At 34.0% G+C, this 72089-nt stretch overlaps 2 protein-coding genes across 3 annotated transcripts; one reads left to right on the forward strand and one right to left on the reverse strand.

Annotated features, from left to right (window-relative positions):
• The first annotated feature begins 7317 nt into the window (after window positions 1-7317).
• Window positions 7318-9003, forward strand: LOC107856899. Its single transcript, XM_016701866.2, has one exon. The coding sequence runs from the start codon at window positions 7431-7433 to the stop codon at window positions 8898-8900; it is 1470 nt and encodes a 489-aa protein (XP_016557352.1). The 5' UTR covers window positions 7318-7430; the 3' UTR covers window positions 8901-9003.
• Window positions 9004-10356: 1353 nt separating this feature from the next.
• On the reverse strand, window positions 10357-16887 carry LOC107856905 (protein NUCLEAR FUSION DEFECTIVE 4). 2 transcript variants are annotated; one of them, XM_016701869.2, is made up of 3 exons: window positions 16464-16887; window positions 11545-12482; window positions 10357-11107 (listed from the first exon to the last, which is right to left on the reverse strand). In XM_016701869.2, the coding sequence occupies exons 1-3, from the start codon at window positions 16773-16775 to the stop codon at window positions 10621-10623; spliced, it is 1737 nt and encodes a 578-aa protein (XP_016557355.2). In that variant the 5' UTR covers window positions 16776-16887; the 3' UTR covers window positions 10357-10620. The 2 variants fall into 2 exon arrangements, with proteins under 2 accessions (XP_016557355.2, XP_047265365.1); XM_047409409.1 differs by having other exon boundaries at window positions 10357-11084; window positions 16464-16876.
• Window positions 16888-72089: the final 55202 nt, after the last annotated feature.

Here is a 72089-nt window from a genome sequence, read left to right on the forward strand (position 1 = left end):
GATCCAAAAGAATGGTGATATTAACGTGCAATAGATTCATTCAATATGACAATGTGACTGACTTATTCACCAAGTCTCTTCCAATTGCAACTTTAAAAAAGATAATGCACAAGATAGGGATGTAGGTTTTGTCCCACTGAGTTTTCCTTATAAGGTTTTTAATGAGGTAGCCGAAATGCGTATTATTAGAGATGTGTACTCCTTTTTCTTTACTAGATTTTTTCCTCATTGGATTTTTTCTAGTAAGGTTTTAACGAGCCACATTATCTATCAATTAGACATTCAATGAGGAGTGCTATGAATGTATTTGCATTATAGTGAATGTCTATCAAGAATATAGATAAGATTTATTAAGATCTAATAAGATCTAGTTGATATCTATCAGGATCTAAAATATCTATCTTTTAGTCAGAAACTAGAAGGATCCCCTATAAATAGAGGGGTTTTATTTATTGTATTCTTAATCTTATGATCTCTCATGCTCATGAGAAATAAAGAAGTCTCTCCCCTTCTCTCTCTCTTTATTCTTGTTATTCTTACTTTATATTTCATAACAAGTGGGTCTTTATTCTCCCTTATTTTTCAGTCTTTATTCTCCCTTATTTTTCGCTCTTTCTCTCTCTTATATCTTTAACCTTTTTTCTTTTCTTTTTACTTGTTAGTTTTTTCAATCTTCTTCTTCTTCTTTTCTTATCGTCTTAGTTTTTTTCTATTTTAATTTTTTTCTTTTTTCTTTTCACTTTTTTTTTGTCTTTTTTTTTGTTTTCCTAAGGTATTTCCCACAGCTGGCAGTCATGAGACTAATCCTTCGTTCCTCGATCAGCGCACTAAGCGATAGAAAACTGGCCACAGAGTTTTCTCCATTCACCAGAGGTGGGGATCGAACCCCCAACCTCTTGCTTAAGAGGTGAGGTGTTGAACCACCACACCAGCCCTTGTGGTTTCTATCTCTTCTATTTCTCTTTTGTTTTGTTCCTTTTTTTTTCTTTATCGATTTGTTCTTTTTTATTTTTTTTATTTTTTTTCTTTCTCATACTTTTTTTTTCTATTTTTTCTTTTTTCTATTTTTTTGTTTTTATTTTTACTCTTCTATTTCTTTTTTTTTTTTGGTTTCCCAAGGTCTCTTCTATTTCTTTTTTTTTCTTTTTCACTTTTTTTTCTTTTTGTTTTTTTTTTTTTTTTTTTTTTTTTTTTTTTTTTTTTTTTTTTTTTTTATATATTTTTATATATATATTTTTTTTTTTTTTTACGTTTTTTTACTTTTCTATTTCTAGCTTCTATTTTTCTTTCTATTGTTTTCTTTTTCTTTTTGTTTTTTCTTTTTTCTTTTGGGTTCGATTTTATATTTTCTATGAATTTTGGAAAAATATGACTACATCGACCGCAAGTCATGGATGATAATGAAAACACCACAATCATTTTATTATATTTGAATTTGTATCATTATTTATATTTTATATTCGTTGATATGATTGTATTCGTATTTTATAGTTCACACTTGTATTTGTATTTTATAGCTCACACTTGTATTTATATTTTATAGTCGCACTGTCATTTATATTTTATATAATTTGCATTTGTATTTTAAAGAATTATTTTGTATTTGTACTTTATTGTTCACTGCATTTTGTATTTTTATCTTGTGATTTTATTTTATTTGTATTTTATTTTAATTTTGTTTTCATCGATATACTTGTATTTTTAAAAACCTATTTTACATTTGAATTTTAAGCTGACCATATATTTTTTGTATTTGTAATTTCATTTATTCGTATTTGAATTTGTAGTTGATTGCATCATTCGTATTTTTAAACAAGTGAAAAAGAATCATTATTTTTCTTTCTATGAACACTTGAGTTTATATTCAATGATATGAATTGTATTTTTTTGATACAAATTGAACAATACAAACATAAATAACAAATTATACAAAAACAAATGTTACATTTGTATTAAATGATACATGTTTATACAATTGAACCATACATATATAAATAATACATGTTTATATATATGCAAATACAAATGATAAATTTGACATAAAAACATTCATGATACATATTTGTATATTCTAGACTCCAGCAAATACAATTAATACATATAATTATTTGTACACAAATACAAATGATAAATTATACATATTCACGGGTAAACTACTCAAATACAAATAATAAATTTACTTAAAATATATAATTTGATACAAATAAATATAAAATATAAAAAACATATAAATATAAAATACAACAACAAAAAAAAAGAATGAAAAAAACTATATAAAAAATAAAAAAGGAAAAAAAAACAAAAAAAATGAAACAATAAAGAAAAAGAAGAAAATACAAAACAAGTGGAAAGAAAATGTAAAAAAAAAAACAAAAGGAAAGAAATAAAAAAGAAAAAAATACAAAAAAAAAGTACAAAGAGAAAAAAGTAAAAAAAATACAAATAAAAAACCTGAAAAAGAAGAAAAAGAGGAGAAAGAAAAATAAAAAATATTTTTTTAATCATTCAAACCTGTTTTGAGTTTTGAAACTCATTAAAAAAAACTTTCTATTTTTAGAAATACAAAGTTCAATTAATCGGGTGAATGCGATTTAAAATACCTAAAATTCTTTTTTCTTTTTAAACTCAAATTGTTACCCAAAAATAAGGTAATTAATTATATTTGTATATGTATTTAATGCTATCTTGCGCATCATCAAATCTATATCTATAATCTATATCTATATCTATATCTATAATATATTAAAAGCATTAAGAACCTTAGAAAAGTGAATCGAATTTTTTGCTCTTCATTAAAATATTCTGTAATAGACAAAATGTCTTTTCACCTTTTTTCTTCAATTATCATTTAATAAATATATGAATAATTAATGTTGGTAAAGTTTTTTTTCTCCTTATATATGTAAAAAGGGAATCTCAAAATCTATGGTAATAGAAAAAAGAAAAAAAATTATAGGCTTTTTCCTTTTTGTATATGTGAAAAATGAGTTCCAAAATCTATGAATAGAAAAAAGAAAAATATTTATAGGTTTTTTCCTACGGTTGTATATATGTTCTAGCTTATGTGAATGAACCTTTTTAAAATTATAAAAGCATATAACCAAGTTAAAGGGGAAATTAAATTAGCAAAAAGGTTAAAGGATTTCTTCTACGTTTTTCTCTTATTTTGACTTAACTCGTCTTCTTACAATTACTATTATTATTATTATTATTATTATTATTATTATTATTATTATTATTATTATAATATCTTTCTTTATTTCTTTTAGTTAATAATTTTAAAGTTTATATATGAGTTATCCATAATCAACATTAACAATGAGTTATAATTTTGATAATTTCTCACGTTTCTCTTTAATTTGATCCTATTTGCTGAACCAGAATGCAACAACTATAGGTGCTCGTCCCCATGCATAGTGGCAACATGATTAAAGAGAGGGAAGCGTCAATAAACGTAGAATTCATAAAATGCGATTACTAATATTCAATGTAATCCATGTACTCATTTTGTGATATTATTTTAGGAAAAACATTATATTTATTTAAAGTCAATTGTTATTTTTCAATTATTTATTCTTTTATATATTTCATGTTGATTGGAGGCTTGACATGAAACACATTTGCAACACGCGTACACTAATCAAATATATATACAAGTTGCTATTCGGATAATTTAAAATTGGCACAATAAAATATCTAATTATGAGATTAAGTTAGCCAATTCTCAATTTTTCCCTTAATTAATTCATTCTAGCCTGCTCAAATATAATTCCCACATGACACCCTATCCCGCTAATATTATCTCTCTAATTTAATCTTGTACTATAGTCTCTATACATTTCATCCAATAAAAGAAAGCCTTTTTTTTTCTGAGTAGTTTTAGGAAATATATTACTGAAAATTTAAGCATGAATATAACGGTGCTTATAAAAGTAGCAAAGGCAATTCTAGTGCTTAATTAGAGGTCAAGAAATAAAAGCATCAACAATTAATTAAACTTAAAAGAAGAAAGTCAACAAAAAATAATTGAGCGGAGGCTTGCAAAGGCAAAAAAAATTAAATAATTATGCATGTAATATATATCAAGAAAATACGTACATCACAAAATATACTTTATACCAGATATAGTCTAAATTAAAAACGTCAAAACTCAATATCCAAATGCTTCTGCTTTTGTTAACTTGAATGGTTGACTTTTATAATTTAAAAAACGTAGACATTTCGCTCTTTATGTAAGAGCTTTCCATAATGTAAAGCAATATTCTTCTTTTTGGTACATAAAGCAATAATATCCTTCCATGCATAATGCATTTGTGTCTTTGGCAAGCAACTATACATATGAGTATTTTTTTGCAAAGAGAAAATGAGAACTAGATAATTATTACTCTCTATTTTATTTTATGTGTTATTATTTGTCTTGACATATATTTAAGAAAAAATGAAGAATTTGAAATTTATGATCTAAAACATTTCTTAAATAATTGTGTGGTTGTAAATTATTTCATTAAGAATAAAAGAAGAATTTTAAAGTTTAAGTTATTTTGAATTATAATAAGATGGCAATAAAATAGAACAGACTAAAATGAAAAGTGTGCCACATGAAATTAGACGAAGGGAGTAAGTAACTAATGTTTTTTCATTATTGTCCAAAATCAAGCCAATAATTTCACATCATTTTAATTTATTTTCGTGCAACATACTTTGAATTTGAGGCATATACAACATGTCTAGTATATTTCTACACGGTGGAGTTTAGGAAGGATAGAGTGTACGCAGTTCGTATCACTACTTGAGAAGTAAGATAGACAAATTATTTCCAATAAATCCTCGACTCAAAACAAAATACAGTCAAGAAATATAAAGGCTACTTATTATGAAAACCAACCTTTTTTTTTTTAACAGTAGTGCCTATATATAAACGAACTTTATAATCCCCTTATAGAAGTGATAGGTATGTAAATTAAATGGAGGAAGTAAAAACATGAAAGTTACGTACTCCCTCCGTTTCATAATAAATGAATTGTTGAATTTTGACACACAGATTAAGGAAAAAGCATTAAAGACATAAATTTAACGCAATTTTTCATTTTTATTCCAAGAAAAAAAAAGCTGACGTTGTAATATCTTTTTAAAAGTTAATTGGTTATCAAATCATAAGGGTAAGTTTGGAAAAAAATTCAATGATTCACTTATTTTGAAACACTAATAAATACCCTAACAATTCACTTATTTCAAAACGGAAGGAGTATTACTTAAGTAAAAAGTGTTTACGGAAAAGAATCTTGCAGCTCACATGTGCTAACAAGGCAACAATATCGTTACTCTGATCATTTTACCATGCTTAATTACGCAAGCAAAAGTTTATTAAAGCGGGAAGATTAAATAAAAAAGATGTGGTTTTTTTAATAGCTTAACTTTTACATAAATTGATCACACACTTTAATATGATATTCGAGCAGATATTATCATCAATAAAAGGAATTTTCATGTGCTTAGCCCATGAAAAACAATACCGATTTCACTCTACGAACCTCAATACCATTAAATTAATTATTGAGGAAATTTCATTTGTACATAAAAAAGTAGGTAGTTTAAACAAAAATATCAAGATTTTGTCTATTAGTACTTAAAATGACCATTAGGCAACTTTCTTCCTTTTTCTTTTTTTGTCAGCAGGTCTTTTACAGAAAAACTTTTTAGTTGTTTTTTTTGTTGCTGCTTTTTTTTTTTTAAAAAAAAAAATAAAAACTTTTTTCGTGTTTTTCAAACTTTTTACGTACAATTTTTTTTCATGTATCAATATTATATAAATGGTGTATCAATATATACATATCATGTACAAAGAATTGTATAATGTAGATGTAATGTATCGATATTGCATAAATAGTTATATAGTGTATATGTAATATATCGATATTGTATAAATAATGTATAAATGTGTATTGATATTATATGGCGCATAAACATGTATATATATTGTACAAATAGTTATATCATGTATGTAATGCGTATGTAATATATAGATATTGTATGACTGTGTATAAACATGTATTGATATTGTATAAATGGTTATGTAATGTATTGACTTGTATAAATGGTGTACAAATATTTACCAATATTGTATAAATAATATATAGACATGTATCGATATTTTATAAATAGGTATGTCATATATTGACATTGTATGAATGGTGTATAATCGTATAGCGATATTATACAAAAAACTATTTATCTATCGATATCGATATTTATTTGATTGTCATGCGCTCCCATGAACCTTAATAAATAAAAATATAAACAAAAAACAATTAAAAAACATAAAAATTCTTTTTTTTTTCATAAAAGAAGTGAAACAATTAGAAAAGGAAAAAATTCAAAAGAGTAACAAAAAACTTTAAATAATAACTTTTTATTATTTTAAAATAGTGCAGCAAAAAAAAACACATATATTTTTTTTTTAATATTTGAAAGAAAATGGGCCTAATGGTCAAATGGCTCCACGGTAACAAATGTGGCCCGACATTTTTTTGGTAAAACAACAAATATTCTTTTTTTTTCATACGAGTGGCTAGTGAGAGAAAGGAAAAATAATGGCCAATTGGCCATTTTCAGTTTTTTTTTTTTTTTTTTTTTTTTTTTTTTTTTTTAAAGTGGATTATTATTTATGTAAAAAATTTAACTCGGTGAATATTTTGCATAATTTCCCCTTAATTATTTCCTCCTTGTAATCTTACTCTTTTTCATTTGTAAAAAAAATCACTCTATCCGGTAGCATGCCTTCATTAAAAGAGCACGTATTTATCTAAAATTACTTTCTATATTAGCAATAAACATATTAGAACAGTAAATAAAAGGTAAATATAAAAATAAATCAATAAATCACTCTTTGAAAAACATCAAACACTGTTAAAGGAAATGATCTTTTATGACCATTTACAAATTAAATAAAAAAATTATTTATTAGGGTGTATAAATGAAGATAGATCTCTCATTATAAAACTAAAAATCTCTTATAAAAAAGATATAGAACTACAAATAAATTTGTGAAAAGACTACATAAAGCCAAAAGATATAAAACTAAAAATAAAGTTTCTGAAAAGGCTACATAAAGCCAAATAAGAGCCCGGTTTGGCTGCATGCTTTATACCTAAAATTTATTCAAGCCTTACACATGAAATTTCATTAAACATATATAATAATGTCCAACTTTAAATTTTCCTGCAGTATGCGTGAGGAACGCACTAAAAAGCAAGCAATATGCCAACCCAATGGTCCAATGTGCACTTGCTTAAGTGCGTGCATATGTGCCAAACTTTCCCACCACTACCACTTTCCTTAGCATATCAACGTTGAAAAAAAAAAAGGCTTCATTATACAAATTAAAGTCATACCTATAATTGTACACCTCCTTCACTTTTTTCTCAAACAAAATGGCATTCAACAAGCCTAAAAAGCCCCTTTTTTCTCTTAATTCTAACCTATGCACCACCCTCTTTTTCATTGTTCTTTTCACCATACCAACTCTTCTCCTCCTCCATACCCCTACTAACTCCATTTGCACAAGCACTTCATTGAAAATAAAGTCTTGGTCCGGTGATCTACGTGATGCTGAGTTTTCATGGAACCGTTTGAAGTTCAATAATAAAGATCCCACATTGAAAACTCTAAAAATCGCGGTCTTTTCAAGGAAATGGCCTATGAGTGCTACCCCTGGTGGCATGGAGCGTCATGCCTATACGTTGCATATGGCTATGGCACGTCGTGGACACCAAGTGCATGTCTTCACTTCACCTCCTATGGAACATGTTACTCCAACTACATCACATATGATCGATGATTCTACACAAAGTCCAAATCTTTCACCTATTATTCATTGGCATGAGGGCGAGGCAGGGAAATGGCGTTACAATAAGGCATGGGAGCACTATGAAAAGGAAAATGAGAGAGAACCATTCGATGTAATTCACTCAGAAAGTGTGGCATTGCCTCATCATGTAGCTCTTGGCCTTTCGAATCTCGTGGTATCATGGCATGGAATAGCTCTAGAGAGTGTACAATCAAGGATATTCCAAGATTTAGCTAGAAATCCAAACGAACCTATGTCTTCAACTTTTAATCAAGGCCTACAAGGAATGATACCAAAGGTGTTAAATGAAATTAGATTTTTTCATAACTATGCACACCATGTAGCCATAAGTGATAGTTGTGGAGAAATGCTTAGAGATATATACCAAATTCCAAGAAGAAGAGTCCATGTGATTGTCAATGGAGTGGATGAAGAAGAATTTGGTGAAGATTCAAGACTAGGCCATGATTTTGGATCCAAAATAGGCGTGCCACGAAATGCAAGCATAGTACTTGGTGTAGCTGGAAGATTGGTAAAAGATAAAGGACACCCTTTACTTTATGAAGCGTTTTCACAACTCAAAGAAAAATACCCTAATGTTTATTTAATAGTAGCTGGCTCTGGACCTTGGTTACAAAGGTACAAAGATTTAGGACCACAAGTTATAGTATTAGGTTCAATGAATCCATCTGAATTAAAAGCATTTTATAACTCAATAGACATATTTGTGAATCCAACACTTAGACCACAAGGCCTTGATCTTACATTAATGGAAGCAATGATGAGTGGAAAACCGATTATGGCTTCAAGATTTCCTAGTATAAAGGGCACAATTATTGTGGATGATGAATATGGATTTATGTTTACACCAAATGTGGAGTCATTGGTAGAAGCACTTGAACGAGTAGTTGAAGAAGGAAGAGAAAAATTAGCAAGAAGAGGAAAGGCTTGTAGGGAATATGCAGCTTCTATGTTCACTGCAAAGAAGATGGCTTTGGCTTATGAAAGATTGTTCCTTTGCATTAAGAATGAAACATTTTGTACCTACCATTAACATATTATTCTTTTTCTTTTTAGGAATATATTTGATGTTATTCGTTATTCTGGACAGACTAGATTTCCTGTGAAGTATATACGGAAAGAGTTTATGTTGTATAGCACTGGCACTGTAAAAAGCATTTACATAATTATGTTACTTATGTTGTTACCGGTATATCTTTTGATTATAAGTTTAGCAAAAATGATAACTAACTTGTTGCAGTTGATGGTGTAAAAGAATTTTATACTATCAATATAACTTAAATCCACATAGAAATTGTCCCTGTCTACCTTTTGATCTGGTAATTTATGAATAAATCTTAATTGGGTTTGCTTTTATATTTTCAAATAGAATAGTTTCCAGCAAAAAAGTATTGCCGGCATTCAATTAATAATATTGAGTAGATGTCAGAAATGTGTATATCTTAAGATAACAAATGAGCCAACCCGATGTGCACTATCATCCGGAAAGAAACAGCATAGTTTTTTAAGTTAACGACTTTAATCTTTTTAATTTACATGCTAGGCAATTGAAGCTCTAGCCAACGAAATAATCATCAGCTATGTTCATTATTAATAATATTGAAGTTGAAAAAGCAGTAGAATGGCATATTATATCATGAAATATATTATGAAGTAAGTTACGTGAGTATTAGAGCACTCAAATGGATGGGTTATGATTTCTGGTGAAGGCCCCACTACAAGGGTGTATTGTACGCGATCTTACCTTGCATTTCTGTCAGAGAATATTTCTAAGGCTTGAATCTATGACCTCTGGTCACATGTAACAACTTTACCAGTTACTTTAAGGCTCCCCTTCAATGGATTGATTACTTAATATGAACAAAAAAAAAAAAAAGGTAATTCGCAAGACTGACCTTGAAGTGGTTGGTCCTAAACTTTTGATCCCGCTTCCTACATGGACAATATTTTCAGGCCAATTAACAAATTTTGATTTTTGACCTTAAAGATTTGTTTGTGTGGATCAAGTGGAGGTCAAAAGTTCGAGATCACTCATATTCAAGATCATTAATTATAGTTTCCTGCAAGTCCAAGCAAGAAAAAAAGTTTACGTGGAACTTAAACCCCAAAACTTTGAATCCGTGGACTTTTCAAACTCCTTAGAGAAGAATTTTGAAGTAACGATAAAAATTACTTTAATTGACCTTTGGCTATAGGTTTGAGCTGTGAAATCAACCACTAATGCTTGCGTTAGAATAGAGTCATAGACAACATGCATTACTCCACCCCACCCCCACCCCCACCCCCCTGGAGTGTGACTCTTTCCCAGTGAAGGTAGAATACGTTGTGCACAGAACCGCCCGAAATTAGCAGTTAAACATTCCATTAAACCTACTGGTGTATTGAACTGTATCGAATTGAGTCTTCTACTCATCAGATGTAGCAATAAATTGTGATGGGTTTGTGGACGAGAACAGCATGCGGCATTAGAAGAGTAAGAGCCCATGAGGTTCCAATAATTCAACCAGCCATTCAAAATAATTTGTACACATGACTAATGTATGTATGTCCACAAAAACCAAGTACACCCAATGACCTTGAAAACGAGTGATCTTAACTTCTAATTCTTATTTGTCCATGAGCAAAACAAGTTAAACTTGAAGTTTTACCCCTGGGACAATCGAGGTCAAAAGTTCAAGACCACCCACTTTCAAAGTCATTCCAGACACCCACTTACAACTCTTCAAGAAAATTTTGTAAGCTAAACTCCATTATCAGGCCAACAAATTTGTTCGACGATTTTGCTCGAATCGCTCATAAGCAGGCCGAGTTCTTAAGAACAACAACACACTTGAAACAAGTCCTAAAAGGGCAAGACAACCCCACCAGATAAAAGTTGAAAAGTAGCATTTCCTTCCCATACAAACCGCTGTATCAGTCATCATCTGTATTAATGAAGAAGTGGCTTTACCAGCAGCAGCATTATTATCATAAATAAGAGCCGCAAGGAAACCATAGACGAGTGATCCAATAGGGATATTTGTGATGAGAATGTTGTGGTTGACTCCAACACTGTTTGGACCAAAGAGTTCTGATGTTATTGACACTGCTGCAGCAAAGATGAATCCCGAACTCAATCCAATCAATGCTGTTCCTGCTTGAAGTGCTACCTCATTTCCACTTGCTGCTACCAAGAAGAATGCTATTGGTGTTGGAACTAATGCAATTGCTAGCCAACCTGTCCTTGCAAAATAAAACTTTCTGCGAAATTCATTGGTTTCCAATCATAACTCAAATCATCATGTCTATATGTATGGTATGTCTACAAATTCATGATCCAGAGTCAAGTCGGTCCAAAATGTGAGTGATCTTATTACATGTATTTGTTATTATTTTGCTCAAGTACATATATTTTGAGCAATGAGTTCATTACACTTGTCCTAATCCACCTTTATGACTAATGCAACCACTAAAGTCAGTATACATAGAGAGTCATGATCCATTCCCTCAGTGGCGAAAACAGAAATATCGCCTAGGGTGTTCAAAGTTTCTAAAAGTAATTTTTGGCCTATATACACAAGTGTGTTTAACCGGTCACCTTTCGCTCTATCTGACTATGCACATTGCATTTCCTTCTTCACCCTTTCATACGTCCAATAGAAAATAAGAAAACAAAGGAAAAGTGTGCTTTTACTTACAATCTGATGAAATCTGGAGCTGCAGAGAGCAAGCGACCAAAGAAGGAGAAGGATGAGTACAATGTAATAAGAGTAGAAGTCATTGAACTATGTCCAAGTGATTGTGCAATTTGTCCAAGATTGTTACTATACACAAGCCCAATTGTTCCTCCACAAAAGTAAGCAAGATAGTATAACCAAAAATCCAATCTTTTAACCAGCATTCCTGCCTTATGTTCTTCTCCAAGCATGAACAACTGATCCTTCTCAATTATTTTCCCGCAACATGCTTGTTCACTATCTCCACCGGTGCCTATAATCCTCGTTAGGCTTAATGTAAGAGTCGGTCCATCACCATTGACAGCATAAGACGTTACATTGATCTGGCTATTCTCGCGACTAAGGAACTCTTTATGGAAGTCAAGATCATCAGCATCAACGAGTAGGAAGCCGGAACCTTGAAGAGCAAAACTAGAGAATAGCTTATGTTGAAACCAATCACGTGCATAAATAATGCCTGGAATTCCCAACGGAAGGACAAGTAGTAAAATAGCACCAGCAAAAATTACACGAGCTGTTGATGAATCAGGTGAATGTACAAAGAGAAGATACATGCCAGTAATTAGAGCTAGGAAATTTAGTACGACGAATATGAGCTGCTCTTGTTTGATGCCATTAGATGGCAGGGGATTGACAGGGGATTGTCGAAGAATTGGGACAAGTGATGCAATTGAAGTAATTAAGGGAATGAAGGCATTAAGAAGAAGGTAAATGTGAGTGGAAGAAGGGTTTAAAGAAATTGCTGGAAGGTTGTATAAGGCAGCACTAACTCCATTGAAACTGACAGTGAGTGCAAGTGCTAATGGTCTGTTAGAAGGGAAATTCTTTATGCAGAGAACAAAACAAACTGTGTTGAACCAAGTGATGCTGCATCCAGCTAACAAGCAAAGGAAAAATACCTGTAAACCATTAGTCAACGAAATGAGTAGAGGCGAAATAAAAAATTAGAATCAGTAAGTTCATAATGTGTGTGACATTATTACATGTCAAAGATTAGTCAACGAAGTGAGTCGATGGGAATTAAAAATTTGTAGTAGTAAGTACATAATGTTTATGAACTTGTTATATGTAAAAATTTCAAACGGTTTTCAGGCATACGTAACATATGATTCAATTTTTCTGCACATGTATAAATAGAACTGGCCAAAAGCAGTAGGTTGAGAACTCACAAAATTCCCACTAACAACAAGCAGATTATTTACCTTGCCAATTAGTCAAAGGAGGTGACAGATTTCCGAGGATGAGATCAAGAATATATCCTTCTTTTTTCTGTTATATTAGAAATAATTTGTAATTTTTTTTTTTTAGAGAAAATGATTTTAGTTATTAGGATTAGTAAATGCTAACCTTTTAAAATAGATATATAAAGAGTGAAAGGGTCAAAATCTATCTAAAGTATCTAATTTTTTGAGTTCGATAACTGAAATTTTAAGTAGGTGAGATTCCTTTTTTTACCATAAACTATTTATCAAAGCACAAAAATTTGCACCCATAATAGTTCAAGTATTGTTGGACAAGTATAAAACACAAAAATCAAGATATTTAAGTGTGTATTTGATCCTTCAAAATATTAATTTATGAATAAATATATGGTGATTTATGAATAAATAAAACGAATAGATGGAGGGGAGGGTGTGGTTTGGACCATAGCCTAATGCAGCTCAAACAGTTTTCACAAAAGAATAACAAAATGATAAAAGGACAAGTGTCACTTTTCTCCTACAACAAACAAAATTGACCTTTCATAACTTCTGTTTTTGGTAGAACATCAATTTGGACCACTCTGAATGAAATTCTATTCGGGTGTAATATAAAACAGACGTACAAATATACTATTCTGACACGAGCCGCTATTCTTCATGTGGTCTTCAATTTCTGTAATTTTTATGATTTATAACAGTCAATTTTACTTCTTGAGGAAAGTAAATTCTAATTGTTGAATTTCGCAAAATAGCTAATTGAAAGAAAAAAAATGAACGAACTGCAATTTTATTTGGAAGAAATGAGGTGATTAATATTTAGTGGAAAAAATTTTATTCATGATCACTTAGTTTCGTATTTATTACAAAAAAGTTATTTTCTTTCTTTATGACACAAAAGTTATTTATTTACTCTGATAATTACAAAAGTCACTTTGACAGAATTTTATAATAATTTTATCTGAAAAATAATGTGAGAGTATTAATTAATAAATTTGATTAGTTAAATAAAATTAATACACTAAACTAGTTAATATAATAGACAAAAGGTCAGAATTTTCATTGCTTATGTATTCTAAAGTTACTAACAATTTAAGTTAATATACTAGACAAAAGGTCAGAATTTTCTTTGCTTATTTATTCTAAAGTTGCCAACAGTTTGGGTTCATTACTTATTATTCACATGTTATCAACTGCTATACATATGAACTCGAATAGTTAGTAACAATATGATGAATCAGTAACAAAAATTCTGACCTTTTGTTTAGGGTTTCGACTCTCAAAAAATCATTTAGTCGATTCTCAGCTTAAATATCGTCCAATTTCATATTCAAATATAATATTATAAGATGAAGTTAATGATATTAATGAAAATACAATTTGTGGAAATATTTTCTGAGCTAAAAATCAAGAAAGCACTTTTTTCAAAATTTATTGACTTAAATATGATTATGATACTTGTTAATGTAATATAATTTTGACCTTAAAAAATTATTATCTTGACGTGTATTTGATGAAATAGAGAGAAAATGTAATGAAGAGGAGCTATATTACTTAATTAGTATATTAACTTTATTTAATTGACTTAAAGCATTAATTAAGACTTTCATGTCATTTTTCAGGTGAAATTATTATAATTCAATCAAAGTGACTTTTGTGATAATCGGAGTTAAGCAAGATTATTTTTGTGTAATGAAAGAAAGAAAAAAGTTTTTTATCTAATTGACTCAAAACTAAGTGACCTGAAGATTTTTAATAGCTTATGTGTTTAAATTTCTAGAAAGTTAAAAGTGTTTTCTTTCTTTTTTTAAGAAAATACTACTTATTTTTGGGAATTGATGTGTTTCGCTAAACTTTTAGGAAAAAAAAGTATTTCTAAATAGTTTGAAAAGAAGTAGCTTTTCTCCATTAAGTACTTTTGGGGCCTTGATCCAAATATAAATTGTTGTATTAGTATTTAAAAAGTGTTTCAAATTGATTAATCAAATATAAATTATTATTTTTCAAAAATATTTCTAGAGAAAACAAACAAACTTCAACATAAAAAAAAAGAAGAAATAATTTAGTGCAGAGTCTGGAGAGATGATTTAGGATGTGTTTGGTATGAAGGAAAATGTTTTTCATAGAAAATATTTTCTTGGAAAACAAGTTGATTTTTTACTTGTTTTCCTATGTTTGGTTGGTGGATGAAAAATATTTTTCGAAAAATATTTTATAGTATTTGATTGATGAATGAAAAAATATTTTTCAAAACATACATTCTAGTGTTTAGCTAAAGCGTAAAAATACATTTTAGAAAAATAATTTTTGATCTCAAAAAATATTTTTTTTGGGTGCGTTCAATATGAAGAGGGAAAATATTTTCTAGAAAAATAAGTTATTTCTTACTTATATTCGTGTGATCGTTATGCAAATTGGATAAGTATATGTTTTCTAAAAGTATTTGTATATATTTAATAAAAATAATGAGAACGACTAGGATAAAAAAGGAGGGAGAAGAAAAAAGTTTTGAATTTATTTTAAAAAATAAATTAAAAATATTAATTTTTTGGAGAGGGGATTGGTAGGTGGATGTTGGGGTTGTCAAAATAAGTAATAAGGGTGAGACAAGAAAATAATTTTAATTTTTTTAAAAACAAATTAATTTTTTTGGGGTGGGGGACTAGTAGGGGGTGGGGGTAGGGGAGAAAGAGTGGTGTAAGAAAAAAATTTGAAATATTTTTTTTGAATGGGGAGTATTAGTGGGTGGGGTAAAGGGAAGTCAATAAGTTGATTTGAAAAATATTTTTCAAAATCTTTAAGCCAACCAAATATGAAAAAATTGAAAAACATTTTCTGAAAAATGTTTTCCTTCGTACCAAACACACCCTTAAAGTAAATTCTTAAGTTATTAGAGATCAGCTTACTAGTAAGTTGTAATATTTGAGTATCATCATGATAAGAGAAGGGCAACGGGAATAGATGATTCATGTTTGAACACTAGTACTAAAAAGGAAGAAAAAAGAGTCATCAACCAAGAAAACACAAAAGGAAAAAGTGACAATCGAAAACATAAACTAGCATGTTTTGACCTTATGGATTATAACAATGTCAAATTGTTGAAATTGGATGTTACATGAACTATTTTTAAATAATAAAATCAACAGAACCAATTCATTTGAAAATAATTTACTTAAGTATAGATTATATTAGTATCAATTTTAGAAATAGAATATGATTAGCCAGTTAAAAATAGAATAACCATTACAAATAATAAAAAATACTATACATAACTAATTAAAAAGAGAGATTCATTTTCTCGTATTTAATTCAAATCTAATACAGATTTAACTTATACTTCACACTAAAACAATATTAACATGTCTTATTTTCAACTTATTAATTCCAAACTTTTTGAAAATAATTACTTACAACTATTTTTTAAAGTGAGACGTAAAAGTGTTTCTCACCATATAGAAGTTGAGCTCACAAATTAATTCCAATAGTGGTGAATTTAAAAAAAAAATATTTTTTCCATCTGATTTTATGTAGCATTATTTAACCTAGCAGCACGTTTAAGAAAAAATAAATTTTTTTGAATTTTATGATTCATAACAATTTTTTACTAAATATTTCAATAACTTTAAATCATTTCAAGAACAAAATAGGAATTTTAAAATGCAGCAGAGGAATAATACAAACCACAAAATAAGGCAAGGAAAGGAGGTCAAGAATAACAAGCCACTGCATCCCATAACCAACCAATCCCATGAAAGCAGCAACAAACATGACGGACCACAACGGCATATACATCAACGCCAAACCGGACGACCATCCCAGCGCCTTTCCGAGATCGGACGCCGTTGCAAGGTAGTTCAACTGGACTTGTGAGATTCCCAAAACAGCTTTCAACTCCGAGGAGTAAGCTGAGAAGTCGAAGTTGGTTCCAGTGAACGCTTGAATCCATATGGTTGCTACTAATATTATCCATTTTCTTGATTCATTTTCTGCCATGAAAATAAGAATCGTATGTGTGTGTTAATGGGAGTACTATTGTAATAACTTTTGAAAGAATTGGTTAAATTTGCGTTGTGTGAGGCGGTTACGTGGCCTAATTTATATGCGTTCCTTACCAGATAGTACTACTAGAGGAGTAGTCGAATGGTTTTTCTTTGATGGTGACCGATGGGGAAAACATGGGACCTTTACGCTGTGATAATAATTTCTGTGTGTTACGTCTGAGAATTGGTTGATTAAGATTTCAGATTCAAATTTTTCAAAATAAAAAATATTCTAGTAAAAGTCTCATCTTAAAAAATGGGTCCTGAATACATGAATTCAAATTAAATAGAATTTTCATACGAGTAGTGAATATCAAATTCTTAATTAAATAAATAATTAAAAAAATAAAACTTAATTGGCGTGCATCTGATTACAAGGAATCTAGGATACTTGGTGGAATGATGGTTAAACCAAAAATAATAATAAATCTATTTTTTTTAATTTTACCTTTGATATTTATACATGATTTAAGACATGTCTTAAATACGAACTGAAAAAGTTTAACGAGAAAAATACAATCCAACGCACCCTAATTTTCATCCAAATAGCCATATTTTAAATTTACATTCATATGGCTTCCTCTTTTTATTGAGATTTTTTAAACTTAATATCACTTAGCTCAAGCTCATTATTACCAAAATAAATTTATAGTTTCAGAATTTATCCTATTTAGTCAATTTTGTATATATTTTGAAAGAGTTTAACTAATCCCCTCCCTTTCCATCATCCTTCTAAACCCGTCAACTATTAAGAGATGACCCACTCATTCTTTAGAACACATGATTTGCTAATTTGGATGCAATTTTAATAGCTTTCGAGTCCATTCAAATTTTGACCTTGTGCTATTCTTTTGTCTTATTTATTTTTTAAATTTGTTTTAAAAAGAATATTTTATTTTTATTTGACAACTCTTTAATTTTAACTTTTCACATGTAAATTGCAAGCGTCGTTTAAAAGCAATCTAAATCTCCATCTGCCTTTGTATTTTGTAGACAACCTATTTAGACCATCTCCAACAAGTCTAAACAACACCATTCCAAGCATCTTATAAAATCATATTCCAAATTCAAACTTACTTCTACAAATTTGTTCAATAATGGTGAGTTATTTTTCTAATTTGATTTGATTTTCATATATTTTTCATATTTGATGAATTCATGCTCTAATCACCAAACATCGTAATAAATTGAATTTGTCAACCAACAATTAAGTATTTGTATAACTTTGAACTTTACCACTGTTATGATTCGGACGGATTAAGCAAACAACAAGCAAAAAGAAAAACAAGAACACACAGATTTATATGGAAATCCTTGCTGGAAAAATCACGGACAGAGGTAGAGGAGATTTCACTATAATGGAGAGAGAGAGTACAAAGTGGAGACGAATTGTCTCACTTACGTATTTTCTGAATACACAAAACAACCCACTAAATGCACTTATATAATATGTGCATACAAATAAGTCCTAGGTCCAAAAACATAAAGGTCCATACCGCGGGGGCTTCGTCCCCGCACCCCCATCGGGATCAGTGGTGGGCTCTAGTATCAGTGGTGGGCTCTAGGATCAAGCCTATCGGCCCGATCCCCATGCTAGACCCCTGTAAGACCCCGCAAAAACGTTGCGTTCATATTCAACTCGTTTAGCTCTTTGAAGCTCAATATAAGCTCCAAGACTTTGAAAATTTTGCTAAGCGTTCAACACTTAGTTTTATTTTAGACCTCCGAACTTCGGAGATTTATTTTTCGACCTTCCCAACCTCTGTTTTGCAATTTTCAAGTTGTGCGTCACAATGGGGCAAGGTAATAGTACATTCCGGCTGAGTTTCAGAATTTTTGGAATCCGTTTAGGGCATTTTTGGATTTCAAAATAGTAGCATCATGCGATTAGCATGCGACGCATGCTTCATCGCATGGTCCTAGCATGTGAAATAACATCCGACGTATGCTCTAGTGCGGAGAACTAGAGCATGCGATGCATGCTCCATTGCACGCTGCCAAAAATTTTAGCTCCCAGCTCAACGTTTTTAAGGGTAAAATAGACCTTTTCCCCACACTATATAAGCCTCTTTAACACGGGATTGATGCCATTTTATGCCATAATATACTCCTTTTGCTGAAATTCTTTCCAAAATCATCAAGAACATAAGCTAGGGTTTCCATAGAAGATCCAATTTCAAGAAAGTCTCTCCGTCAACCATGATAGATTCACGAAATAAGGTATGCGTAGTGTTCATCCACGGATTCCTTTCATCCATGGAGTTCAAGAACCAAGTTTTAAATAACAAGTTATGATTTTTATGTGTTGGGTGATTATATTCATGTTGATGGTTGTTATTGGTGATTCAAGAGGATACCTTGATGTGTTTTCTATGAAGTATGTGAACATATTAGTTGAAACCCATGAAATTAGGGTGGTTTAAGATAATTAAATTAATGATTTCACCTATGCAATAAAGTGTGCATGTAAGGTGTTTGATAAAATACCTAGAATGATAAAATCATGTTCCTTATGACTCAATAGTACTTAAATGACAAGTCCAAGTTACCCCTCATGATTCAACAAAATTTCCATGCTATTGCAGTGTATTGATTGTTGTGTTATGCAATATTCATGATAGTGAAATCATTCAAGTATGTACATGTTATATGCATTCCCTTTCATGAACAGAATATGATAACCATGTGAAGTATGAAATCCCCTATTTATATCATTATGAGTTATGAACTCTATCCCTATGATCAGGAAGTGGTATGGTTGTGTCAGTTTCCTTCCATCGAGTTTTGGGGGTACTTGTACCCGAAAAGTATAACGGTGTGCCTAGAGCTAGAGTCATGTTTTCATGTTATCCTCAGTCCGACCATATTTCATAGAATTCAGTCAGTCATGTGACTCAAGAAATCTCAAAAATCTCAGTTAATTATTAGATAGCAGTAATATTCTATTAGTCAACAAAAGTTAGTAACTTAGTCCATGTATAGTCAGTTAATCATGTTCAGTCTCTGCAGATGGGAGTAGAAATTAGCATCGAGTGAACCCAAGGATGGGAACACATACTGTCAGATGAGGGTATGATTCTTAGCAATCATCCTTACGTTCCAGAACTATGTAACCAGCATAGTTTGAGACATCAACACTATTAGATGAGGGTTGATGAGATGGATAAGAGCTGTCAGATGAGAGCCCCACTATTCTCTTTGAGAACACTGTCAGATGAGGGTTACCCACAACTTATCTTTACCAGTGGCGTGGTATTGACACCCTTCCAATCAGGGCACAGATTGGACCCCAGCTCAGCTATTATAACGCATTTGGGGCATGTCGGTTAGATGACTACTTCCCATAGTTTCAGTATCAATCTCAGGCAAAGAACTCAGATAGTTCATCAGAATATAGTACGTCAAGACTGTTAGATACAGTCAACTCAGTTACAGTATGAAACTCAGATAGTTCCATCAGATTCAAGACTGTCAGACACAGTCACTCATGTTACCAGTTATCAGAACTCATTATCAGTCATGTTAGATATCAGTAAATTCATGTCATTAGTATATACATTCAGTTATCATGTTTTCACGATCTCAGTTACTATGTATCAATAAATACACTCTTACGTTTATATTAGCCAGTCAGCTAGTATTGCTCATACATGTGAACCCTTGCATATAGCCTACCTCACACGTATACTCAGTACATCCCTTTATACTGACGCATTTGCGCTATGGTGCTTTCTTTATATGTTACACCATAGGTTCAGAGACATGACTTCCAGATTAACAGCAGCAGTAACATTCCAGTACTCAGAGTTTTTAGCAGTGAGTTCTTATTCTCCGAGGACGTGATCTTATTTTATCATATCAGTTTAGTTTTCAGTTGACGGAGTTAGTTGGGGACATATCCATCAACTCCTTATCTAGAGTATTCTAACAATTAGAGGCTTTTAGTAGGTTACAGTATTATCAGATTTAGACTTCAATTTTGTTTTGGTATTGTGATACCACTTTATGCAAACGTTATCATTATTCATTTATGTTCAGTATTGAAACTTATGGACTTTTAGTGCATGTTTCCATATTTTCATGTCATATTATGTAGTGTACAGGTATAGATATTAGTCATGGGTTAGCTTGTGGTCCTTTGGGGTCATGAGCACCGTGTAGCATTCTGGTTTAGATAATCGGGGCGTTACGAACTTGGTATCAGAGCCTAAGGTTCAATAGAGTCCTAGGAAGTTTGAAAGTCGCATCTAGTAGAATCTTGTACATGGGTGTGTTGCATGCCATATTTATGTGCAGGAGGCTGTGAGATGTTTTAAGAAACAGTTTTCCCTCTTTCAGTATTTATGTTGTGCCTATGAGCATAATCACCAGTAAATCTCTCAGTCAAATTTATTTCTTCTCTTGATTTCAGAACATGCCTCCAAAGAGAAGAAACCAGTCAGCTCCTCAGCCCGAAGATCCTTTGGTCGATCATGTTTCTCATACGAAATTCAAAACTGAATTTACCACTCTTGCTCAGTCAGTAGCTACCCATAATGAGAGGCCAACAGTTATTTTGGCCAACCCAGTGGCCAACTCAGCCACAACTAGGATTTGGGACTTTACCTGAATGAATCCTCCAACTTTCCTCGGGTTTAAGGTAGATAAAGACCCTCAGGAATTCATTAATCAGGTCCAAAAAGTGACAAATATCATGGGGGTGACTACTGTTGAGAGTGCTGAGTTAGTCGCATACCAGTTACAAGATGTGGCTCATACTTGGTACAAGCAGTGGAAGTTTGAAAGGGTAGATGATGCAGGTTCGATAGAGTGGGAGGAGTTTGTTATGACATTCTTAGACAGATTCTTTCCCCAAGAGATGGGGGAGGATAAGGTATTAGAGTTCATCAACCTCAGGTAAGGAATATGATGGTGAAAAAGTATTCTCTCAGGTTTACTCAATTATCTAGATATGCCCCTCATGTGGTTGGAGACAACAAAGCTAAGATGAGCAAGTTTACTTTAGGGGTAAATGATAACATGGTTAATGAGTGCAGATCCGCCATGGTAAATAGTGACATGACTTTATCCTAACTCATGACCCATGCTCAGTAGATAGAGGAGCAAAAAATTAAGTAGAGGGAAAAGTAGAATAAGAAAGTTAGGACAGGTAGCTTTAATTTTAGACAGCCTAAATCAGAAGGAGGAAACCATTCCCGGTTTCATCCTAAGTCGTCAGTTCTAACTTCTTATACAGCTAGTGCTCTAGTTACTAAGTTCAGGGAGGCTAACAAAGATAGAGCGCCAGGCTCTCAGTCCCAGGGCAATATTAGCAGTGCCTGCACTAATCCCCTATGTCAGACTTATGGTAAGAATCACAAGAGTACTTGCAGAGCTGGTAGCGATATTTGTTTTGGTTGTGGAAAGCTAGGACACAGAGTCAGAGATTGTCTCTAGTTGGGTTATCAGGGTCAGCAGAACCATTCCGCAGCTTAGTCTGATTGCCCGAACTAGCAGGGTGCTACTTTCAGTGCTACTAGTGGGCAACGCCCAAACAGACTTTATGCTCTTTAGACCCGACAGGATCAGAAAACTTCTCCTGATGTCGTTACTGATACATTACAGATCTTTCATGTTTATGTTTACGCTTTGCTAAATTCAGGTACATCCTTGTCTTTTGTTACTCCTTATATATCAGGCGATTTCAGAGTCAGTCCTGAAATTCTAGCAGAGCGTTTTTCAGTATCTACCCCAGTGGGTAAAACCATCATAGCCTGGAGGGTATGCAGGAATTGCTCGGTTATGATATTTCAGAAAATCATGTCAGCAGATTTAGTCGAGTTAGAGATGACTGATTTTAATGTCATTCTCGGCATGGATTAGCATTATTCCTGCTATACCATAGTCAACTGCAGAAACTGAATAGTTCAATTTCAGTTTCCAAATGAACTCAACCTTGAGTAGAAGGGTAATACTTCAACGTTAAGAGGTTAGCTTATTTCCTACCTTTGGGCAAGGAAAATGATATCTAAGGGATGTGTTTACCATCTTATTCATGTTAAGGACTCTGGTTCTAAATCCACCAGTCTTGAATCAGTCCTAGTTGTTAATGAATATTCAGATGTCTTTCCCAAAGATCTTTCATGCCTTCCTCCTGAAAGGGAAATAGATTTAGGCATCGACCTCATCCCAGATACTCAGCCTATATTAATTTCTCCATACAGAATGGCACCAACAGAACTTCAGAAATTGAAAGAACAGTTGAAGGATCTCTTAGATAAGGGATTTATCAGACCCAGCATTTCCCTGTGGGGCACACCAATCTTATTCGTGCGCAAGAAAGATGGTTTTCCTAGGATGTGCATAGACTACCATCAACTCAATAAAGTTATGGTCAAGAATAAGTATCCTCTTCCCAGAATCAATGACTTGTTTTACCAACTTCAGAGTGTCAGTTATTTCTCTAAGATAGACCTCAGATTCGGTTACCATCATCTTAGAGTTAGAGAATGTGACATTCCAAAAATATCTTTCCGTACTCGGTATGGTCACTTCAAATTTCTAGTCATGTCCTTTGGTCTTATCGAGGGATGGCCTTTGCTCAGCGGTAAGCTTGCTTACCGTGGTGTGCCAGGGTCGGGGGTTCGAAATGACCCTCCAGCGAAGCTGGGGTGAGGGCACATAGGTCAGGCCCGGAGTGGTCCCCTCCCTCCCCGACACCTATGGAGTAGGTATGAACCGGGTCGTCCCCCGTCCTTTGGTCTTACCAATGCCCCAACCACTTTCATGGACTTGATGAACAATGTGTTCAAGCAGTACTTAGACATATTCGTGATAGTCTTTATAGATGACATCCTTGTTTACTCCCGTAGTGAGCAAGATTATTCAGACTATCACAGAATTGTTCTTCAGACTCTCAGAGATCATCACTATTTGCCAAATTTAGTAATTGTGAATTTTATCTAATTTCAGTAGCATTCCTTGGTCATATCATTTTCGGTGATGGCATTAGAGTAGGTCCTCAAAAGACCAAAGCGGTAAGAAACTGGCCTCACCCTATCTCTCCATCAGATATCAGGAGTTTCTTAGGCTTGGTTGGCTATTACAGATGGTTTTTTGAGGGATTTTTTTATATTACATCCCCTATGTCCAGATTGACTCAGAAGAAGGTCAAGTTTCAGTGGTTAGATACTTGCGAGAAGAGTTTTCAGGAATTGAAGACTCGACTCACCTTAACTCCAGTTCTAGCTCTTCTAGATAGTTTAGAAGGGTTTGTGGTGGAATGTGATGCATCTATAGTGGGTTTAGGTTGTGTCCTCATGCAACGTGGTAAGGTCATAGACTACGCCTCCAGACAGTTAAAGCCCCATGAGAGAAATTATCATACTCATGATCTTAAGTTAGCAGCCATAGTATTTGCCTTGAAGATTTGGAGACATTATCTCTACGGAGTTTATGTAGATGTCTTCACAGATCATAAGAGTCTTCAGTATGTATTTTCCTGAAGGATCTCAATCTTCGTTAGAGAAGGTGGTTAGAGCTCTTGAAGGATTACGACATGAGTGTCCTTTATCATCTGAACAAGGCCAATGTAGTGGCCGACGCTCTTAGTAGACTGTCCATGGGTAGTGTTTCTTATGTTGAGGACAGTAAGAAGGAGTTAGTTCAGGAAGTTCACCAGCTTTCTAGACTAGGCGTTCGCTTTGTCGATTCTTCAGAAGGTGGTGTATTTGTTCAGGATAGTTCAGAATTATCTCTAGTTTCTGAGGTAAAAGAAAAGAAAGATAGGGATCCTAGCCTTGTCAAGCTAAAAGAGCCAATCAGGGATCAGAAAGTAGAGGTTTTCTCCCAAGGGGGAGATAGTGTTTTTCGCTTCAGGGTTGTTTGTGTGTTCCAGGTGTAGATAACTTGAGGCAGCGAATTCTTGTAGAAGCGTATGGTGCGCGATACTCCATTCATCCGGGGGATACTAAAATGTACCGCAATTTGCGGGATATCTATTGGTGGAGTAGGATAAAGAGAGATGTTGCAGAGTTTGTGGCTAAGTTCTCTACATGTCAACAGTTAAGATAGAGCATCAGAAGCCTAGTGGTTCCATGTAGGAGTTCACCATTCCTACTTGGAAATAGGAATAAGTGAACATGGTCTTCAAGATGGGTTTTCCTATAACTCGTCATCAACATGATTCAGTTTGGGTCATATAAGACCGAATGACCAAGTCAGCTCATTTTCTTCCAGTTCATTCCTCTTATTCAGTCGAGGATTACGCCAAACTCTATATCAGGGAGTTAGTCAAATTACATGGTATTCCATTATCTATCATCTCAGACAGAGGTACCCAGTTCACCTCTCACTTCTAGAAAGCATTCTAAAAGGGTCTTGTTACCCAAGTTCATCTCAATACAGCCTTTTATCCTCGGACATATGGTCAAGCAGAAAAAACCATTCAGACTTTAAAAGATATGCTAAGGGCATGTGCAATTGATTTCAGGGGAATTTGGGATGACTACTGGCCTTTGATTGAGCTTTCATGCAACAATAGCTATCATTCCAGTATTTAGATAGCTCAATTTGAAGCTCTCTATGGTAGAAGATGTAGATCTCCATTAGTGAGGCCTCAGTCATAGGGCTTGACTTGGTATTTGATGCCTTAGAGAAAGTCCAATTGATCAGATAAAGACTCCGGGCTGCTCAGAGCCTACAAAGTCTTATACAGATGTTCGTAGGAAAGATCTCGAGTTTGAGATTGGTGATTATGTCTATCTCAAGATCTCTCCCATGAAAGGAGTAAAGAAGTTCAGCAAGAATTTAAAGCTTAGTCCCCGATATGTCGGTCCCTTCAAGATTCTCAATCGATTCGGCAAGGTAGCTTATGAGCTCGAGTTACCTTCAGATCTAGCCTCAGTTCATCCAGTCTTCCATGTCTCTTTGATCAAGAAGTGCTTAGGTGACCCATTAGTTGTAGTCCTTATTTCAAGCATTGATGTTCAGAACAGTCTTTCCTATGAGGAAATTTTGGTCAAAATTCTAGACTATCAGACTCGTAGACTGAGGAATAAAGAAGTCCCTCTAGTCAAGGTTCTTTGGCGAAACTAGTCTGTTGAGGGAGCTACTTGGAAAGTAGAAGCAGATATGCGTACCAAGTATCCTCACCTCTTCACCGCTAATCCAGATCAAGCTCAAGGTAACAGTTCTCCTTAAGCTTACTCTGTTTCATGATCAGTGTTCATCACAAACTTGGTATTCAGTTTTATGATCATGTTCTCATTATAAACTTGGTGTCAAACACCATTGCATATCTAGTCATGCATTCATGTACCAACTTAGTTATGAAATTATGTATCAGACATGCATTCTTATTGCGAGAAAATTAATTCTTCAAAATATTCAGTTATGCATTCATGAATCAGTTATACATGGATCAGATATGCGTGTTTAGTATGTTATGTTCAGCTTGTCAGTCATGTCAGTCATGAGATCATGTTCCAGTTATTCATGTTCAGCTTATTGTTTCCCCTCTCAGTCAGTCTTATTCGAGGATGAATATTCTTAAGGGGGAGATATTGTAAGACCCCACAAAAATGTTGCATTCATATTCAGCTCGTTCAGCTATTTGAAGCTTAATATAAGCTTTAAGACTTTGAAAATTTTGCTAAGTGTTCAAACTTAGTTTTATTTTAGACCTCCAAACTTTGGGGATTTATTTGATGACCTTTCCGACCTCTGTTTTGTAATTTTCAAGTTGCGTTATGGTGGGACAAGGTAATAGTACATCCCGGGTGAGTTTCAGAATTTTCGGAATCCGTTTTAGGGCATTTTTGGATTTTGAAATAGTAGTATCATGCGATTAGCATGCGACGCATGCTCCATCACATGGTCCTAGTATGCAAAATAGAATGGGACACATGCTCTAATGTGGAGGACTAGAGCATGCGACACACGCTCCATCGCACGCTACCGAAAATTACAACTCCCAGCTCAACATTTGTAAGGGTAAAATAGACTTTTTCCCCACACTTTATAAGCCTGTTTAACATGGGTGATTATATTCATGTTGATGGTTGTTATTGGTGATTCAGGAGGATACCTTGATGTGTTTGCTATGAAGTATGTGAACATGTTAGTTGAAACCCATGAAATTGGGATGGTTTAAGATGATTAAATTGATGATTTCACCTATACCATAAAGTGTGCATGTAAGGTGTTTGATAAAATGCCTAGAATGATAAAATCATGTTCCTTATGACTCAATACTACTTAAATGACAAGTCCATGTTACCCCTCATGATTCAACACAATTTCCATTCTATTTCAGTGTATTGATTCTTGTGTTATGCAATGTTCATTATATTGAAATCATGCAAGTATGTACATGTTATATGCATTCCCTTCCATGAAAAAGAATGTGTAACCATGTGAAGCATGAAATCCCCTATTTATGGCATTATGAGTTATGAACTCTATCCCTATGATCAAGAAGTGGTATGGTTGTGTCAGTTTCCTTCCATCGAGTCCTGGAGGTACTTGTACCCAAAGATATAGCTGTCTGCCTAGAGCCAGAGTCATGTTTTCACGCTATCCTTAGTCCAGCCATGTTCCATAGAATTCAGTCAGTCATGTGACTCAGGAAATCTCAGAAATCTCATGATCTTAGTTAATTATTAGATAGTAGTAATATTCTGTCAGTCAACAAAAGTCAGTAACTCAGTCCATGTACAGTCAGTTAATCATGTTCAGTCTCTTTAGATGGAAGTCGAAATTAGCACCGAATGAACCCAAGGATGGGAAGACACACTATTAGATGAGGGTGTGATTCTTAGCAATCATCCTTGCATTCCAAAACTATGTAGCCAACATAGGTTGAGAAATAACCACTGTCAGATGAGGGTTGATGAGGTGGATAAGCGCTGTCAGATGAGAGCCCCGCCATTCTCTTTGGGGATACTGTTAGATAAGGGTTACCCATAACTTGTCCTTACCATTGGCGCGGTATTGACACCTTTCTAATCAGGGCACAGATTGGACCCCAGCTTAGCTATTATAGTGCATTTAGGGCATGTAGGTTAGATGACTACTTCCCATAGTTATAGTATCAATCTCAGGCAAAGAACTCAGATAGTTCTTCAGACTTCAGTACGTCAGTACTATTAGATACAGTCAACTCAGTTACAGTACGAAACTTAGATAGTTCCATCAGATTCAAGACTGTCAGACATAGTCACTCATGTTACCAGTTATTAGAACTCATTATCAGTCATGTTAGATATTAGTAAATTTATGTCATCAGTATATAGATTCAATTTTCATGTTTCCACGATATCAGTTACTCCGTATCCATGTATGCACTCTCACGTTTATATTAGCCAGTCAGTTAGTATTGCTCATACATGTGAACCCTTGCATATAGCCTACCTCACACGTTTACTTAGTACATCCCTCTGTTCTGACATATTTGCACTATGGTGCTTTCTTTTTATGTTACACCATAGGTTCAGAGACATGACTTCCAGATCAGCAGCAGTAGTAGCATTCCAGTACTTAGAGTTTTTAGCAGTGAGTCCTTATTCTCCGAGGAAATGATCTTATTTTATCATATCAGTTCAGTTTTTAGTTGACGGAGTTAGTAGGGGACATATCCCATCAGCTCCTTATCTTTAGTATTCACACAGTTAGAGGCTTTCAGACGGTTACAGTATTATCAGATTTAGACTTCAATTTTGTTTTGGTATTGTGATACCACTTTATTCAGACGTTATCATTATTAATTTATGTTCAGTATTGAACTTTATGGCCTTTCAGTGTATGTTTTCATATTTTCATGTCATATTATGTAGTATACAGGTACAAATATCAGTCATGAGTTGGCTTGTGGTCCTTATAGGTCATGAGCACCGTGTAGCATTATAGTTTAGTTAATCGGGCCGTTACAACCCCATTAAAAATCACAAACATGGGTCACACCGCAAAACTTTCAACCCCGAACCAACAAAATTTGGGTCACAATGCTAACAATCTCCACCTTGACATGAATTCTAATTCATAACTCAAATTTATTTAAAAACAAACTCTCCACCTCTTTCAGAAAAACCCTTAGGCATATCTTAACAGCTAACACCAACCAGGTCTAACCCATGCTTAAACTTGGCACTTGGTAGTGTCTTGATCATCATATCAGTAGGGTTATCATGGGTACTAATCTTGCTTACCACAATATCACCACGAGCAGTAATTTCACACAAAAAATGATACCGAACCTCGATATGCTTTGTCCTCTTATAAAACATTTGATCTTTTGTAAAGAAGATGGCATTTTGACTATCGCAAAAAATCATAGTAATCTGTAAGTCTTTGCTAATTTCACAAAAAAGACCCTTCAATCAAATAGCTTCCTTGAAAGCCTCTGTAATAGCCATGTACTCTGCATCAGTAGTTGACAAAGCAACCATAATCTGTAAGGTAGCTTTCTAAATTATAGCACTACTACCAATGGAGAAAATATAGCCTATAAGGGACCTCATTTTATCATGATCTCCTACAAAATCAGAATCAACATATCCGATTACTCCATCTCTGTTTCACCTAAACTGCAAACAAATTTTAGCAGATCTATGCAAGTATCTGAAAATTTACTAAAACCATTGTTCTTTACTAAGATTTTCCATGTATCTGCTAACTGCACTGACGGCATAAGATAAATCAGGCCGGGAACATACCATCGCATACATAAGAGACTCGACGGCACTAGGGTATAAAACTCGAGACATATAGTCACGTTCATTATCTGTCTTTGGTGATAAAGTGACTGAGAGTTTGAAGTGAGCTTCCAATAGAGTACTTACATGTTTGGCATTTTGCATATTGAATCTGTGAAGCACTTTCTCATTATACCTTTATTGACTCAAGTATAACTTACACTTCTCTCTATCCCTCACAATTTCCATGCCAAGAATCTTCTTCGCTGCTTCTAGATCCTTCATCTCAAACTCCTCACTAAGTTGGGCTTTGACTTTTATCATCTCTCCCATAACCTTTGCTGCAATCAACATATCATCAACATACAAGAGAGGATACATGAATGAACCATCACTTACCTCCTTGAAGTAGATAGAGCTATCATAACTACTCCTCTGAAACATATAAAAAGTAATAAAAGAGTTAAAACTCCTATACCACTTCCTGGGGGCCTGTTTTAATCTATAAAGAGACTTTTTCAGCAAGCATACATAGTCCTCCTTTCCTGAAACTACAAAGCCCTATGGTTGCTGTATATAGATGTACTCCTCAATTTCTCTATGTAAGAATGTAGTTTTGACATCCAACTGCTTAAGATCAAGATTATGCATGACCATAACACCAAGCAAGGCTCGAATTGATCTATGCTTAACAACAGGAGAAAACACTTCTGTGAAGTCAATACCTGGAACCTGACTGTAGCCTTTAGCAACTAGTCTTGCTTTATATCTAGCATCTTTAACTCCTGATGTTCCTTATTTCTTTTTAAATACCCACTTGGAATGAATAACTTTCTTATCTTTAGGAAATCTCACCAAATTCTATGTGTTATTTTTATAAAGTAATTCCATCTCTCCTTCATTGAAATCATCCATTAACTGGAATCATCACAACTAACTTCCTTTGAGTAAGAAGAAGGTTCTTCACCGGAATCAATACCTTCTGCTACATTCAATACATAAGCAACTAAATCAGCTTCAACATACTTTTGAGGAGGTCTAATATCTCTTATAGGCCTATCTTTAGCAATAAAATATTATGGCATTACTGGCGGTGAAGATAAAATAGTACCACTCTGTATCTCCGGGATAAACTAAGAAGTAGGCATTGGTGTAGACTCTGCTCCAATATGCAACTCAACGTAGGTACTTGACTTTTGCTGATTTATATCACTAAGCTCATCTGGGTTCGAAGCACTGGATTTGGAGGAAGCCCGAAGTATGATAGTTTCATAAGAAACATCCCTGCTAATTATAACCTTACTGCTTTCTGGACACCAAAGCTTATAACCTTTAACACCAGGCTTATAACCCATAAATAAACACTTGACAGATCTAGGATCTAACTTTTTATTATCAACATGAGCATACGAAGGACATCTAAATATCCTCAAATTAGAATAACTAGAAGAAGTACCAGACCATACCTCTTATGGAGTCTTTTTATTAATCGCGGCTGACGAAGAACGGTTAATAAGAAGAAAAGTTGTGGAAGCAGCTTCGGCCCAAAAAAACTTGGGTAAACCAACATTAGAGACCATACAACGCACCTTCTCAATTATAGTCCTATTTATTTATTCAGCTGCACCATTCTGCTGTGGAGTATGACGAACTGTCAAGTGTCTCACAATTTCTTATGACTTGCACAGAGCATTAAATTCAATAGAACAGAACTCTAGACCATTATCAGCCTAAAGGCATTTTACCTGCTTATCTATTTGCTTTTCAATCATAATCTTCCACTCCTTAAAAGTAGGCAACACATCATTCTTTTGCTTTAGGAAGAACACCCAAACTTTTCTAGAATAGTCATCAATAATAGTCAACAAGTAATTCATACCTCCTCTGGAAGGTACTCTAGAAGGACTCATAGATCAGAATGAATGTAATCAAGTGTGCCTTTAGTTGAGTGGATGCCTTTAGTGAATCTGACTCTCTTCTGCTTCCCAAAAATACAATGCTCATAGAACTTTAATTTGGTAATACTCTTCCTATTAAGAAGTCCTCTTCTTCTGAGGCCAGCCATCTCGTTTTCACTCATATTCCCCAGGCGCATACACCAAAGTTTAGCAACATCACTTTTTGATAAAGAGGAGGTAGAAACATCTACATCACCTGTAATCGTAGAGCCTTGCAAGACATATAAATTTGTAGCTTTTCTCTCTCCCTTCATCACAACAAGAGCATCTTTAGTAACCTTTAGTACTCCACCTTCACCAGTGTACCTATATCTATTTGAATCAAGGGTACTCAGAGAAATAAGATTTCTTTTCAGGTCTAGGACATATCGTACATCACCAACTGTCCTTACAACCCCATCAAATATCTTAATTCTAATTGTTCCAATACCAACTATTTTACAAGGTGTGTTATTTTTCATCAACATAACACCTTTAGAGACTGCTTCATATGTTGTAAACCAATCCCGATTGCGACACATCTGAAATGTGCAAGCTGAATCAAGAATTCAATCCTCACAGGGTTTGGAGTTACCATAAAAAACAACCAAGAGTTTTCCATCACTACCGCCATCTTCAACAAAACTGGCTTCACCGGACTTCTCTGATTGGTTTTTCTTTGATTTTGGAGCTTTTGTTTTTTTTCTATTCTGTAACTTCCAACACTCGGATTTGATGTGGCCCTTCTTCTTATAGTGATTACAAGTTTTATTTCTATTTTTGTATTTTGACCTAAACCTATCATCACCACCAGAGTTTCTCTCACGAGTCCTTCCTCAAACAATTGACCATCTCCTTGATTCTCCGACCCATTCACAATATGCTTCTTCTTCTCCTTAGAGAACAGTGCATCATAGACTTCATCTATGGTCAGGGTATCACAACTATATAAAATTATATCCCTAAAGGTCGAGTATGATGCAGGCAGCGAACACAATAAAATCAACCCTAAATTTTCCCCATCGTACTTAACCTCCAGAGTCTCTGAATCAGAGATGATTTCCTTAACGACAGATAGGTGATCCTCCAAGGACGCACCCTCAGACATGCGATGGGAATAAAATTGTTGTTTGAGATGGAACTTAATAGTAGGCTCTTCGTTATGCATAAAGATTCCATTTTCAACCACAATGCAGCGATAGTAGTCTCCTTCAAAACATCCTATAAAATCTGATTTGATAAATGAAGGTGGATCTGAGATAGAACCTTTTGATCCTTATGTCGTTTATCATTATTTGTTCACGATGAGGGCATATGATCAAACCCTAATAGAGCATCGTCCAAATCTATCTGTGTGAACACAGCCCACATCTTAACCTGCCATAACAAAAATTTGGTATTGCAATCCAACAATGGAATATAATACTTCATGGTTGACATCACCGAAAAAATAATTGATCTTGGCTCTGATACCAGTTTTTTATGATTCGAACAGATTAAGCAAACCACAAGTAAATAGAAAAACAAGAACATACAGATTTATGTGGAAACCTTATGGGAAAAATCATGGATAGAAGCAGAGGAGGTTTCACTATAATAGAGAGAGAGTACAATGTAGAGACGAATTGTCTCAATAACATATTTTTTGAATAAACAAAATAGCCCACTAAATATACTTCTATAATATATGCATACAAATAAGTCCTATGCCCCAAAACATAAAGGTCCATACTGCAGGGGCTTCGCCCCCACCCACTCTCATCAGGATCAGTGTTGGGATTTGAGATCAGATCGATAGGCCCGATCCCTAAACTACCACCACAGACCCCATTAAAAATTACAAACATGAATTACACCGCGAAACTTTCAGGCCTGGACCAACAAAATTCGAGTCACAACTCTAACAACCACTTTAATAAATAATGTTTGGAGTGTGGTTCTCTTCGATGTGAATAGGTTGAAGGTGAGAGATAGGAGAATATAATTGACATAAATTTCAAATTGTATACCCATATAATTAAGCCAATTGGTATAAAGAAAAAAACTAATGAGAGTTTTGAGAGCATAATACTCTCTTTGAAAAATGTGTAATGTTAGGATATTTACCTTGATTTTCTTACCAAATACCTCTTTCTTGGAGGAAAGGTTTTGAAACTCTATAAATAGAATACCCTCTTCTCATACCATAACACAATAGCATCCACAATGTAGTCATTTAAGAGTCTTGTTTAGGGGGATGTTTTCTCCCAACAATTTTAATGTTTTCTTTAATATTAGTTTTAATGTGTAGGCCAATTGGACAAATTATATTAATAATATTATGTTTTAGTATATTTTTATTTGTCATCTGAATTATCACTATCTTGGTTTACAAACTTTGAGCTTCTGCATGACGCCCTCTCGATTTCGAACCCAATAAGTGGTATCAGAGTCTATGATTCAAAGGTCCAATGGTTTGGTGAAACGAGGTTGAAGACAAGTTCAAGGCGGTTCTAATAATTTTGAAACCAGTTTGATGATAATGAAGATCTTTATCCAGCTACATATGGAGAAAGGTTTAATATAATTTTTCACTAATCCTGCTGCTAATCCATCTTTAAACCAAATCAATTTTCAATTCATGTTTATGGGCTCCAACTTTCAACCCCTGCTTACTTTCAATGTTTAGGTTCCTTTCAATTCGTGCATTTATTTTTAATGCATGAGCTCCACTACTCTTTAACCTATGTTCACTTTCAATGCAATGCACAAGGCTCCACTTTCAACCCTGTTCACTTATAACACATGGCTCCAATAATATCAACTTATGCTTTTATTTTTAGTGCATAGGGCTTCAATTTTTAACTCATATCAACTTTTAATCATGGTAAGCAACAGTGATATATGAAGATCGTGTGAAGAAGGAAGATCAAGATTAATTTTCCAGAAAATCAATTCGAAAAGGAGAGATTTGTTAGGGTTTTTCCTGATTTTCTTATCAAATTTGAGTTTACTTTTTCTTAGAAGGAAAATATAGGAGTACCATAATTACTTTTATTTTTCCTGAAAGAAAAATATAAAACTTTTTCATATTTGACAAACTTCTCTTTTGGAGGAAATGTTTTGGAACTCTGTAAATAAATCCACAATGTAGTCATTTAAGAGTCGTGGGGGAGATTTTCTTCCAATAGTTTTAATGTTTTCTTTAATATTAGTTTTCATGTGTAGGTCAATTGGCCAAATTATCTCAAAAATATTATGTTTTAGTATATTTTTATTTGTCATCTGAATTATCACTATCTTGATTTGCAAACTTTAAGCTTCTACATGATGCCGTTTCGATTTCGAACCCAACATGTCATATACAGGGAGTTACTATTTTGGAATTTAAACCGTTTTTATTTGCCAATACCTTAATTTTCCATTTACTTAATTTCCTCTGGTTTCCTCTTGAGTCATTTTTAGTTATCTTGCTTATTGAAAATAATTAATCTACAATACATGTTATTTTTTAAAAGAAAAATAAACTAATTACTAATTTTCATTTTAACTTTTAATCAATAAATATGGAGAGAAAATATATTGAAAAGGATATTTGTACAAAATCGAGCTTAAAAAGTAAATAAGAATAATTTAATTATATTACTACACAATTAATATTTTCTTAAGAGATGAAAAAAAAGTAAAAAAAAAAAAGAGAGAAAGAGACTGGTTTCCCACTCAATATTTGGTGTCTGTATTGAAGCGTCGACTAATCTAAATCATGCATTGCAGGGTCCAGTCCAACATAACACTCCCAACAAAATTTTCATCTATATTCCGGCTCAAACCCTGACTTCTTATTAAGAGACCAACAATCTCAAATCAAGCAGTTCATTTACAAAACTATCAAATTGATGGAGCACTCTAATGTGAATATCTCTTATGTATTCAGAGAAGGCAACCAAATTGCAAGACAGCCCAGCCAAACGTGCCTCCATTACTGACCATGACTGATTTTTTCCACTTCCTCCCTTATATATATATATATATATATATTCATGTTTCACTTTTAAAGAATTAACTAATTTTTAAATTTAAATTAAATTAGATTAGTTCAATATTCTAAAATTAAATTTTGGATATTCAAATATTATAGGAGGAGTAATTTAAGTTGCAATTTTTTTCATATCAATATGATAAATTTTAAAATGTTGGTGAAAGTTCATTTTATTTGATTCTTAAAAAGAAACGGTAACAAATGAAAAGGAACTAAGAGAGTACAATACAATTTTCATCAATTCCTAGAAGTTCAAAAGGTCCCTATAAGCTGAATAAATGAAAATTACCAAGTTTTAAAATTAAGTACGACAAAACCACCTTCAAAATCAGTTGATTGATGTGCATATGAGTATTGTTAATTGGTCCCTATCAGCTTAATAAATGAAATTACCAAGCTTTAAAATTAGGGATGATAAAATCAGCTTCAAAATCAGTTGATTGATGTACATATCGAGTGTTGTAAATTTTATGTTGTGTGCCTCCTTTTATTATTCGAAATCAAGGTGTAATGTTTTTTTGTTGTGTGCATCCTTTTATTATTGGAAATAAGGTGATTGCGTCACCTTTGTGTATTTGAGGTGTGATATTGCATCCTTTTTTCTGCTATGCGAATATAATATCGTTCAAATTTGTGACCTTAGTTTTTCTTCATACGCAGTTTCTTAATATACCATGACCATTTGAATACTCCAGGTGGCTTAGTGAATGTGACAGAAACTTTTTGTGTTTTCAATACTATCAAGTGAATTAATATATTAATTAAGGAGTCCTTATGAACTTTAATTATGCCCAACTTAGTTTATAAAAAGTTATTGGGATTATTTTATAAGATTGAAAAATTGACGTGTTCATTTCGATAGATACAGTTAACTAGTTTTTGGAACCAAAGCAAACAGATTTTCTTCAAATGAAAAACTACATAATATCCTATCCTTGGTGGTTAACTGAAAACTGACTAACATTTGCAGAATCAGCCTGTTTCATTAATGTTCACTCTGAAACTTTTATTTATTTTCCTTAAAATTTCTCATATTTTAGAAACTAGGAGCTTTGGGCTATAGGTGACAAAAGAGTTTTAAAATGAGATGTAGGTTACACAAGTCTTAATTATTGAGTGGAGATGACAATTATTTTATTATAGATTAAAAAAGTTTGATAAGTTTGAGAATAGCCCAGAAGTTTTTAAATTTACACTTTGATCCAAATGCTTACCTAATATAACGGGAAACGGAGGAAAAAAAAGGCGCCTTTCTCTCTCTTCTCATCCATTGTTGTTTTCTCTCTTAGCGATTTTTTTTGTTCATTGTTGCTGCTGCTTTATTCATCATCTTGTGCTTAATTATCATCATCTTCTACTTCATTATCATCTTCATCTTCTTCTTGTTGACCATTGTCATTGTCGTTGTTGTTGTTGTTGTTACCGCTATTGTTGCTATTTGACCAATTTCTTAGGTCAAATTTTATTTCGTACATTAGTTTCCACTTTAGCATTACTTCATAGGAGACTCTGGTAAGTCAAATTATGATTTTTAGTTGAATTTGTCATTTGGGTAACTGCTATTGTGCTATTTTTTCAACAATAGATAGAACCCAATCATGAATCCAACATAAGAGCCATCTGTTTAAGCAGATAAATCATCTGTTGTGACGAATGAGACATTTGTTTCAACGGAAGACTGATATGTTAGATTCATGTTTATGATTCTATAGGCCGTAACATGAATCGAACAGATGAGTCATCTATTGCAATAGATGATTTATCTGTTTAAATAGATTAGTTATCTGGTGCAGTATGGTAAATATCTGTTGCAAAGATTATTAACCTGTTGCAATAGAACTTGAACTCGATTCTGACAGATGTGTTGTCTGTTGCAACAGGGTAAATATATGTTGTAACAGATTATTAACCTGTTGCAATAGAACCTGAACTCAATTCTGACAGACGTGTTGTCTGCTGCAACAGGGTATATATATGTTGTAACCGATTATTAACCTGTTGCAACAGAACCTGAACTCGATTCCAACAGAAAGTAAATATCTATTGCAACATATTAGTAATATGTTGCGATAGAACCTGACCTCGATTCCAACAGATCGTCATCTGTTACAACAGGTAAGTCATCTGCCGCAACAGGTTAATTATCTGTTGTAACATGTCACTTATATGTTGGAATTAGCTTTAAAGGTGCCTCAGTACTGTAACATCAATTCCAACAGATATATAGTCTTTTGCAACATATGATTCACTAGTTACAATAGATGACTCGTCTATTGAAATAAGCTTCAGGAGCATAACATGAATCCCACCAGGTAAGTAATCTGTTGTGACTGATTACACATCTGTTGGGATTCATTTATGGCACTATGAAATCACTATTAACTTTTTTTAACAAATGACTTTATTTAGGTACCACTAACGAAGGGATCAATAATAATAGGGGTCGATTGTCTCGGTCAATGGATCGAGAAGAGCAATCGATATGTATGGCATTGGAACGAGGGTAAAATGCTAGAGACGATAGCTATGAAAGTCCAAAGTGATATTTCGTATGATGATTTTGTGAACTTAATCATCGGTTATTGTATACTGAATTATCAATCGAAAGAGCTCATCATCAGCTACATGCACAACTTTTTTGAAAATCAAAGGGTATTGCCATTCAAGATAACCGATCAGGTTCGATTGCATGCTTATCTTAGTGATTCATCAAGGCCGATGTTAAGGGTGTATGTGGTTGAAAAGACGAGAGCGAATGAGAACCAAAATGTAGAAGAATAAGAACAACAAGACATCTTTGATGATAGGTTGGATGATCTAGACATGAATATTCCAGATGATGATAAAACACCTATACCAGTTGATACTACCAATATGATAGGTATTTCTTCTTAATCGGCACAGTCTGGAAATCTTCAAGACAATGGAAACAACTTTTTTTTTTGGAATGTCATTCAAGGACAGGAATGAACTATCTACCACTTTGTTTATTTCTTTCTTGAAAAAAGATTTCAGGTTAAAGAAGGTGATTAATTCGAGTGGTGTCTTTTGCTTTAAATGTGTTAATCCAAACTACAAGTGGTGGTTGAGAGCAGTGAAGTACGCAAGTTCTGATAGATTTGTCATTCATAAACATGAAAAGCATTACATATGTGGTTTGGAGAACATCTCGGGCCAAAATCCTCATTCCACGACAAAGGTCCATGGTGAATATTTCAGGAGTAGTTTTCCGAAGGCAAAGGCCCTTCAACAAGGGTTATGATCAATCAACTCCTTACGAAATTGGGTGTCCTAGTCAGTTATTGAAAGATATATACGGCCATGGGGATTTCTAAGGACTTGGTTAGGGGGACACACGAGCATGTGTATGCAGTCCTGGAGGCCTATCATTACATGATTGAGTCCACAAATCCCGAAAATAAGACAACATTGCATGTTGATGAAAATGGAAGGTTCAAGTACTTTTTGTATCCTATGGTGCTTGGATTCAAGGTTTTCGACATTTGAGAAAAGGCATAGCCATCAACGGTACCTTCTTGAGGAGCAGGTATAATGGAGTTTTGCTAGAGGCGGTGGCGTCGGATGTGGAAAATCACATCTTTCCTGTGGCTTTTTGTGTAACGGACAAGGAATGTGATGCCTTTTATGATTTTTTTTGAACAACTGTGAAGCTGCATCGAAGATACCAAAGAGTTGTGTTTTATTTCGGATAGACATCCAAGTATTCTAAAGATGGGTTCAATTTTATTCAATTCAGCTTACTTTGGTCGTCGCATCAGGCATCTTAGAGAGAACATTCAGACCAACTATCACAACAAAAGGGTCGTGACCCTTTTTTATAGAGCAGCTAAAGCATATACTAGAGAGGAGTTTTTAGACCATTTCAATTAAATAACGAATGTGAATCCCAAGATAGCAGAATTTCTTGTACGTGTCGGTTCGAGAGATGGAGCCGAGCATCCTCCCCGGCAGATTGGTCCATTCTTATGAATTTAATAGCTTGTTTGAGTTACAAGTTTAGTATGATGTCGTACTAAGTGATTCTTTTGTATTAGGTACAATATTATGACATCAAACATAGCTGAATCGGTGAATTCATTATTTGGCGATGAAACAGAATTTATCATCAAGGCTATGTTTGAAGTAATAAATAAAAAGTGTGGCCGATTTTTTAACGAAAGACATGTGCAGTTCAAGGGCCCAAAAAGAACCCGATTTGTTCTCAAAATCAAAAAAATAATATCAATGAAAGTCAGTTTGGGGAATAGGTTATTATCTCATAAAATAGCAGATTACAAATTCAGTATCACTGGTCATGGTGATATTGCCATGGTCGATCTTCAAACAAGATCTTGTACGTACAAAGTTTTTTACTTGGACAAAATACCCTGTCCACATGTTATGGCAGCGCTTCGAGATCAATATGGTTATGTATATGGAACTGAAGTTTACGAGAACTCCTCTCAATATTATTCAGTGGAAAAATATGAAATGGCATATAGTGCGCATATTACTCCGGTGCCTCTCGAAGAATCTTGGGTTATTCCTGTAGAGCTTATGGGGAGATTATACCTCCTCCATATATTGACCCAAGAACTATCAAACCGGAAAGAAAGCCATATAAGAGGAGGCGTGGAGTTGGAAAATTATTTTCATCAAGAAGAAACAAGTGCTCCGTATGTAAGCGCGCTGGCCACAAAAGAACTACATGCCAGATCGTAATCTACCATGATAGTTGTAATTGCAAAAACTTGTGGTGTTGTTTGTGTTGTACTTTTATATATTTAAATCATTGTTGTGAATGTAATTTTATCATTTATTATATATAAAATATCTTTTTTAATAACTTGTGTATCAATAAAAAGAGGCAAAATATGAACTAAATAATATAGCAGACCACAGGTATTTTCAACAGATTACGCATCTGTGGTAATAAATGGACATTAGATGGAAGAACATAACACAGTTCCATTAAACTGGAATGTTTTCCTCCAATAGATGATAAATCTATCGTAACATATGGATAATCTATTGACAGAAACCCAATCGATGACCAATCTGTTCCAACATATGGTCTATCTATTAAAAGAACTCAAAAGCCAAAATTGCTATTTCTACTAGATTCAAAATTGCTCCTTACCTCCAATCGTTGACATGTTAATATGTATGTTTAGAAAAAGAAATAGACAAAATGAAAATTGAATAAGAATTAAAAAACCAAAGTCGACTAAAAATAAAATTTTCATTAAATGAAAAATAAAATAAATTAGGTATAGATTCAATATAGAAAAATTAAAATACATACGCTAAAATAAAAAGTATATTCTAATTATTATTATCATCATCATCATTAATTACAGCTGGCCAATCAACTCGCAGCAGCAGGGCCCTCATCAGCATCTGAACATCATTGCTCTCACGGTGACCAACTCCCTCTGCAGGTCATTAACCTGCCTTTGAAGTTCCCACACTGTGTCGCGTAAAATAATAATGTCCCAAGTAGGATCAGTCATATCTAGAACACACATGAATTGACAAATCTAAAGAAAAGAGTCCAAATATAATACAATGTATACTACAAACTGGTAGATTTACATAAGAAAAGAACTTACCTCAACGATAAAGGAATATGTTCTTTGAAGAGAAGTGGTTGAAGATGTCACACAAAAATAAAAAATGCAAGAAATAAATAAAGTTTAGTAGAATGAAGATTAAGGAGGGACCTATTTATATAGGATTAAATCTAGATGTGTAAGGACAAAAGGCACGTCTGTTATGCTCTATTGTATTAATTACATTCAAACTGGTGGCATTTTATTTTCTGTGAAAAGTTGCGACTTTTTCTTTGACATTAATACTTATCACCTTTTCAAAATGGTTTTGAGACTTGATAACAACCATTATTATTGAGCTATTGCAACAAATCATCCATCCATCCCAAGAGATTTACCCTCTGTTGCAACAAATTATTTGTATGTGCAAAAGATGAGACATCTGTTGCAATATATATATTAACTATTACGATAGATGGACCATCTTTTGGAGATATTTTGATTTCTTCTAACAGCTAATTCATCAGTTGCAACATATGAAGAATTCAATTCATCCGCTATTTTGAATGTGTTAGATAAGAAGTCACCACTACCTCTTTTTTAATAGTCATCACATATGTGCAGATGAATAATCACTGTTTGGTCTGTCGCAACAGATTTACCATCTGTTGCAACATCTATTGCAACATATAGATTATCTATTACGATAGATGAACCATGTGTTGGAGGAGATGTTTTGATTTCTTTTAACAGCCAATTCATCAGTTGCAACAGATGGAGAATTCAGTTCAACAGTTGTTTTGAATGTGTTAGATAAAAAGTCACAACTCTACATCTCTTTTTTAATAGTCATCACATGTGTGTAGATGAATAAACAATGTCTGGTCTGTCGCAACAAATTTACATCTGTTGCAGCATATAAATTATCTGTTGTGGCAGATGGACCATATATTGGAGGAGATATTTTGATTTCTTCCAACAGCTGATTCATCAGTTGCAACAGATGGACATTTTGATTCATCAGCTATTTTGAATATTTTAAGATAAAAAAGTCACGACTCTTCATACCTCTTTTTTAATAGTCATCATATTCGTGCAGATGAATAAACAAGACTAACTTGATGGGGTAGGAAGAATAAAGTGCGTGCAATAGATCCACTTTCATGTGTGTTTGTTATGTATTATTGATCAGGCTACCATAATAGATGCACATAAAGTGCAATGATTTTGTGAATGCAGTTTTTTATCGATTAGACATCGATCCTTCAAACAAGATCCTGAATTGTATAGTTTAGTTTGATAGGTACGAATTGATAATGCTGAAGGGTTCTAAGACGGTGGTGTCGAGACCCTATTATAATTTAATGACAGTCTATGCTCATGTTTTTATGTCAAATTTGGGGAAGGGTTTAAGTTTTTGGTGGCAGTGTAAATATCCAATAGTGATTGGACCGGTTTAAATGTCGCAATGGACTTATTGAAAGGCCTCCAAATCCTCGTACTATAGCAAATAATCATGGAATCAATAGAGATTTTCCTGGTCCAAATTTATATGGATGGATTGCTAGAGGAGACTTTTAAACAACAAAAGGTGCTTGGGAGAATAAGTGTGAGGGAAGGGGGAGGTAGAGAAGGCCATATATCATCTCAGACCTTGTTAAGAGGAACACAGGGAAGCAAGTAAGAAACTTCTAGTGAATCTGGCCAATGAAATTGACATGAGAAACGAAAAAACTGGATGAGCTTTAAATGTGGAAGTGTATCCAAATATAAAAATCCGCCATTCATTGAAGAAAAAAAAGAATGGTCAACAGGACTGGAGCTGGACACTTTACTTGAGAATGCAACTAGAGAGCATGGCCTGAATGAAGGCTCTCACAAAGTGCAGGACCAAAAATTTAAGGAAGAAGCTTCGCGAGCATTTGAAATTGGTACGATTGTTGGTCAGAATTGATGTCATATTTATGTTATGTAATCTTGTTCTGTGCTTTACTATGTGTTTGTGTGGTATCTCGTGCCTTGAGCCGGGGGTCTATCGGAAACAGCCTTTCTACTTCTTTAGAGGTAGAGGTATGGACTGCGTACATCTTACCCCCCCAGACCCCACTAGGTGGGAATACACTGGATTTTTTGTTGTTGTTGTTGGTCAGAATTGTAACCTAAACCAATAATTCCTGAATTAAAAATAAGGGAAGCCAAGGCGTCAATTTTTAAAGTCTAAAATACATGCCATGCCCTCTGTTTGTGGCTATGATTAGGTCAATGGCAGTAAAAATAAAAAGGTTTGAAGTTGGGTAGAAATCCCATGCCTTATTGTTTCCACTGCCTTTGACCTAACCTGAGCCATAAACAGAAGGCATGGATGCAAGTTTAACTTGAGAAATTTCAACCTTGGCTTGATATCGTATTTTTAATTCAGGAGTAGATGGTTCAGGTTTTATTCTGAATGACAATCTTACCACCTTCCATGCTCGCGAAGCTGCTTCTTTAGTATTTTGGTCCTGCATTTTGTGGGTCTTCATTGAGGCCACGCTCGCTAGTTCCAGTCTCTAGCTAAGTGACCAGCTTCATCCCTCTTGACCATTCTTCTTTTACTTCAACGACTGATGGATTTTTAATTTTGGATACACTTTCACATTCACAGCTTATCTATTTTTTTTCATTTTTTATGTCAATTTCATCAGCCAATTTCGCTACACTTTCTTTCCTACCTTGTGTTTCCTCTTAAACAAGGTCTGAGATGATATACAACCTTTTCTACCTCCCCCTTCTCGCACAGGTATTCTCCCAAGCACCTACTACTGTATAATATTCTCCTCCAGCAACCCATCCATATTAATTTGGACCAGGGGAATTTCTATTGGTTCCATCATTGTTTGCTGCAGTGCGAGGCTTCAGAGGCATTTTAAGAAGTCCATTGAGCCATTAAAATTTATCCAATCACTATTGGATATTTACACTGTCACCAAAAACTTGAACCTTTCCCCAAACTTTACACAGAAATATGAGCATAAACGGTCATTAAATTATAACAGGGTATCGACACCACCTACTTGGTCCCTCATCCTTACCAGTTTGAACCTAACAATCTTAACTGTAAAATGTCATATCTTGTTTGAAGAATTAACGCCTAATAGGTAAACAACAAACATTAACAAAGTCATTGTACTGGATGTGTATTTTCACAATAGGTTGATCAGTAATACTTACCTCTCACATATGAAGTGGTTCCATCTGCAAGTAACTTATTCCTCTGAACATATCTTTACTCTAGCCTTTAATTTTGGTTAGACAAAAGTGGATCCAGTTTTACTTCCTTTTATCTGCAAAAAAAAAGAGAAATATATTTGATGTTAAACAAGAGAAGAACAAAAATAACATTACAAAAGGGTAACACAAAATTGTGTGAATCAACAAATGATCAATCTGATGCAACAGATTACCCATTTGTTTAACCGATGAGGCATCTATTACAACAGATAGATGACATGTTATAATAGATGGTTCATCTGTTGGAATAAATCAAACTAGCCTTGCTATAGATTTGATTTCTTCAAATAGTTGCTCCGTTTGTACAAAAGGGTAACAGAAAATTGAGTGAATCAAGAGATGACTAATCTGATATAAAATATTACCTATCTTTTCAACCGATAAGGTATTTTGCAACAGATGGATGACATGTTATAACAGATGGTTCATTTGTTGGAATAAATCAAACCAGCCTTGCTACTGGAAACAAGGCTTTTTAAGTTCACCCAATAGATTTCTTTTTTTTTTTTTGCATATTTTAATAAAATCAATGGTTCATTCATTCAAGACTTAAAAGTCACCTTTCTTTCAAGTTTCTTAATAAATAAGAAACTGATAATGGGTAAATCATTAATAGCAACAGATGTAAATATCTAATTTAAATGACATACAATAAAGAAGATGGGTTGGAAAGAGAAATAGTGAACCATACCTTTAATGTGAAAAAAGCAAAGATATCAGAACATCCAGTTCAGTCGAGAAACGATATTGACCGATTAAGATCCAAAAGATCCTCATCCGAAAGAAGAGAGAAATAGAAAAAAAAAGGAAAGAAAGAGAATTGAGAATAAAGAAGAGTGATAGATGAGTTGAGTCTTACTTTATGGCTGAAGGAGAGAGTATTCTTCTAGATATGGGTTTTAAATATTCATTAATAACTTTTGAGGGGCACGAGGAGATGGTGACATTGAAAAGACCAGATAAGACTACTCACTCAGGATATTTTTGAATTATCCAAGTAATATTTTTTACCGCCTTATTATTTCAACTTTTTTATCTCGGACAGGAAGTACCAAAATTGCTTTAAAAAGGGTCTTAAAAACTCTAAGTGCAATAGATAACAATTTCTATTTGAAAATTTCCAAAGCTCGGTTATCTGTCGCAACAAATGCAACACTTATTTGATAATTTACAACAAATGTGTAATATGTTGTAGATATTTTAAGTAATTAGTGGTAGATTTGGTGTAGGAATTTGGTCAATTTTTTGGTTCTTGAAATTTCTTTTAATTTTTCAACATTAACAAGTAGGAGTTTATCTTGTTCAAGAAGGATTTAACTTCTTTTTGGGTGTTGGGCTGTAATTATTTTTGAATTTTTGAAGTGATTGTTGGTAAATTTTGTGTAGGAATTTGGTCATTTTTTGGTTCTTGAAATTCCCTTTAATTTTCCAACATTGACAAGTAGTAGTTATTCTTTTTCAAGAAGGATTTAACTTTTTTTTGGGTATTGAATTAGGAGTTGGTTTGGTTATGTGATGAGGAGGGGTACGGATGCCCCAGTTCATAGGTGTGAAAGGTTGGCCTTGGATGGTTTCAAGAGGGATAGGGGTAGACCGAAGAAATACTGTAAGAATGTGATTAAATGTGACATGGAGCAGTTACAGCTGACTGAGGACATGACCCTAGATAGGAAGGTATAGAGGAAAAATATTAGGATAGAGGGCTAAATGTGTGGGAGAGTCGCAGTCTGTAGTTGGGAGGGCTTTGGTGTCCTTTGTTTGGGAATGTACAATACCTTAATTGGTTAATCTAGGACCAGGGGTGAGTTCTCATAGGGTGAAGTGCAACTTCAATTGAGTATTTTGGCACTTGAATGATGAGACAGTATTGTGTTCCTCCCGACTAGAGTCGTCGATCGATCACTCTAAGCTAAACTAATTGTTATTACCTGATATGTTTGACTAATACCTTAATTGATTAATCTAGGACCAGGGGTGAGTTCTTATAGGGTCAACTATAACTTCAATTGAGTCTTTTGATAATTGCATGATGAGACGGTATTGCATTTCTCCCAACCAGAGTCGTCAATTGATCACTCTGAGCTGAACTGATTATTAATATGTCATATATTTAACAAATACCTTAATTGATTAATCTAGGACTAGGGGTGAGTTCTCATAGAGTCAACTATAATAGATGACAATGCCTATTTAATAATTTACAACAGATGGGTAATCTATTGCGACATATGACTTAATCCATTTGATAATTTAACAGATGGGTAATCTGTCACAATAAATGACTTAATCTATTTGATAACATACAACAGATGAGTAATCTGTTGCAAGAAATGACTTAATCTATTTGATAACTTACAACAGATGGTTAATCTATTACAACAGATTGAACATTTATTTTTATACGATTTCAGTTAATTTCTTATATTAGACTAATAACTTAATTGATTAATCTAAGACCGGGGGTGAGTTCTTATAGGATCAACTACAACTTTAATTGAGTCTTTTGGCAATTGAATAGTGAGATGGTATTGTGTTTCTCCCGACAAGAGTCGTCGATCGATCACTCTGAGGTGAACCGACTCTTATTACCTTATATGTTAGACTAATACCTTAATTAATTAATCTAGGACCAGGGGTGAGTTCTCATAGGGTCAACTATAACTTTAATTGAGTCTTTTGAAAATTGCCTGATGAGATAGTATTGCGTTCCCCCGACCATAGTCATCGATTGATCACTCTGAGCTGAACTAATTATTACTACCACATATGTTAGACTAATACCTTAATTGGTTAATCTAGGACTAAGGGTGAGTTATCATAGGGTTAACTACAATAGGTGGCAATACCTATTTGATAATTTATAAGAGATGGGTAATCTGTTGCAACATATGACTTAATCCATTTGATAATTTACAACAAATGGGTAATCTTTCCCAATAGATGACTTAATCTGTTTGATAATGTACAACAAATGAGTAATCTACTGCAGGAAATGACTTAATCTATTTGATAACTTACAACAGATGGTTAATTTGTTGCCACAGGTTGAACATTTATTTTTATACAATTTCAATTGATTTAATATGTTAGACTAATACCTTAATTGATTAATCTAAGACCAGGGGTGAGTTCTAATAGGATCAACTACAAGTTCAATTGAGTCTTTTGGCAGTTGCATGATAAGATGATATTGTGTTTATCCCGACTAGAGTTGTCGATCGATCACTATGAGATGAACCGATTCTTACTACCTCATATGTTCAACTAATACCTTAATTAATTAATCTAAGACTAGGGGTGAGTTCTCATAAGGTCAACTATAATAGATAACAACGCCTAGTTGATAATTTACAACAAATGGTAATCTATTGTAACATGTGACAATCAATTTGATAATTTACAACAGATGGGTAGTCTATCGTAACAGATTACTTAATCTATTTGGTAATTTATAACAGATGTGTATCTGATGCAACAGGTTGAAAATTTATTTTTATACTATTTCAATTGAGTTCTTATACCTAGATTGATTAATCTAGAACCAGGGGTGATTTCATAGGGTAAGCTACAACTTCAATTGAGTCTTATGGCAATTACATAATGAGAGGTTTAAAAATTACTCATATCTTTTATAATTTTAAAAAATAATAAAGATCAATTTGGACCAAATTAATATTTTTAAAACTTGTCATTCTTTTTCAAAATAAAATCAACCCATACAAATCATTTATTTGCCAAAAAATATTTCGTTATTTCAAATCTTGAGTTCTTGCTCTTTTCTCTTTCTCACTCAATTATACATTACAGACAACAACTACTTAACAAATTACTCTACCCTTCATAACAGATCAATTTCTTCTTATTTTCAACCACATAGGTGTTATTTTTGACTTCATTCTTGCTTGTATCAGTCATTTTCTCTGTCTTCGTAGGTAACAGAGTTCGAGAAGAGTTCTATATTTTTTTTTTTTTAAAATCAAGGGCTTTTAAGTTAATGATGAAAAAGAAAACTTTTAGTTGTTTTATCTTCAAGAATAGATTTACAATTTTGAGTTTTGATGGTAAAATTGTAGGAAGAACTCGAGAAAACCCTAGTTTTTGTCGCAGTTTTCTATTGACTATTGTGGTATTTTTGGATGGTGTTTGTGGTGTTTGTAGTGGTGGTGGTGGTCGTCGTCATAGTGGAACTGGTGGTTTCTGTTGTAGGCATTAGTTGGTGGTGTTTGTGGTGGCATTGGTTGGTGGTGTTTATGGTGATTGTTGATGGTGTCGGTATTCGTGGTATTTGTGGCTTTGGTTGGTGGTGTTTGTATTTGTGGTGGCTATTGGTGAGTCGGTATTGGTGGTGTTTGTAATGTATTTTTTAAAATTTATGCATACATCAATTGTAATGTAATTTTTATTTTTCTATTATTTGTAGGTTAAATATGTCTCCCAAAAGAAAAGAAAGTACAAGTGGATCAACGTCTTACCACCCAAAAAAGGCTACAATCCAGAGATATTCGGAGGAGCTTTTTGAACGATCTCAGTTAGGGAAAGTAAAGCTAAGGAGAGGTATGAAAACAATGTTGAGGGAGGTGGACAAGGATCTATAGATGGTGATAAACAAAATTAAAGTGAGAAAGAGAAGGAATTAGAGAGTGACAAAGAGAAAGAGGATGATCATCAACATGATGATAATGGATCACCAATGGGGCATGAATTAATATCGACATCCATGATCCTATCAAAACTTTTAGTATTGACAAGTTTCAAGTTGCTATGACAATAAATAACCCAAAAGCAGAAGAAGAACTAACTGGTGAAATTGTACTTAAATGTCAGATGGGGAGTAAATTTATTTATTTTAGGAAAATTATGAAGGACAAAAATATAGATGGACTTTTTAAGAAGAGCTGCTTTGGATGCTTTCTTGAGCTGCTTGAGTCCCCTGCCCATTTCCATATGAGGATGGCATATGGTCTTCTTAAGATTAGTATTAAGTACATGGGGGATGATGAAGATTCGAAGGAGGGGGAAAACATGGATTGAATCTGGATCAACTATTGTGGCATGTCGGTTTGTTTTTGCTTGCAAGAGTTTTCCATAGTGACGGGCTTGAGATGCCATCATCTAGAAAACCACCTATCGCCAGGGGAACACCCCGCAAAAGATCCAAGACAAAAAAATGCAAGGAAAAAATAGATGGGTTGTTTGACATTGCTCGATGTGGCTACAAAACATCAGATTTATTGACAGATCTCATGGATAAAACCATACTAAAGAAGTATAGGGAGAAATTGTGGTTAGTTTAGTTTTCCCACTCGTTTATATTGGCATGAGATGTCAATAAGGTCATGAAGATGATTTGCTGGCGCGTGCTGAGGATTTTGATAAATTCAACAATTATCATTGGGGATATGACAACTCCTACTTGACTGTCCAATATTTACTGACAAAGCTATCCTAGGGATGATCACATTATATGACTTTCCTTGGGCTTTCATGGTAAAATTAATCACTATTTTAACCCATCCATTAATTTATATTGAATATAGTTATTATGACTTTTTTTTACTTGCTTCCTATTTACATTTTTTTGGCTTAGGTATTTGAAGCCATTCCTCCCCTCCGAAAGTAGGTAATAGATTACCCGGATGAGGTTTCTCATCCAAGAATATTTAGGTGGTTGACTGTAAAGAGCAACACCAAAATTAAGAAGGTTGATTTCTTTAACCCTCCTAATGATGCAGTACATCTTCTTCAAGTAAAATAATTTTCTTAATGAAAGATATTGAACATATGTTATATCTACTGCAACAGATGTTATATTTGATGTACCAGATGGGACATCTGTTGTGATAGATTACCCATCCTATGACTACCGATGTAACAGATGGATAATCTATTGCGACAGATGATTGATATCTTGCATCATATTATCCATATCTTGCTTTGGTTTTCTGAATTTGACTCTTAACAGATTAACCATCTACTGTAAATTATGCAACAGATGTGTAATCTGATGTAACATATTGTTAGTACACATACAGATCATCTATTTCTTAATATTTAACCCAACAGATTACCCGTCTTGTACAACTGGTGCAACAGATTGATAATCTATTGCGACAGATGATTGATATTTTGCATCATATTATCCATGAGTTGCTCTAGTTCTCTGAATCCGACTCAAATGAATTTTAACCATATATTGCAAACTATACAACAAATAGGTAATCTAATGCAACATATTAGTAATCTGTTGTTAAAATGTAACCCAACTGTGAAAATTATTATATTATATGATTTAAATGTATCTGTCTTTTTTTCTAGGTTGTGCATCCATGGATCGTGCCTACTGAGAAGTCATTGATGACTTCTTATATTACTCTAGGTTATGTTGATACTCTAGCAGACCCAATGGTGGATTTAATATAGAAGGAATTGGCTGGAGCAATAGCCATAAGAAGAACAGTTAGCCAAGGTCAGCCTAATGTTGAGGCTCTTCATGACCAACCTGCTAAGGCAGATCCGGGTGCTTCTTCTGGTGGAGTTGTTGGTTTTGGTAGCAGGCATGCTGATGCTGCTACCACTCATGATGATGAGCATGTTGATGCTCAAGAAAAAATAAATATGTTTGAAAACACCCCTTTTCATCCTTACATAGGTCCCTCTCACCCCTCTTCACCCTCATGTTTTTGTTGTGAATTCAAAGAGTGCAAGGACAAATTGGAAAAACTCTTTGAAAAAGTAGAGGCTATCTCTAAAGATGTCGAGAAATTCAAATCCAAGAGGGGTGTCATACCATCCAGGAAGGTAAGGGAGTCATACACTCCTACAGTGTTGGTTAGGAGGAAGAAAATAACAATAACTGACTTACTCTCCGGCCAAAAATAAAAAATAATTCCAACTCCTCCCTCTTCAAAAGTTGTTGAAGTTCAGGGGCCATTTAAGAAGGTGGACATATACGTGGAACTTGGCTCCAAAGAGAAGAGGGATCTACGACAGGCAAAGAATGCTAAGCCAAGCGCACCAGATTACCCCAGGCCTCTCTTTCACCCCCAAGACTTCCAAACTATGACAAATATGCATATGTAGTACGAGTACAGGGCAAGTTTTTTACTTTTTCTAAACTAGCCTTCTAATCTACCCCATGAAGAAGAAGCTACGTAGCAGATGTGAAATTTGTTGCAACAGCTGAGTATTCTGGTGCAACTAGTAGTGGTTCTGTTGCAACTTATTATCCGTCTGTTGCATAAGTTGCATTGGATTATTGATTCAGAGAATCCTATAAAAAATATGCACCATCTTTACAATTACTAAGTTATTTAAAAATTGACTTCTTATATCACAATATGCTGACAAAATTCTCTGCCTTATGAGGAAAAGGCAATTAACGTACCCAGAAGCTTATGACACTGCCGATAGGATAATGGACCTTGACTTCTTCAAGAAACTCAAGGATAAGTACAATCAACTCAATACTGATACGCCAGCTTGTGGCGTGGTACTTGATTTCTTAGTTTCTATGTTGGACTTAGATGAAATAGAAATGATAAAATATGTTAGAGGTGAGAGGCTAAATCTACACGGTAAGAGCTGGACCGAGGCAAAGAGGATTCTTACAGTCATTAGCGTGAACAACATAATTATTGGGCTATTGAGATATAACTCGAGAAGAAACAAATCAAAGTTTATGACTAGAACGAACCTGCCATTGACGAGGTTGATCTTTTTTTGCACGTGCAGCCGCTAATAAAGCCATTACCTATCTTGTTGAGGGAGAGTAAACTGATGAATCATTTACCAAAGGAAGTGTTGATGAAGAAATCATGGGATTTTAAAGGTCGAAATAAGGGCATGAACCTTTCAAAAATTGATGCCGATTACACGTGCGACTCGCACGCTCTTCACACATCCAATGTTTGCTGACTAATACAGAAATGGCTAACCCAATGAATTTTCTGTACGACAACACTATGGCAAACTTGCAAGAGGTTTGGGTTTATGGGGTACTAACCGTACTCTTGGAGCCTGTGTATATAGAGAGCCTGTGAATAATAATTTTTTATTTTAAGTCATACTTCACTTTATTTTAAATTACATGTACATGTAGTGGCAATAATTTTTTTCTGAAGAAAGTTGAGATTTTTATAATGCAATAGATTGTCAATCTGTTGTAAAATATATTCTATCTATTCTGGAAGATAGTTTATCTATTGCAATAGGTTGGTCATCTATTGCATTATGCAGATATTATTTCTATCTAATCTAAGTCTAATATGTTACAACAGTGGGAAGACCTATTTGATAATTTCCAATAGATGGCCTAAATTTTACAACATATGCCTAAATCTGTTTGATATTTTGAAACGATTACGCTTGAATATTCATGTGCTCGACAACACCAAACCAGTAGCAAATACACCACCATGAAAATTTCAGCAATTAGTTTTGAATATCCATGTGCCCAACAACACCAAACCAATAGCAATAACGACAATAATGTAGCATCTTCTTGCTCGATTTTGTTTCTCTTCAGAAACCTTAACTTTGTTCAAAAAACCTTAGATTACACGATTTGCTTGTGAAAGGTGTCGTTATTCATACCAATCAAAGTAATCACATCCACCCAATTTCTATAAAAATAAGAACACAATTACAAAATAATTATAAGTCAATAATTAATTAAATAATCAAATAAAAAAATATTACCTTTGAAATCTTACAAGTAAAAAAAAACTACGACCTAGATTTTGTTGAGTCCAAGAAGTCTTCAATAGAGCTTCATGACCGCACTTACGATATCAAAAATTATTATCACAAAAAATAGTGAAAGATGCACTCGGCATTATCATGCTCAGTTGGAAGAAATGAAAAAAAAATGAAGAAAAGAAAGACCAAATGCAAATAATTTGAAGAATTTGGATAGATTAAAAAAACATGACGACGAAGAAGAAGATTTGGAAATTTAGGGTTAAATTTTTGGAAGAATACAAATATATAAAATAATGGGAGAAATAAATGACCGTTGGGGGCCAAATCAGACACTAAGTCAGCAAAAAGTGCCAACCTAACACAATTGATGCCTATTTTATTTTATGTGTTTAAAATGAATACTGTCTACTTGATGCCTATTTTATTTTAGGTGTTTGAACTGAACACTGTCGATGGATTTCACCTTTTTTTTATTTCAATTCACTTTCACTTTTTTACATATAGTGGCAATTTTTTAAGTCCTATGAAAGTTGAATTTTTATAATGCAACAGATTCTTCATCCGTTGTAATGGATATTCTACCTGTTCTGATATATAGTTTATCTGTTGTAACAGGTTGGTCATCTGTTGCATTATGTCGATGTTTCTATCTAAGTCTATCTGTTGCAATAGTGGAAAGACCTGTTTGATAAATTCCAACTGATTGTCTACCTGTTGCAACATATGTCTAAATTTGTTTGATATTTTTCAATAGATGTGCCGTTTATTGCAACAGATACATTATCAGTAGCAATATTTAAATCTAGTATTCCATTTCAATTAATAAGTTCAAATGTAAGAAAAAAAATAAAATTCATTGACAAAATAAAATAAATCAAAGCCTTAATAAATTAGATGAAATAAATCAATGAATAAATGAAACGTAAACATATTATTATGGGTACAGATCTCAATAATTTAAATATTGATGCCAAGGATTCCTAAGGAGGGGTGAGGTTATTACTTTGACAGGCTCAAGCTGTAAAGATCTACTCAATATTGACAAGTTCAAGTTGTTCTTCATCCGGTGTTATGGAATTCGTCGTAGATCTTTATTGTCGCTTATGTACGGTTTCTGTTCTCCGTTTTTCTGTAAAAGATTAGAGTAGCATATTGTCAATGCTATTAAGTAGTAGCTTCTGTACCCACCTGGAAAGCCAGAATTGGTCAATGCTAATCATGGAGATACAATAAAATGGAAAAGGATAACTCATTTGTTCTAGAAAATCAAACAGGTCTTCCTCCTGTTTTAAATTATCCCAAACAGATTATATTTTTGTTGCAACAATAAATTAATTGTTGGGACAAATTTCTACATGAGGAAGACCTATATGATAATTTCTAATGGATGAACCACCTGTTGCAACATATGACTCATTTGTTGCAACAGATAGGTCATCTGTTAGTACAAATAAAAGTGGTACGAAGAGCTATTTGATTTGCTAAAATAGACAAGACATATGTCGTAATAGATACTTTATCTGGGGTAACAAGTTAGTCAACTATTACAACAGATGTATATATCTGTTTGATAGTTTTTAGTAGATGTGTCATCTGTTGAAATAGAAATGTGTTTGTTTGTTAGTTGGAAGACATATATATTCACCTTCTTCAGCTCGTGCTGCTCTCCTTTGGACATTTTACATTTTACATTGCTCAGTGTAACACATGGATAGAGGATTTATAACTTTTCTTTTTTGGATGCTTGATAATTGATACAAGTATGGTCATGATGCTTTTGAGTATTTTTGAAGACTAGTCACTAAAAGTCTCTTTTGTCATTTCTTTATATTTGTAATGTTGTATAAATAGAACCTTGTAGGGTTTATTTCCTTAGTTTATATTTGTTATTGAAATAACACTTCTCTTAGATAAAGAGAGAGTCCCAAACCGAAACTAGGGCATAGCACAAGGGTGGAATCACTTGTGTGTTGTATTTGCTTGATACATTGGTGCTTGGGTGGTGAAAGCCTCTCTTGTGTCATTATAAGAGATAGCTGATTGTAGTGTGTGGTTTTGAGGGTCTAAGAATATCATAAGTTCTTGGGTTCTTAAGATTATACCTCCATTTGTCTATCTTCCTATCTTTACTTCCTTGTAATCGTTTGTTCTTATTCTAGTATAATCCATTTGTATTATTGTCATTGTAACCATGTTTTGTTGTTAGTATTATCTTGTTATTCATCTTGTTATGATAGTCTAGTTGTAACGCCCCAAGATCCCATCCCAAGACGTCACGCGGTGCTTAAGGCCACAGGCGACCTCAAGCTAACCCTCTGAGCCTGTTATCACCTCTATAACTCACTATGACAATAATCAAGCTGTAATAAAGAAGAATAATCATGTCATGAATATACTGGAATACAAAGAAATACTATCCTATATAATCAAAATACTAAAGTTCTGTACATATTGGTACTCTAGTCTGACAAAGCCTCTACTACATAAGATTGAGAAATTATTGGGACAGATCCCCAACTGACCCATACTGAACTGGAAATAAACAACCATCTACTATTAAGACAAAAATCAGGGACATAGGTCCTCAAACCATGAGGACTCATCAACTGTATGAATGTAGATGGAGGTACTCGAAGATCACTGTCGCTGCTGAGACTGAGCACCTGAACCTACATCACGAGAAAATATAGAACACAAAAGAGTATGGAAATCAGTACTTGGGAATGTACTGAGTATGTGGGGGTGCAGGCAATATTTAAATAATATCATAAATGTATCAGAAAATCAAGCATGCTGATAATAATGACTCTCTTCGCTTGAGTTACCTGAAGCATATTTTTCATAAATTATCAATAATAATACATGCTTCATAAATCTCACAAACCATTGGACTCAACTCAAACTCTTTGACTCATGACTTAGAGTGACTCGGTAACTCATGAAACTTGGACTATTATGGACTTGGGAGTTTCTTGTAACCGTCATAAACCATGTGAGCTTACATGGAGTCCAACATCTTGCCCACGTTGAGGAGAGCTATTCTATCCTTGCCATCGGAGTAGAACCTTAACTTTAGTGATAACTGTCTTGGCCTTTGGCCCTTAATCTTAATCCTATGGTGGCACGTAGTTCTGGGGAAGTAGGATGCGCTGATCCCATACTTCAAGGTCGGTGCTAAATACTACTCCTAGACTTAAGCTCATAACGCGTTAGGAAATCCACCTTAATCAACTCAAGGGTCTATCATGAAAACCAAAATATAAATATATATCTCATTTGTAAATCATAATTAACTTGTGGATTCCTAACTCGACTAAATCTTGAAATAATCTTTCTCATCATCAAGTACACTTTCTTATCAAATCATATCAAGTATCAAATCTACCAGAAAACATCATAGAACTCGTTGTTGAATCTCAATCTCAATATCAATATATATTCAATAGACAAACTTCTCATGGAAAAACATAAATCATGACACTTATCATAAATTACTTAGAAATTATCATTTCATGATAACAATATACAACTCATGACATAAATTCTTAATTTAAGAAATAAGACAATGAAGTAGTCATATGTATCAATCTTGTATAGCTCAAATCTCATAAATCCTTGATAAAGTAATTTAGGTGTGAACTCACTTTGCAAAATTCATGAAATTCATTAGAAATTAAATCTTTGGGCACAAGAACGAAAGAAGTCTTCTTGTTCAAAACCCCACATACCTTAATCTTTGAAATTGGATGAACTTTAGTACTTGAGACTTTATCCATACTTGAAATAAATAATTCTTGAATCCCATACTATGAGGAACTTGGTTCTTGAAGAAATTTTGAAGATTTATAGATGATTCTCCGAAGATTTATGTTCTTGATATAACCCTAGATATATTATCTCAAGAGAATTGGAAGAGAAAAATGATGGAATTAGGGTTTGGATGGGATTCTCATATTTATAGATGCGTCCAAAAGATTAGAAAAGACCAAAATACCCTTGTAAAAACATCTTTAAATTGCGGAAAAAAAAGCTGACAACATTCGTGACAGGCCGTCAGACCCGTGATAGACCGCCACGAAATGTCGTCACAAAAGGGTCGAATTTTATGATTTTCTGCCTAAGGTTGACGACATCATTAGAAATGTCATCAGAAATGTGATGAAGTCATCAGAAATGTCGTCAGAAATGTGACAGGCCATCAGAAACGTCGTCACCCTTTTCCAGATTGATATGCTGGAGTAAAATGGGTATAAATCTTTGCTTCGATATCAGATTTTCGCTAAATTGGTATAATTGGAAATATAATTCAATTATCTATCTATTGATAGGTCATTAGATAAAAAATTCCAAGTATAATGAGAGATATGCTCATTTGAAGTTGACTATACCAATATCCTTCCCAAGAATTCAATCGGTAAGGAATGTTTTGATTCACCCAATCATTAGGACATATTTAAGACCTTAATAAACATCATACTTGATAAAAAAAACAACCCAAAACATTATAATTTATTTCTCATGAGCTTGATTCATGGTTGCACTATTGGTTAGAGTCTTGGGGTATTACACTACTTTGGGTTGGCTGCCTTGGTGTGATAAACACCTTGTAATCTCTTTATTCTTATCTAGTTAATGAATTCAAGAGTGGTCACCAAAGAGGTCCTCGGTTTCTAAGACTTGTGGGCTGTTTTGGTGTATATTTTAGTGTCTTCTTGGTCTTTCTTGTACCAATAATGCCTTGGAAATCACTTTGCTTCTCCTCTTAGACTTAATCTCTAATGGAGTGGATGGAAATAAAATCCTCTTTGATGGAATCAAACCCCTCTTAGATGTCAATTTCTTTATAGAAGCAGTTAATGCATTAATAACATTAATCACTATATCATGTTTTGCCCTGTAGTCTTGACATTTACATGCAGAACATTCGCTGGGAGAGGCCAAATCTGTATAACCAGTATGATCATACTCATAATGGTTTATTTTAAATACTGTAAGAGGAGCATTATTAGCACCAACAGCAGCACCACTACCACCACCACCAACTCCATCACCACTAAGACCATCAGCAACAACAAGCCCTCCCTTCAAAATTACTTTTCTTGTAATGACTGTTGCTTCAAACAATTCTATTTTTATTCTGTCGATGACCTTAGGGTATGATAAAGTTTTCATAGACCATAAAGTAAGAAAAATGGCATCTTCAACTCTCGATTGATCGGAACTAGCGATGGATGCACAATCTAACATAATCATTACATATATTAGAATGATGATTAGATCATTGAAAAAAATTATTAATTAAAATTAAAACTTAATTATAATTATACTTACTGCATCCTTTGGGGGGTTGAAAAGATCAAGAAATTTTGCATTTTTATCAATTTTGGCTGACAACCTTCTCAAGATTCTTGGACAGGAAACTTCTTCCTGGTAGTTCACTCGTTGTCTCAAATAAGGAATGACTTCAAACGCCCAAGCCTATAAAATAACGCTAATAAATCAAAACCATTATTGAGTAGAAAATGAATGATATCATGATAAAAGAAAGAAACATTTACCATGAAAGCCCATGAAAATCCATATAAGTTGACTGTCTTTCGTGTTAACAGAGTTAACAAATATTTGATAGTCATTTTGAAGCTTTCATAACCCCAAGGATAGCTGTTAAATACCTCAAGATCCTTGAAGAGCTTTATTAAATAAACGCTTATGTTGTTGTTAACGTCTTTCACCCAAATAATATTATGTACAAACCAAACCAAGCACAATGACTGCTTGTGCTTCTTTGAAAGTCTTTTACGTATCAACGCTTCTATCAAATTTTTATTTTTGAAGCTTGGACCAACAATGGACATCAGTTCATTACGATCGAATGGCTTGCCTTTGACTTTTTTGGGTATGCCGGGTGCTTTTTTTTAGGTTAGAATAGGTATAACTTGAGAAGGTGGATAACATTTTAGTCTAGTAACTATGACAAAGTCCTTTCAACCAAAACAAATAGGCATGCCACAGTAATTTATCCATACCTCATCCGTCTTATCTTTGTTTTCATACATAAATCTATACTTGAGAAGTTCATATACCATTTTCATTTGAAAACGAGCAAATTATTGTACTCCAGCAGATCAAGATATTTCTCAAAGCAGCTATCCTTGAAATAAGCATCCAATTTTTATTCTCGAAGTATTTTTTAAAGGCATCGAAAGATTTTTCCATGGTTGACTTAACCACAAAATCACCCGTTAAATCTGTGGCACCATCACATTGTATTCTCATAGGATAACGATCAATGCTGAAGATTTTGATCAACTCTTCGATGGAAGGGCTTTTAGCATTTGATCATCTCTTTTGAAATATTCCTCCAACGGTTTGCTCTTCATTTTTCAACATATTAGTGACTGTTTTTATTCTTTCCAACGGTTTACTTATCCATTGCAACAGGTCGGTTATATGTTGCAACAGATAACATAACTAGTGCAACAGATTAGTGATTCGATTTTATTTTTTTTGAACGATTTACTCATCCGTTGCAACAGGTCGGTTATATGTTACAAAAGATAATATACCTGGTACAACAAATTAGTTATCTATTGGAACTGTTATATTACTGTTATACATTAATCAATTATAATCTATGTTATGTTCCTGTTAATTTAAGATAACATGGATCCCAAAAGAAAAGAAATCAAATCAAGTCCAAGTAAAGGAACATGTGCAGCAGCTCAGCTACATCCACCAGTCTATGAACTTTTTTTTACAAGTGTTATCTCAATCAGAAGTAGAAGATAATGAACATGGATAGGAGGAATCTTTTAAAAGAGATGATCCAAACGCTAATAGCCCTTCTGCTGAAGAGTTGGTTAATACCTTTAGTATTGATCGTTATCCTGTGAGAATGCTGTGCGATAGTGCCACAGATTTAATGGGTGATCTCGTGGTTAAGTTAGTCATGGAAAAATCTTTTGATGCCTTCAGAAAAATACTTCGAGAACAAAAATTGGATTCTTATTTTAGGGAAAGCTACTTTGGGCAATATCTTGATTTGCCAGAGGAAAACAATGCTCGTTTACAGATGAAAATGGTATATGATCTTCTCAAGAACAGGTTTATATATAAAAACAAAGATAAGATGGATGAGGTGTGCATAAATTACTGTGGCATGCCTATTTGTTTTGGATGGAAGGAGTGTACCATATTTATTGGACTAAAATGTTATCCTCCTTCTCCTTCTCAAGTTATACCTACTCTGACCCAAAAAAAAAATACCCCACACACCTAAAAAAGGAAAAGACAAGTTGAGTAATTGTGATGACCTGGTGTCTATTATTGGTCCAAGCTTCTAAAGCAAAAATCTGATAGAAGCGTTGAAAGGTAAAGGACTTTCAAAGAAGCACAATCAATCATTGTGCTTGGTTTGGATTGTACATAATGTTCTTTGGGCGAGAGATGTTAACAACAACATAAGCCTCGGTTTAATAAATCTCTCCAAGGATCTTGAGGCATTTAACAACTATCCTTAGGGTTATGAAAGCTTCAAAATGACTGTCGAATATTTTTGACTCTTTTAACGCCAAAAACAATCAACTTATATGGCTTTCCATAGGCCTTCATGGTAAATATTTCTTTTATCATGATATGATTCATCATTTTTTTATTCAATAATGCTTTTGATTTATTGGCGTTATGTTATAGGCTTGGGCATTTGAAGCCATTCCTTATTTGATATAACAAGTGAACTACCAGAAAGAAGTTTCCTGTCCATGAATTCTGAGATGGTTGTTGGCCAAATTCGATAAAAATATAAAATTTCTTGATCTTTTCAATCCCCCCCAAGGAAGCAGTAAGTCCAATTCTAATCAAGTTTTTGTTTTAATTAATGATTAAATAATTTTATCATCATTCTTAATATATGTACCGATTTATTTTTGATTGTTCATCCGTGGCTTATTTCGATCAAAATTTAAAGATGCCATTTTTTCTTACTTTGCGGTCTGTGCAAACTTTATAGGACCCTAAGGTCGTTGATGGAATAAAAATGGAATTGTTTAGAGCAACAGCCATAACAAGAAAAACAATTTTGGAGAGTGGGGCTAATGATGCTCCTCTTACAATTTTTGATACAACAAACTATTATGATTATGATCATAATGGTTGTATAGATTTTTCTTTAGATTTCGCCACATCTAGTGAATGTTCTTCGTGCAAATGTCAAAACTGCAAGCCAAAACAGGATGGAGTGATTAATTCTATTAATGCACTAACTTCTTCTGTAAAGAAAATGACATCTAAAGGGATGTTATTTCATCAAAGAGGATTTCATATCCAGACACTCCACTAGAGATCAAGGCGGCTAAGAAGAGAATGAAAGACACTTCCAAGGCATCATCAATCATAAAAGAAGTAAGATTAAAATGTCTCTGCCTTTATTTTGCACCGATGTTTAGTGTGTAAGGGCCACAGGAGAGCAACATGAGCTGAAGAAGCTGAATGTAAATCATCTATTCCAAAAACAAACATGTACTAATCTGTTTCAACAGATGGTATATCTACTAAAAATTATCAAATAGGTATATACATCTGTTACAACTGTTGTCTAACCTGTTGCATCAGATTCATTATCTATTTCAACAGGTGAGTCTTATGTTGCAATAGATGGGTCATCTGTTTGAAATTATCGTACTGCTCTGATTTACATGTTCAAATTTGTCCCAATAGATAATCCATCTGATGCAACATTAGACTTATCTGTTGCAACATATGGACAATCTGTTGTATATCTCTACTTAGCATTGACAATTCTGGCTTTCCAGGTGGATGTCACAGTTGAAGCCACTGCTGAAGAGCATAGTATCACAGTTCATAATCCATCAACTGCTTCCAAAGATGAAGAAAAAGTGGAGCCTATCAGTTTGGGAGAACAAAAGAATTACCCATTTAAAGGGTTCAACATCTCGAACGAGGCTCTAAGAAAACTAACACAGTTGATCAATGACTATTCAGAATGGATTACCGATGGGCTGTTAAAGTATCATGTCGGTAGGTACATAAATTAATTTTATAGATATTGGTTTATACAATTCTTGTTGTAAGAACCTGACATTAACACATATAAATCATTATGTAGAAAATAAAATGACGAACGCTATAAAGTGAACGAATCGAGTCTTAGTTTTGATATGTTTGAATTTATTGTTGCACATCCCAGAATGAAGAATTGGTTCTATTTGATGTCACAGCTCCAAGCTTGCTGGAATGAGGAGGTTTAAATGTCATACATATTACTATTAATTAATATTTTATTTAATTGCATCTGCGTATTGATTTTTTCATCACGTAATCTAAAATATTTGATAATATGTGCAACACATCGATGTTATTTTTTGATACCTTCAAAATAAGGACAAGGTGCAAACACAAGAACAATACAGATACACAACAGGCAATTCTTTGTACAAAGTTTACATCAATAATGCCTATGATAGGTATTGTCAATAGCAGCCGAAATTTTCCTGAAATAAGGAATGCTTAATCAATATCATCAAAGGTTTTAGCATTCTGGATGGCTTACCTTGGCATTTGATCAATGAAGTGTACATCCCAATCAATTGTGGTGATAAATTCCATTGGGTGTTGGCTATCGTCGTTCTAAAAGAGAGGCGCATCCGATTTTATAACTCGAAGTCACGAAGGAGACATTTTGGGCCGTCGTCTGAGATACAAAAGCTGGCCAAAATATTGCCTACTTACCTTGATATGAGTGGCTTTTTGGACCAAAAGGTTACTGATTGGTCAACGATTGAAGCATAACGGGATAAAATGGCTAATCCATTTGATGTACAATATGCTAACGGAATTGCTCAACTAACCATTGGTAGCCTGTAAGGTTAAGTGTCATGATTTAGTTTCATTTCACAAATTTCACAACGCTTGCATGAACTGGAAGATGTGAATTATCTATTTCTTTATAACGTAGGGATTGCGGTCCTTTTGTTGCCGCCTATGTCGAGTATTTGAGCCATAGATTACAAGTACCAAATGAAGGACTTGATGCCAGATTACTCCACAAAAGATATGCTACTTTTTTATGAAAATACTGAGAAGTGAAATCTCAGAAGCCGTACACAACCGACGTTAAAGATCCACGTCGACCAAAGCCGAATTCTGTAGCACCGAATGAAGAACAACTTGTCTATATTGATTAGATCTTTATAGCTTGTATCTGTCAATGTAATAACCTATCCTCGTTGGTTTAGCTTGTTGATTTATTTGTAAAGTAGATCGTTTGTACCCATAATGATTTATTTTACATTTCATTTATTTGTTGAGTTATTTCATGTAACTTTCAAAGGCTTCGATTTATTTTATTCTGTCTATGAATATAACTAATCCTTAGTTTTGAACATGTTAATTAAAATAGAGTACTAGATTCAAATATCACAATAGATAATACATCTGCTGCAACAGACGACATATCTTATCAGACAGATTTAGATATATATTGCAACATGAGATGCAACACATAGGTCATCTGCTGGAAATTATATAACAGGTCTTCATACTTTTTTGATTTTGTCCAACAAATTACCGATCAGTTGCAATAAATAGATTATATATTGCAACAGATCGTACATCTGTTGGGATAGACAGACTGGGAACATCTGCATAACGTAACAGATGAACAACCTATTCCAATAGATAATCAATCTATCACAACAGGTACTATATCTGTTATGATAGATATAAATCTATTGCATTATAAAAAATCAACTTGGCCAGACATAAAAATTATTACCACTACATGTAAATTGAATTGGCTTGAAATAAAAATTTATTATCGTGTCCGTCTCTGTCTTTATACATGTTTTTTTTTATACACGGACTCCAACTATTTAGTTAGTACCCCATATGCCCAGACCCATTGCATCTTTCCTATAATGATGTCGCACACACCGATTATTTATGTGCTGGCCAGTAAACACTCGATGTATGTAAGCGAGTACGGCCCGCACGCTGCACCGTTTATATTTCTTGGGAGATGGATGTTCTTATTTTGACCTTCAAAATCCCATGATTCCTTTGCCAATACTTCAGCCAACAAATGATCCATCAGCTTACTCTGTGTCAACAACGTGGGCAACAACTTCAAGAGTGGATGCATGTGGGATAAAAACATGTTCTCGCTGAAGACAGGTAAGTTGCAATCATAAACCTTAATATTTCCCTCATATAGTAGTATCTCAATAGTGAGAAAATGTGTGACATCTACGTTCATTACTACAAGGATTCTCTTTGCCTTGGTCCAGCTATTGCCATGTGAATATGGCCTCTTCTCTCTAACATATTTAATCATTTCTTCTTCCCATTGGAACGTAGAAACTAACTGATCAAATTCTGGCCACCGAAATCAGCTATCATACAAATTTTAGCATACCTATCCTTGAAATTATTGTAGAAGTTGAGGTCCATTATCCTATCGGCAACATCACAAGCATCCGGGTATGCTAATTACCTGCCCCTCATGAGGCAGAGAATTCTATCAACATACTATGGTATAAAAAGATAATTTTTAAATTGTAAAGAATAAAGAAACAGTGGAAAAAATCCGATGCAGAGGCTTCTCTGAATTAGTTTACAGATTACCCAGCCAACGCAACTTATGCAATAGATGAGTATTATATTGTAATAGAATACCAAGTTTTTGCAACAGATTACATATCTGATGCATAGATTCTTCTTCATGGAGTAGACTGGAAGGCTAGGTTAGTAAAAGTAAACTTACCTTTTCCTCGTACCGCACGCACATATTTGTTATATTCGAGAAGTCTTTGGTGGTAAATGAATGCATGGGGTATTCTTTTTGAACCTTCATCTTGATAAATTCTTCCAGTTTCTTCTTCTTCTCCTTGCCAAGCGCCACGAATATGTCCAGCTTCTTCGGTGTCCCTTGAACTTCAACAACTATTAAAGCGGGGGGGAGTTGCAATTTTTTCTGATTTTAGAATGGAGATAATTTGTCTAATTTTTCTTCTCTTCCTCCTAACCTCTACTGTAGGAGTACATGGCTCCCTCACCTCGTTGGATGGTATGACACCCCTCCTGGATTTCAATTCCTCGGTAGCTTCAGCAATAGCCTCTAGCTTTTCAAGGATTTTATCCTCTCTATCCTTATATACTTTACATTTGTAATGAGAATATGGGGGTGAGGAGGGGTGAGAGAGACCACTGTAAGGGTAGGAGGGACCGATGTAGGAGTGAGAGGAAGGAGCTGTACAAGGGGTGTTTTCAAACATATTTATTTTTTGTTGAGCACCAATATGCTCATAATCATGACTGGCAGCAGAAGAAGCAGGATGGCTGCCACCATCACAAACAACTCCACCAGCAATACCACCAGAAGCAGCACCCGAATCTGTTGCAGTTTGAGGTTGGTTGTGAAGAGCTTCAACATCAGGCTGACCCCTCCTAATTGTTCTTTATATGGATGTTGCTACATCTAATTACTTCTTTATTAACTCCACCGTTGGCTCTTCTTTTGTGTCAACAAGACCCAGAGTAAGAAAAGAAGTCATTCTCAGCTCATCAATGGTAGGCACGATCCAAGGATGCACAACCTATAAAAAGACAAAAGAAATTTAAATCATATAATAATAATTTATAGTCAGTTGGGTTTTACGGGGATTGGGTTACATGGATGTTAACGCAACCAACTTATGCAACAGACGATCTAGCTGCCATAATAGCTGATCTTTATGTTGAAACAAATTGATAATATATTACATCAGATTACCCATCTGTTGCATAATTTACAGTAGATGGGTAATCTGTTGAGTAGGGTTCAGAGAACCAGAGCAACATATGAATAATCTGTTGTAAATATGGATCGTCTGTTGTAATAGATTACCCGTCTGTTGCACCAGCTGTAGTTGATGGGTAGTCTATTACAACAGACGAACTATCTATCGTAAAAGATGGAACATCTGTTTCAATATCTTTCTTTAAGGCAAATTATTTTAGTTAAAAGAAGACGTACTGCATCATCCGAAGGGTTAAAGAGATCAGCCTCGTTAATATTTTTTTGTTTCCCTCTAATGCAGCCAACCACCTAAGGATCCTTATACGAGAAACCTTATTCGGGTAATCCTTGAAATACTTTCAGAGGGGAGAAATGACTTCATATTTCCAAGCCTAAAAATTATAAACAGGAAGCAAGAAAAAAAAGTCATAACTATATTTGATATAAATTAAATAATGAGTAAATATAGTGATCAATTTTACCATGAAATCCCAAGGAAAGCCATATAATGTGGTCGTCTATGGCTTTAGCTTTTTCAATAAATATTTGACAGTCAAATAGTAGCTGTCGTATCCCCATGGATAATCGTTGAACTTCCTAAAATCATCAGCAAGTGCCAATAAATCATGTTCTATGACTTTCTTGACGTCTCTTGCCAATAAAACCGAATGGACAAACCAAACTAAGCATAATTTCTCCCTATAGTGCTTTGGTATGTCTTTATTCTTGAGATTCGCCATCAAATCCTCCGCTCTATAGCTAGGTCCAACAATGCCCAACAACCTATCTTTTTTACCTTGCATTTGTTGGATCCTTTGTGGGGTGTTTTCTTGATGGGAGGTTCTTCTGGACGATCGCATCTCAAGCCCATCACTATGGCAAACTCTTTCAATCCAAAACAAACCGGCATGCCACAATAGTTGATCCAGACTTCATCCATATTTTTTTGACCCTCCTTCAAACCTCTATCATCCCCCGTATACTTGATCCTATGCTTGAGAAAGCCATATACCATGATCATTAGGAAACGAAGAGGGTGGGCCCCAGACAACTTAAGAAAGTATGCAAAACAGCTCTTCTTAAAAAGTCCATCTATGTTTTCCTTTTTCATACTACTCCTAAGTTCGTCAAAAGATTTCCCCAACTGATATTTAAGTACAAGATCACCAGATACTGCTTTAGGGATATTCATCGGCATCGCAACTCAAAACTTGTCAATACTAATGATTTTGGCAGAATCATGCTAGAATTTTGATATTATTTCACGCCCCATTGGTAAAGAGGAGTTATCACTTTCCTCAGCTTCATTTTTCCCCAATTGAGATTGTTCTAGAAGTTCCTCTGAATTTATCTGAACTCTAGCCTTTTTTGTTTGGTGATACAAAGTTGATCCACTTTCTCCACTTTCAGTTTATTTTCTTTTAGGAGACATCTTTTAACTATAAACAATAGAAAAAAAATACATTTCATTTGATGTCTGCATAATTTAAAAAAATGGTGAAATAATTTTCAATAAATTATTCTACGCCACATAACCAAAAAAAAGTACTGCAACGGATAACCCATCAGTTGGAACAGATGGGAAACCCAAATTTTTTTGATGACCTATTTAATATCTCCCAATAGATATTCCACCTGTTGCAACAGATGGACAAATTTCAATAAATTATTCTATGCCATAAGAAAATACTCCAACGGATAACCCATCAGTTGGAATAGATGAGGAATCTGTTTGAAAACCTATTTAATATCTACTAATAGATCTTCCACCCGTTGAAACAGATGGTACACCACCATCACAACCAATGTCACCAAGACCACCACCAATGCCACCAATACCAACACCAAGACCACCGACACCACTGCCAAAAAATACAAATACCAACACCACCACCAACAGCCACCAACAACATCACAAACACCATCCAACAATACCCCGACTGTCAACAAAAAACTAAGATAAAAATTTGGGTTTTCTCGAGTGCTTCCTACTTTTTTTGCATCAAAACTCAAAATTGTTAGCCATTCTCGAAGATAATACAACTAAAAGTCTTATTTTTCATCATTAACTAAAAAACCCTATTTTTTAGAATAAATAACAAATGTGGAACTCTTCTCAAACTCTGTTACCTAGAAAGACAGAGAAAACGATGAATACAAACGGGAATAAAGTCAAAAAAATAACTATATGTAGTCGTAAATGGGAAGAAAATTGACTTATTTTGGAGGGTTGGGCAATATGTTGAGTAGTTGTTGTTTGTATTGTTGAGAGGTAGAGTAGACCCCGAGAGAGAGAGAGAGAGAGAAGAGCTAGAACATAATATTTAAAATGAAAAGTTTTTCGTGCAAATGGATGATTTGTACGGGTTGATTTATAATTTTGGAAAAAAAGGACAAGTTTTGAAATTGCTAATTTGGTCCGAATTGATTATAATTAATTTTAAAATTTTTAAAAGATATAGTTTTTAAAACATTGAGTTGATGAGAACTCATTTCAACTCAGAGTGATTGATCGACGACTCGGGTCAGGATGAATGCAATACCAACGCCATGCAATTGTAAAGACTCGATTGGATTTGTAGTTGATCCTGTGAGCTCATTCATTCATCCCTAGTTCCACCTAAATTAACTTAGGTACTATCACTATCCTAACATTGAGTTGATGAGAACTCAATTCAACTTAGAGTGATCGATCGATGACTCGGGTTGGGATGAACGCAATATCATCGCCATGCAATTACAAAGACTCGATTAGATTTTTAGTTGACCCTGTGAGATCATTCATTCATTCATAGTTCCACCTAAATCAAATTAGGTACTATCACTATCCTAACATTGAGTTGATGAGAACTCATTTCAACTCAGAGTGATCGATCGATGACTCAGGTTGGGATGAACGTAATACCAATGCCATACAATTGCAAAGACTCGATTGGATTTGTAGTTGACCCTGTGAGCTCATTCATTCATCCCTAGTTTCACCTAAATCAACTTAGGTACTATCAATATCCTAACATTGAGTTGATGAGAACTTATTTCAATCCAGAGTGATCGATTGATTACTCGAGTAGGGATGAATGTAATACCAATACCATATAATTGCAAAGACTCGATTGGATTCGTAGTTAACCATGTGAGCTTATTCATTCATCCCTAGTTCCATCTAAATCAATTACAATGAAATATGTTGCAACAAATGACTGAGCTGTTGAAAATTTTCAAATAAATATTCATATCTTTTGCAACAGATAACATATCTGATTTAATTATCAAATAGACATTTGCATCTGTTGTGACAGATGACTGAGATGTTGGAAATTTTTAAATAGATATTTATATCTGTTGTAAAAGATGACATATTTGATTTAATTAATTATCAAATAAACATTTTCATCTGTTTTTACAGATGATTGAGCTATTGGGATTTTTAAACAGATATTGATATCTGTTGTAACAGATGACTGAGCTATTCAGATTTCTAAACAGATATTTACATATGTTGTAATAGAAGACATATCCATTTCAAAATCTTTTTTTCTCTTTTAATCTTAAAGAAAGCTTCTGGTCTGAGTAGATAATATCAAGTAGTAGTACTTACTACTAAAGGTGGTAAAAAATATTTCTTGGATATCTCAAAAGTGATTGAGCAGTTTTGTCTTGTCTTTTCAATGTCACTAGTCTTAGTCTTCCTCGTGCCCCTCAAATTATTAATGAAATTAATGAATATTAATTAATGAATATTGAAAACTCCCACGTCTAGGTACAAAATATATCTATAGAAATTATCTCATCTCTTTCTTCAGTTGCAGTTTATTTTATTCAACTCTCATCTTTGTCTTTCACTCCTCTTTTGGGTCACAACCTTGTTTCTCTCTTTTCTCTTCTCTTCTCATAAAGATCCTTTCGGATCTAAATCGATCCATATCTTTCCTCGACTGAAATTGTTATTTTGATCCCCTTTTTGATATTAAGGTATGGTTCATTGTTGCTCTTCCATTCTCGTCTTCTTATTTGCAATTTATTTACATCTATTTTTTTTATTTAATTACTATTTACCCATATCATATTTATTAAAGAAAATTGAAGGAACTTTTAAGTGTTGAATAAACAAATCAAGAATTTTTATTACAATATGCAAAAATAGTCATCTGTTGGGAGAAGTTTAAAATCCTTGTTGGTAGTATCATTTTTTTGTATGTATTTTATTTATTTCTTTATTGTTGATGCAGTTATTGATGTTGTTGGTGGGGTTGGCATTGTTGGAACTTGTGGATGTTGTTGTTGATGGTTCTGAAATAAAGGATATTGCTTCTTTATTGTTGATGATGTTGTTGGAATAAATGTTGCTATTTCTTTATTGTTAATGTTTTTTATTTGTAGTTTATGTTGTTGTTGATGTTGCAACAGATGGAGAAACTGTTGGAACAAATCAAACCACCAGAAAGGCTAGTTTGATGTATTCCATGAGACTCTACATTTGTTGCAATAGACTCCACATCTGTTGCAACAGACTCCACATCTGATGGAACAGACTCCATATCTGATACAACAAACTCTACATCTATTGCAACAGATAGATAATGTTCTTTCTGTGACATCAATTTTTTTCCTCTTCTTTGTAGATATAAGGAATTGACAGTTGATCAACTTTTGACAGACCATCACAAAAGGCTATAGTAAAGATGGATTTGGAGGAATAAGTTGCATACAGATGGAACCACTTCATATGTGGGAGGTATGTATTACTAATAATGATATCGTGGAAACACACATAAAGTGCATTGATTTTGGGAATGCTGTTTTTACGTATTAGTCATAGATCATTCAAACAAAATATCTATAATTTTATAGTTAAGTTTGATAGGTCCAAACTAATAAGGCTGAGGGACCATGAATATGGTTCTGATAGCCTATTAAGATTTAATGTCGGTTGTTGCTCATGTTTATTTGTCAAGCATTGGGAAGGGATCTAGTTTTGGTGTCATTATAAAGAGATTCAATAACAATTGGACTAACTTTTAGGGTGCATTATACCCGTAGAGGGTCTTCCAAGTGTAGCACTGCATCTGACAAAAACAAAAAACCAATAGAGTTATTGCCCTAGCCCAAATTTATATGGTTGAGTTGCTCGCTCGGAGTGACAATTATACGCCAGAAGGTGCGGTAGGAGAATGACTTTAAAGGAAAATGGGTGGTTGATTGAAGGCTATATCATCTGAGAGCTAATTGAAGAAGAGACATAGGGTAGAAAGAAACTTCTAGCAAATCTGGCCGATGAAATTATATTAAAAGATGCGAAATCTGAATCAAGTGCAAATTTGAAAGTGTATCCGGTAAAGTAATTTTGTCTGTTGTCTATCTGGACCTGATAGGAAACACAAACAAAAAGGCATGAGATGAAATTTAAAATTCAAAAACTGCCACCTTCGCTTAGATTCCTTATTTTAATTGCAGATGTTGTTGGCATAAGTTTTCTAGACTTATTGTACATCATTTCAACCCTTGATGCATGTGAGGCTGCTTTGTTAGTCTTCTCTTATTTTCTATCTCGGTGATAATCTCGACCAGACGAAATTACATTACCGGATACACTTTCATATTTTCACTTGATTTAGATTTAACATCTTTTATGATAATTCCATTGGCCATATTCGTTAGAAGTTAGTTTCTACCCTATGTCTCTTATTCAATTAGCTCTCAGATGATATAGTATTTCATTAACCACCCATTTTCCCTCGAAGGCATTCTTCTACTGCACCTTCTGGCATATAATCATCACCCTGAGTGAGCAACCCAACCATATAAATTTTGGCCAGGGGTATTTCTATTGGTTTTCCATTCTTGTTTGATGTAGTGTAAGGCTTCGAGGGCCCTCTAAGTGTCCAATGCACACTTAAAGTTAAGTCTAATCGCTATTGGTATCTGCACCATCTTTATGAGGTCCTCAGCCTTATCAATTTCAAACCCATCAAACTTAATGGTACAATGCAGGATCTTGTTTGAATGATCAATGCCTAATTGGTTAAAAACTGCATTCACAAAAACATTATACTTTGTATGTGTTGTCACGGTGACCTTATCAGTAATATATATTTAACTCCCACACATATGATAGTGGATCCATCTGCATGCACCTTATTCTTCCTAGCCCCTCTATGGCTTAAATTGAATAAATAGATGACTAGCTAGTTGCAACAGATGACACTTCTGTTTATATTGTCAAACAATTGGATTCATCTGTTACGACAGATGATCAACCTGTTGCAACATATGACGTATCTGTTGGAGAAATCAAATAGATATATACATATGTTGCAAAAGATTGC

The sequence above is a fragment of the Capsicum annuum genome, chromosome 1, assembly GCF_002878395.1.
Source record: "Capsicum annuum cultivar UCD-10X-F1 chromosome 1, UCD10Xv1.1, whole genome shotgun sequence".
NCBI lineage: Eukaryota > Viridiplantae > Streptophyta > Magnoliopsida > Solanales > Solanaceae > Capsicum > Capsicum annuum.

What these genes read in the sequence shown, in the direction of transcription:
- LOC107856905 (XM_016701869.2), bottom strand. Translation starts at nt 16,775, where the DNA reads ATGGCAGAAAATGAATCAAGAAAATGGATAATATTAGTAGCAACCATA. An exon ending in TTTCCTTGCCTTATTTTGTG is followed by an intron (nt 12,483 to 16,463) that starts GTTTGTATTATT and finishes AATGGTTTACAG; the next exon opens with GTATTTTTCCTTTGCTTGTT. An exon ending in GCTCCAGATTTCATCAGATT is followed by an intron (nt 11,108 to 11,544) that starts GTAAGTAAAAGC and finishes TGAATTTCGCAG; the next exon opens with AAAGTTTTATTTTGCAAGGA.
- LOC107856899 (XM_016701866.2), top strand. Translation starts at nt 7,431, where the DNA reads ATGGCATTCAACAAGCCTAAAAAGCCCCTTTTTTCTCTTAATTCTAAC.